This window comes from Oncorhynchus tshawytscha, linkage group LG07 (assembly GCF_018296145.1).
Source record: "Oncorhynchus tshawytscha isolate Ot180627B linkage group LG07, Otsh_v2.0, whole genome shotgun sequence".
Lineage (NCBI taxonomy): Eukaryota > Metazoa > Chordata > Actinopteri > Salmoniformes > Salmonidae > Oncorhynchus > Oncorhynchus tshawytscha.
The window spans coordinates 61616189-61688277 of NC_056435.1; the positions used below are offsets into that span (position 1 = coordinate 61616189).

The window sequence follows — 72089 nt, forward strand, 5'->3', positions numbered from 1 at the left end:
ACTGCCTAGCGTATAGGTCATGGATGGTGGGAAGCTTGGCCCCAGTGATGTACTGGTCCGTACGCACTACCCTCTGTACTTACTGTCAGATGCCGAGCAGTTGCCATACCAGGCGGTGATGCAACCGGTCAGGATGCTCTCGATGGTGCAGCTGTATAACTTTTTTAAGGATCTAGAGACCCATGCCAATTTTTTTCAATCTCCTGAGGGGGAAAATGGGTTTTCGTGCCCTCTTCACAGCTGTCTTGGTATGTTTAGACCATGACAGTTTGTTGGTGATGTGGACACTCTCAACCCCCTCCACTACAGCCCTGTCGATGTGAATGGGGGTCTGTTCGGCCCGCCTTTTCCTGTAGTCCACGATCAGCTCATTTGTCTTGCTCACATTGAGGGAGAGGTTGTTGTACTGGCACCACACTGCCAGGTCTTTGACCTCTTCCCTATAGGCTGTCTCATCGTTGTCAGTAATCAGGCCTACCACTGTTGTGTCGTCAGCAACCTTAATGATGGTGTTGGAGTTGTGCTTGGCCATGCAGTCATTGGTGAACAGGGAGTACAGGAGGGGACTAAGCACGCACCCCGATGGGCCCCAGTGTTGAGGATTAGCATGGCAGATGTGTTGTTGCCTACCCTTACCACCTGGGGGTGGCCCATCAAGAAATCCAGGATCCAGTTGCAGAGAGAGGTGCTTAGTCCCAGGGTCCTTAGTGATGAGCTTTGTGGGCACTATGGTGTTGACCGGTGAGCTGTAGTCAATGAACAGCATTCTCACATAGGTGTTGCTTTTGTCCAGGTGAGAAAGGGCAGTGTGGAGTGAGATTGAGATTGCGTCATCTGTGGATCTGTTGGGGCTGTATGTGAATTTGAGTGGGTCTAGGGAATATGGGATGATACTGTTGATGTGAGCCATGACCAGCCTTTCAAAGCACTTCATGGCTATCGATGTGAGTGCTACGGGGTGGTAATCAATTAGGCAGGTTATCTTTGCTTCCTTGGGCACAGGGACTATGGTGGTTTTCTTGAAAGATGTAGGTATTACAGACTCGGTAAGGGAGAAACTTACAAGTTGGTCAGCGCATGCATTGAGTACACGTCCTGGTAATCCATCTGGCCCGCGGCTTTGTTAATGTTGGGCAGCAACACTGGTCAGCTCGAGGCTGGGTTTCCCTTTGTAGTCCATAATAGTTTTCAAGCCCTACCACATCCAACGAATGTTAGAGCTGGTGTAGTAGGATTCAATCTTAATCCTGTATTGATGCTTTGCCTGATGGATGGTTCATCTGAGGGCATAGCGGGATTTCTTATAAACGTCCAGATTAATGTCCCGCTCCTTGAAGCTCTAGCCTTTAGCTCGATGCAGATGTTGCCTGTAATCCATGGCTTCTGGTTGGGATATGTACGTACGGTCACTGTTGGGACGACATCATCAATGCACTTATTGATGAAGCCAATGACTGAGGTGGTATACTCCTCAATTCGATTGGATGAATCCCGGAACATATTCCAGTCTTTGCTAGCAAAAAAGTCCTGTAGCGTAGCATCTGCGTCATCTGACCACATCCATATTTCGTATACTGTTAGCACTGAGGCAGTGTGTCCTAGTAGGAAGTCCACTGTGTACAGCTCATGCTGCACTAACATAAATAACATGAGCATGTCTTCTTCTGCTAAGCTCCTCAGTAAATCAATGAATAGAGTCAAGCATGCCAGAAAAGTGCTAAACGTTAACATATGTATCTTAAGAAACAAGGTTCATGAAATCAATAATTTGCTAGTAAGAAAAGACATTCATATTCTGACAATCTCGGAAGCTCACTTAGATAATACCTTTGATGATGAAGTGGTAGCAATACATAGTTATAACATCAACAGAAAAGACAGAAATGCCAAAGGTGGAGGCGTTGCCATTTATATTCAGAATAACATTACTGTAAAGTTTAGAGAGATATCATGTTAAATACTGTTGAGGTAATATGGCTACAGGTTAATCTATCTCACCTAATGCCCATTCTGGTGGGAAGCTGCTATAGACCACCAAGCGCTAAGAGTCAGTATCTAGACAACTTCTTGTGAAATGCTCGATAAAGTATGTGATATCAACAAAGAGGTATATTTTCTAGATGATTTAAATATTGACTGGCTTCCATTAAGCTGCCCAATCAAGAAAAGCTTCAAACTGTAACCAGTGCCTGCAACCTGGTTCAGGTTATCAGTCAACCTACCAGTGTAGTTACAAACAGCACAGCAATGAAATCATCAACATGTATTGATCACGTCTTTACTAATGCTGCAGAAATGATCTTTAACAACAGTATCCAAATCCATCTGATGTACTGATCACAATATAGTAGCCATATCTAGGAAAACCAAAGTTCCAAATATAGTCATGCAATACATTTTGCAGTGATTCCTATGTTTCTGATGTAAATAATATGTGTTGGTCTGTGGTGTGTAATGAGGAGCAACCAGATGCTGCAGTTGACACATTTATGAAATTGCTAATTGCAGTTACTAATAAGCATGCACCCATCAAGAAAATGACTGAACAAAAACATTAAATCTCTGTGGATTGATGATGAATTGAAAAATGTTATGGGTGAGAGGGATGATACAAAAGGAATGGCAAATAAGTCTGGCTGCACAACCGATTGGCCAACGTACTGCAAATTGAGAAATGTGAACAATTACATAAAAGAATGATGGTAAAAAAGCTTTGGCACCTTAAATGAAATTTTGGGCAAAAAGGCAAAATCAGCTCCGTCATTAATTTAATCGGATGGTTCATTCATCACAAAACCCACTGATATTTCCAATTACTTAAATAATTTTTTAATTGGCAATATTAGCAAATTTAGGCATGATATGCCAGCAACAAACGCTGACACTACACATCCAAATATGAAAGACAAGCATTGTAATTTTTTATTCAGTAAAGTGAGTGTAGGAGAAGTTTTTAAAAATATTGTTGTCTATCAACAATGACAAGCCAACAGGGTCTGACAACTTGGATGGAAAATTACTGAGAATATAGCAGAGGATATTGCCACATTGTAACGATTGTCGTCGGGGGAAGGAGAAGAGGACCAAAGTGCAGCATGGTATGTATTCATAATACATTTAATAAAGATGAATACTGAACAAAAACAACAAACTAACAGTTCTGCAAGGTGCAACAAAAACACTAAACAGAAAATTGCCAGCTGCCTCCGATTGGGAACCATACCAGGCCAAACACATAGAAATAGAAAACATAGAACACAAAACATAGAATGCCCACCCCAACTCACGCCCTGACCGAACTAAAACAGAGACATAAAAAAGGAACTAAGGTCAGGACGTGACACACATCTTCAGTCTAAGCCTACTAGAAAGTGTGTGCCCTCAGGCCTGGAGGGAAGCTAAAGTCATCCCGCTACAGCGGGGGGACAGTCACAGACACACATACACATGATAAGACAAGCACTGTAAACACACGTACACATGGATGTTGTATTGTAAATATGTGATAGTGGAGTAGTGGCCTGAGGGAACAGACTAAAGGTATTGGATAAAGTCTTATGAAATGTAATGTCATGTAATATTCTAAATTGTATATAACTGCCTTAATGTTGCTGGACCCCAGGAAGAGGGGATCCTTAATACGTACAAATACAAATCTAAACTGAAATATTTTATTAAAGTAATGCGAATAAATGGTTAATAAGTGGTAAGGAGTAATGGGCAGAAACCTGGCACCATTACTATCATCATGGGACTTTTATTAATTGTTTTATTCTGTGTTGTTACAGCATTCAACCCAAATACTCAGCACTACCGCCTGGTACGACAACTGCACCTCCCGCAAATGCAGGGCTCTCCAGAGGGTGGTGTGGCCCGGCCAATGAATCACCAGGGTCACACAGCCTCTCCTACAGCACATCTACAGCACCAGAAGGCTAAGAAGATCGTCAAAGACATCAACCACCCGAGCCACGGCCTGTTCACCCGCTATCATCTAGAAGGCTGAGACAGTAAAGGTGGATCAAAGCTGGGACCGAGAGACTGATAAAAGAGCTTCTATCTCCAGGCCATCAGACTGTTAAACAGTCTTCACTAGCCGGCCTCCTCCCAGTATTCTGCCCTGAACCTTAGCACTGTTACTAGCCGGCTGCCACCCAGTACTCTACACTGCACCTTAGAGACTGCTTCCCTTTGTACATAGAGTCATTGAACGCTGGTCACTTTAATAATGTTTACATACTGTTGTACCTAATTGAAACTGCTCATCCTATATAATTACTTCTGTACACAACTTTTCTATTCATATACTGTCCATTCTGTCTATACACACACATATATATATATATATATATATATATATATATATATATATATATATATATATACAGTGCCTTGTGAAAGTATTCAGCCCCCTTGAACTTTGCGACCTTTTGCCACATTTCAGGCTTCAAACATAAAGATATAAATTGTATTTTTTTGTGAAGAATCAACAACAAGTGGGACACAATCATGAAGTGGAACGACATTTATTGGATATTTCAAACTTTTTTAACAAATCAAAAACTGAAAAATTGGGCGTGCAATATTATTCAGCCACTTTACTTTCAGTGCAGCAAACTCTCTCCAGAAGTTCAGTGAGGATCTCTGAATGATCCAATGTTGACCTAAATGACTAATGATGATAAATACAATCCACCTGTGTGTAATCAAGTCTCCGTATAAATGCACCTGCACTGTGATAGTCTCAGAGGTCCGTTAAAAGCGCAGAGAGCATCATGAAGAACAAGGAACACACCAGGCAGGTCCGAGATACTGTTGTGAAGAAGTTTAAAGCCGGATTTGGATACAAAAAGATTTCCCAAGCTTTAAACATCCCAAGGAGCACTGTGCAAGTGATAGTATTGAAATGGAAGGAGTATCAGACCACTGCAAATCTACCAAGACCTGGCCGTCCCTCTAAACTTTCAGCTCATACAAGGAGAAGACTGATCAGAGATGCAGCCAAGAGGCCCATGATCACTCTGGATCAGAGATCTACAGCTGAGGTGGGAGACTCTGTCCATAGGACAACAATCAGTCGTATATTGCACAAATCTGGCCTTTATGGAAGAGTGGCAAGAAGAAAGCCATTTCTTAAAGATATCCATAAAAAGTGTTGTTTAAAGTTTGTTACACAAGCCACCTGGGAGACACACCAAACATGTGGAAGAAGGCGCTCTGGTCAGATGAAACCAAAATTGAACTTTTTGGCAACAATGCAAAAACGTTATGTTTAGCGTAAAAGCAACACAGCTCATCACCTTGAACACACCATCCCCACTGTCAAACATGGTGGTGGCAGCATCATGGTTTGGGCCTGCTTTTCTTCAGCAGGGACAGGGAAGATGGTTCAAATTGATGGGAAGATGGATGGAGCCAAATACAGGACCATTCTGGAAGAAAACCTGATGGAGTCTGCAAAAGACCTGAGACTGGGACGGAGATTTGTCTTCCAACAAGACAATGATCCAAAACATAAAGCAACATCTACAATGGAATGGTTCAAAAATAAACATATCCAGGTGTTAGAATGGCCAAGTCAAAGTCCAGACCTGAATCCAATCGAGAATCTGTGGAAAGAACTGAAAATCCATCCAACCTCACTTCGAGCTTTTTTGCAAGGAGGAATGGGAAAGAATTTCAGTCTCTCGATGTGCAAAACTGATAGAGACATACCCCAAGCGACTTACAGCTGTAATCGCAGCAAAAGGTGGCGCTACAAAGTATCTTAAGGGGGCTGAATAATTTTGCACGCCCAATTTTTCAGTTTTTGATTTGTTAAAAAAGTTTGAAATATCCAATAAATGTCGTTCCACTTCATGATTGTGTCCCACTTGTTGTTGATTCTTCACAAAAATACAGTTTGATATCTTTATGTTTGAAGCTTGAAATGTGGCAAAAGGTCGCAAAGTTCAAGGGGGCCGAATAGCAAGGCACTGTATATATACAAATAAAGAAATACCCTTGAATGAGTAGGTGTGTCCAAACTTTTCACTTGTACTATGTAGATATATAGCCAACCTTTGCCTTGATGACAGCTTTTTACACTCTTAGCATTCTCTCAATCAGCTTCACCTGGACTACATTTCCAACAGTCTTGAAGGAGATCCCACATATGCTGAGCACTTGTTGGCTGCTTTCCGTTCGCTCTGGTCACTCTGACAGAGCTCTAGGTGGTTCTGTGGAGGTTGGAGAACCTTCCAGAAGAACAACCATCTCTGCAGCCCTCCTAGGTTTTCATCAAGGATCTCTATGTACTTTGCTCCATTCATCTTTCCAGTGATCCCAGTCCCTGCCGCAGAAAAACATCCCCACAGCATGATGCTGCCACCACCATGCTTCATCGTAGGGATGGTGCCAGGTTTCCTCCAGACGTGACGCTTGGCATTCAGGCCAAGCGTCAAGTTTCTCATGGTCTGAGAGTCCTTTAGGTGCCTTTTGGAAAACTCCATGCGGGCTGTCATGTGCCTTTTACTGAGGAGTGGATTCCATCTGGCCACTCTACCCTAAAGGCCTGATTGGTGGAGTGCTGCAGAGATGGTTGTCCTTCTGGAAGGTTCTCCCATCTCCACAGACTCCACAACTCGGGAGCACTGTCAGAGTGACCATCGGGTTTTTGGTCACCTCCCTGACCAAGGCCCTTCTCAAACTGATTGCTCAGCTCTAGGAAGAGTCTAGGTGGTTCTAAACTTCTTCCATTTAAGAATTATGGAGGCCATTTTGTTTTTGGGGACCTTCAATGCTGCAGAATTTGTTTGGTACCCTTCCCCAGGTCTGTGCCTCGACACAATCCCGTCTTGGTGCTCCATGGACATCTCCTTCAACCTTATGGCTTGGTTTTTGCTCTGACATGCACTGTCAACTGTGGGACCTTCAAATCCTGTCCAAGTAATTTAATTTCCAATAACTGGACTACAATCAAGTTGTAGAAACATCTCAAGGATTAGCAATGGAAACAGGAGGCACCTGAGCTCAATTTCAAGTCTCACAGCAAAAGGTCTGAGTACTTATGTAAATAAGGTATTTCTATTTTTATTTTTAATACATTTGCAAAAATTCTAAAAACCGGTTTTCACTTTGTTATTATGGGGTATTGTGTGTAGGTTGCTGAGGGAAAAAAATATTTAATCAATTTTAGAATAATGCTGTAATGTAACAAAATGTGGAAAAGGGGAAGAAGTCTCAATAATATCCGAATGCTCTGTATATTACGTTTGGTATGTTTACATCAGACAGATGGAAACTTAAGGTGGGGAGGATGAGGGGGCGTATAACATGAACATCTATTAGCCCAAAAGTTTAAATCTCATCATTTAAGTAATTATTAACTTTTAAACGAATTACTGCTTTTTAGCTAATTCACACCTACTTGTTTTATATATATTTTTTTTTTCGTAACATATAATACGTATTGTAATTCATATCATATCATACGAAATGGGGGATGAACATCCAAAAATGAAGACATACCCCACGAAATGTAACATATCATACTTAACGGAGTCTCGGATTTACGTAGAGAATAATACAAAATGCTCTGAGAACAGGTTGAGTCCTGCCCTGACAAATTGAGGCTGTTCTGAGGCCAAAAGTGAGTGCAACTCAATATTAGGAAGGTATTCCTAATGTTTTGTCCACTCAGTGTATATCAAAATAATAGAAGCCCATTATGAGCACATTATGACTGCATGTTTGAATAAGCAGATATGTTTTATTGTTTTCCATAATGTAAAAATATTGTTTTGTTTTCCCGTGTGGCTCAGTTAGTAGAACATGGCTCTTGCAACACCAGGGTTTGGGGTTTGATTCCCACGGGGGACCAGAAAAAAGAAATGCACTTACTAGTACTGTACTGTCGCTCTGAATAAGAATATCTGATAAACAAATAAAATATTCAATGCGAGTAATCATTCTTGCAGCATGTGATGATGCAGCCTTAGCCTGGCCTCATCATCATGTTACATTTGGTGGCATCGTTGAGATCCAATTTGTCACGATCGTTGGAAGCATACTCAGACCAACATGCAGCGTGATCTGGGTTCCACATCTTTTTTATTGAAGTAATGAACCACACAACAAAACAATAAAGAATAAATGAAACGTGACGACAACGGAGTGCTGACATACAACTACATATAAACAATATCCCACAAAACACAGGTGGAAAAAATTCTACTTAAATATGATCCCCAATTAGAGACAACGATAGCCAGCTGCCTCTAATTGGGAATCATACCAAACACCAACATAGAAAACAAAACTAGAACCCCACATAGAAAATATAAACTAGACTAACCCCCCAGTCACGCCCTGAACTACTCCACCATAGAAAATAAGGATTCTCTATGGTCAGGACGTGACACAATCGAACATCACAGCATAAGAAGAAGGATCTTGTTGCAAGCTTCCCTTTGTCCTACTTAACTTTGTCATGATCATTAGCGTTTAATTAATTTAGCGTTCTTTTATTGCTGTAAATTGAATATGACGATGTGGTTGTGCGTGGTGGTTGACTGATTTCCACTAACAGAACCTCTTCTGGCCAATAGAGAGATGCTGCTAAAGGAGTGCATGGAATTTGGTTTCAGAACCATTTTTTCAGAGCTATTTTTACCACCTGTATTTTTGAAAAACTAAAGATGAGAATATCTCTCATTTGAAAACCAATCAACTTGATCAATTCCCTTTGGCAGTCAGACGGAAAGCGCTAGATGTTTGTCATGCACGGCTAACCTTGAGCTTGTCTGAACCCTACAAAGTCACTGGGAACACTGATAAGATACTGCCCACATACGTATGTGTTCCTGTACACATTGCCAGATGTTTCCGAGTGTACCCAGTGTTTTCGAAATGGTGTGTCCTTTGACTGAGATAATATAACTCATAGGATATTTATTGCCCTACATGTTTTAGTTATTGACTCTCATGTTTCTTGTGTATTTCTTGTCTCTGTGACTGTTTGTTGTATGTCTGAAACAATTAAGGTAGTAATTGCCCTAAGGGGATAGATGTTTAAATTGAACTGACAATACCTACTGTTGGTTATTCCTAATGCAATACGTTGTGCTGAGACTGAGGATGTCCTAATATGAACACCATAATATTGATGGAAAGCAAGTTAAATCTTTAAAAAAGAGCCTAAACCGTTTTCCCCATATCACCAAACCAGACCCATTCCTGGATGAATGTAGGCGTTTTAAAGTCCTCCGACCCTCCTCCTTATTTCTCCCGGTCCATAACAACATTTTGACTGTCTCCTGATGGTGAGTGAGTCAGCACATTTTGCACATGGAACACTACATGCTATCAACTGCTGCTTGTAATGGATATGTCACTCCGTGCATATAGATGCACGGGCTGATTAAAATGGAAATCACGTAAATAGAGAGGCCATATATCTAAAATGGTGTCCACATGTTTACTTTACATTACATTGGGGCTTGGCAGGAACTGGATGTTCCTAATTAATTTAAATGCTCTCTGCCTCTCGGTCTCATCCTTGTGTTCTCTGAGTTCTAGGAATCGGAGGGTGGGTGGGGGGATGGGTTGAGGGGCATTGATGTAGCCGAACAAGTCGGTTCTAAACTAGGGCTGGAAGTTGATTGCAAAAAGAGTTGATTACTGATTCTAACAATGACTGGAATCAGGAATCGGGAATCGGGACTCCTTCACAAGGAATCAGTTCCTGTCCTTTTTCATCAAGTTCATGTTTTGTGATTATGATTTCGCTGAGTGCACACGTAGAAATTAGATCTTTTCATTCAAATTAGTGAGATATTTTACAAGTTTTGGTGCAAACAATAAATACACATTACTACATTTGTGTAAATGTGTTTTGTATCCGTTTGTCTCTTATTTTGAAATCGACTCTTGATTCCCGACTCCAGGAATTTAGGAGTCATTTTTATATTTAAATGTGTGTCATTTAAAAGATTTCTGAACATTAACAGCCCTATTTAAAACGGACATTTTCCAGTTTACATACACTTGTTTTCAACCACTCCACAAATTTCTTGTTAACAAACTATAGTTTTGGCAAGTCGGTTAGGACATCTACTTTGTGCATGACACAAGTAATTTTTCCAACAATTCTTTACAAATAGATTATTTCAATTAGAATTCATTGTATCACAATTCCAGTGGGTCAGAAGTTTACATACACTAAGTTGACTGTGCCTTTAAACAGCTTGGAAAATTCCAGAAAATGATGTCATAGCTTTAGAAGCTTTTGATAGGCTAATTGACATCATTTGAGCCAATTGGAGGTGTACCTGTGGATGTATTTCAAGGCTTACCTTTAAACTCTGTGCCTCTTCGCTTGACATCATGGGAAAATCAAAGAAATCAGCCAAGACCTCAGAACAAATTGTTGACCTCCACAAGTCTGGTTCATCCTTGGGAGCAATTTCCAAACGCCTGAAGGTACCACATTCATCTGTACAAACAATAGTGCACAAGTATAAACACCATGGGACAACACAGCCGTCACACCGCTCAGGAAGGAGACGCGTTCTGTCTCCTAGAGATGAACGTACTTTGGTGCGAAACATGCAAATCAATCTCAGAACAACAGCAAAGGACTATTTGAAGATGCTGGAGGAAACAGGTACAAAAGTATCTATATCCACAGTAAAACGAGTCCTATATCGACATAACCTGAAAGACCGCTCAGCAAGGAAGAAGCCACTGCTCCTAAACTGCCATAAAAAGCCAGACTACGGTTTGCAACTGCACATGGGGAGAAAGATCGTACTTTTTGGAGAAATGTCCTCTGGTCTGATGAAACAAAAATAAAACTGTTCGGCCGTAATGACCATCGTTATGTTTGGAGGAAAAAGGGTGAGGCTTGCAAGCCGAAGAACACCATCCCAACCGTGAAGCACGTGGGTGGCAGCATCATGTTGTGGGGGTGCTTTGCTGCAGGAGGGACTGGTGCACTTCACAAAATAGATGGCATCATGAGGCAGGAAAATTATGTGGATATTTTGAAGCAACATCTCAAGACATTAGTCAGGAAGTTAAAGCTTGGTCGCAAATGGGTCTTCCAAATGGGCAATGACCCCAAGCATACTTCCAAAGTTGTGGCAAAGAAGACAACATAGTCAAGGTATTGGAGTGACCATCACAAAGCCCTGACCTCAATCCTATAGAAAATTTGTGGGCCGAACTGAAAAAGTGTGTGCAAGCAAGGAGGCATACAAACCTGACTCAGTTACACCAGCTCTGTCAGGAGTAATGGGCCAAAATTCACTCAACTTATTGTGGGAAGCTTGTGGAAGGCTACCCGAAATGTTTGACCCAAGTTAAACAATTTAAAGGCAATGCTACCAAATACTAATTGAGTGTTTGTAAACTTCTGACCCACTGAGAATGTGGTGAAAGAAATAAAAGCTGAACTAAATAATTATTTCTACTATTATTCTGACACATTCTTAAAATAAAGTGGTGATCCTAACTGACCTAAGACAGGGACTTTTTACTAGGATTAAATGTCAGGAATTATGAAAAACTGAGTTTAAATGTATTTGACTAAGGTGTATGTTAACTTCCGACTTCAACTGTATATGCAGTCATTGTTAGACATACAGTACGATGCAATATTGTGTTTCTATCTGTCTAAAATCAAATGTACCCATCAACAACACCAAGGTTATTATAATCCTTCCGTACTATCCCAGATTTAAAACCTAGTGACACTTTCTTGGAAAGGTCCGCTTATAACATGCTTATAAACATTAATACAAAGTTTGTTAGCCATGGAACAGAGTTAATACATAGATAAGGTCTGTCGGTGTATGATTACAGGATTGCCACTTTTAATAAATAGTTTATATATAAACATGTATTTGTGTTAATAAATACATTCAAAAGGATATTTAGCTATGGTCAAGAAACTAATGATACATACAGTCCCAGTCAGAAGTTTGGATACACCGACTCATTCAAGGGTTTTCCTTTATTTGTACTATTTTCTACATTGTAGAATAATAGTGAAGACATCAAAACTATGAAATAACACATATGGAATCATGTAGTAACCAAAAAAGTGTTAAAGAAATCAAAATGTATTTTATATTTGAGATTCTTCAAAGTAGCCACCCTTTGCCTTGATGACAGCTCTGTACACTCTTGGCAATCTCTCAACCAGCTTCATGAGTGCTGCATCAAATGACCTGGCCTCCACAATCACCAGCCCAATTGAGATGGTTTGGGATGAGTTGGACTGCAATGTGAAAGAAAAGCAGCCAACAAGTGCTCAGCATATGTGGGAACTCCTTCAAAACTGTTGGAAAAGCATTCCAAGTGAAGCTGGTTGAGAGAATGCCAAGAGTGTGCAAAACTGTCATCAAGGCAAAGGGTGGCTGCTTTGAAGAATCTAAAATCACTTTTGTGGTTCCTACATTAATCCATGTGTGCTATTTCATAGTTTTGATGGCTTCACTATCATTCTTCAATGTAGAAAATAGTAAAACATTTAGAAAAATCCTTGAGTTGAGGCCAAACTTTTGACTGGTACTATATATCTTTTGTTAAAGTGTCCAGTGTTTCCAGATTTCTATGAAATACGACCTATAATTAATTACTATATGAATGAAATCGTTTTCCTTCCAAAAATGGTAGTTAAGTATGTTAAAAAGCTGTTTTTTTGTGTTTGAATGGTGTGGGCATACCCCTACAACAGAATCTTGTGGGAGTATACCAGTACTTATATTCATGCAAGTAGATCGCTTAATTGCCAGCTCATCCCTCTGAGGTGGATGACATCATCTTTTATGAGGAAATAGCAAGCATTTTTGAAACGGTCTGTTTGAGATACATTTTTTGAAGTGTTTTTTTCCCCCTCCAATTTATGCTTTGGCCATACATTTGTGTATAGGATAAGTCAACAACATTATTTTGGGTATGATTTAAAAGTGAAATTTTCACTGGACAGTTACCTTTAACAATGTGTTGCCCCTTCACATTAAGAATACATTTCTGTAATAAAGTCACAAGATCAAATGTGAAGAAATAATAAAAAGTAATGATCACAAGATCGCTTCTTAAAATTTTATTTGTAAATGTATCTTGGGTAGAACAAAGAAAAAATATATAATATATTGATATGTTCTGAAATGTTTTGATATGTACACGTTTAGGGCGTATACTAGAAATCTACACAACCACAAACTAAGGGTCCGGTTCAATCAGATCCGGATTAGCCACCATCCACATAGCTGATGTTTTGACGGTGTCCGAGGTGGAACTGTGTTGGAGCTGTCAAATCCACAAGTGGCTCCTGGCATTATACCTAAAGGGGACATTGCCATTGGCTGCAAAGTCACATTAAGAGAAATCCCATGCAGCCTTGTTTACAAGTTGGAACACTGGAATGCGAAATGGAATCTACACCTCTATTAGGCTGATAGAAATCCTTAATATTCTGTTGAATGATTTTCAATGAGCATCATTATTTCTATATAGCCTAGACTTTCTCGTTCTGAACTTCTAATGCAAGTGGGATGGGTGTGGCTTCATGAAAAAGATAACAAGAGCAGCTGCTCAACGATTTGAGTGCTCCGACACAGTTCAGACAACGCCAAAACATCAGCTATGCAGGTGTCGGCTATCGCCGGTTAACGCTTGATCTGATTGAGGGCTCTATTCAATCCCCATCGCAGAAGTTCATCTTTACAGAGTGATTTAATTTCAAGGCAAGGTTCCTGTTTAGCAGAGACTGGATTCACGGTAAACACTGCATATGTCAGCTCAATCAGAAATGACGCTTCAGCTTTACAGATTGAATAGAGTCCTGAATCTTGGCCTTAAGATATGTTATTTCAATAGTCTTCTGTGTAGCTATGTACACTCCTGCATATTCACATGCATTCATAGGATGCGATAAAACACCTGTGTTTAAACAAGCATTAAAAATTCAAAAATTGAATGAAAGGAATTATGTACAATATAATGTACCCCTGCTTTTTCATCTGCGAACATTACATTAACTATGCATGAACGGTGTCTCACACACCTTTCACAACAGGGCGTGGCGTACTTAACAAACAAGTCTCAAGAGCAAACAGGACATCAAGAATAATGACAACTGTGCCATGGCCTAATAAGTGTGTTATGACAACAGCTTCCAGAAGGCAGTTCTTCTGGTTGTTCAGCACCGTGGTGTAGTGGTATCCACATACATGATAACCTCACTCCAACATAACCGTGTGAGGGCAAGAGCTTCTGGGGTATTCCAGTAACAGATCAGATTGTGGAGCTGATTTGAGGCAGATTTTGTCAACAGCAAAAAGGAGAGAAAAAGCTCATTGAGATTCAATTCCATGGACAGGATTAAAAGATTATGCATTTCCAATTCCCTTTCCTCATTCTCTCAAACCATATCACCATTAATCTATAAAACATGCCTGCAATGAATCACTTGTTATTTGACCATTTTGCCCCCCTAGTAAGGATGCTGTGGTGGGTTAAGGCCAGACAAGTGTCTTAAGAACGGCTTGAGCCACTGACACGAAAAAGACCAACAAATACACAACATGAGTTTAGAATAAAAAGCTGAATACAAAATCTAACACTGATTGGAAGGCTTTTTTTTACACATAAAACAATCAACAATCATATATGTGCGCAATTCTTTCTTTGTTCCATTCTTTTACTTTCATCCGCCTTGTCTCAGAATCTGAGCCGGGGAAGTTTTTCTGGAACTTGAGAAGAGTCCCAGTAGCTTATAGCGACATTTTCATATTTGTTATCAGTAGTTTATGTACAGAATTGACAATAAGCTCTGCCACTCCCTTTGAACCAACAGTGATGAATGAGTAAGCTATTCTTTACCCTCTGTCAATGAGCTATGAGTGACAAGGCAAAAAACAAGGAGAACTTTTCCGGGCAAACTTCAACCTGACTTGGATGAGGAATGTCAAAGACATTGGCACTTCTTAACAAGGTAAAAGGCAGTCATATCCAGGTAAAATAGAAACTCAAGGCTATTACTGAAGCAATTAATACATTTCATCTCAAATGAAAACAATCTTTCATTGAAAAAGAAAATAAAGACTGAACAGAAAAACAAATAAAAAGAGTACGAAATACCAACAGCAATAAGAATCTCAAGAAACGTTGATTACTGAGAAGATGGTAAGTGTCATGTGTTGGTTTTGCTTTTGCTTTCAACAATAAATTATAGCACAAGACCACTGTTATAGATCTCTCTAAAAGGCAAGGCACACACATAAATCTTCCATCTCCATCGCTCTCTCGACCCCTCTCTCTCTAGCTCTTTCTCTCTCTAGCTCTTTCTCTCTCTAGCTCTTTCTCTCTCTTGCTCTTTTTCTCTCTCTCTTTTTCTCTCTCTCTCTCTTGCTCTCTCTCTCTCCCCCGTAAGTCATACCACACTCTCACACAAGCACATTCACACAAATTCCATCTCACAGACACACATTCCGTGCTCCTTTGGACTGTGTCCATTGAAGAGTGATCCGGGTGTGGTCAGTTTGTTGTGCGCAGTGTCCGGCTTCGCGGAAAGCGGTGGACTTTGATGTGTTTTGACAGATGGTCACTGCGGGCAAATTTCTTCTCACACACTGGACACTGGTAGGGCTTGATCCCTGAGTGGGACCGCCGGTGTCGCGACAGCTCATCTGACCTCGAGAACCTGGGAGAGACACAGATAGGAGAGAGATGTCAATGATTTTAAAATAGAACAGAATAAAACATTATTGTTTACATATGTAATGTGATATGTTTATTTTTTTCAGAATTATACTTTTTATTTTCTTTGACATAGCAACAGACAAGAGAATTTGCTTTTAGTTTCATTCCATATTATTGTTAAACATTGACAGTGATTCCGAAATGGTAAGATATACAGATTTGTCTTCAGTCACGATAGTAAAAGTAATTTTACAGCACGAAGTTCACAGGAGGCTGCTGAGGGGAGGACGGCTCATAATAATGAACCCTAAAGCAAGACTAGCAATGCTAAATAATTAGCTTAAAACACATGGCTCGGCTAAGCTTAAGGAATGGCAATACAAAAAAGGTTCATGCTAACTTAAAACACATTACCTTACCAGTGCTATGGAGATCATAGTTAGCTAGTTAGTGCTAGCTTAAAACCCAGGAATAAACCCTGGAGAAATGCTATGAGGAAATTCTAAATAGTTAGCGATAGCGTGAAACAGATGGATAAAGCTTAAGGCATGACAACTATTGGCCTCCCAGCAGTCTCTCACAAGCCTAGCTCTTTCTGTCTCCCAGATGTTACAGCCAGAGCTGACAGGATGACGAATTCATGCAATCTGGAGCCTGTGATTTAGCTGCGGAGTCGGTATAAAACCCACTTTACTATCTGTCACACACACATAAAACATGAGTCCCCAAACCACAAGGAAAGGAGAGAAGAGGTTTAGACTCAGCGAGCCAATCTCAGTAGATAGGCAACTACAGAAGGCCTTACAGCAGTGAAATAATGGCTTATAGTCAAATGATAGTAATAAAATAATAACATTGTTATTAATAACAGTCAGCTAATAATCAATTACAGTGCAGACATGTAAAAACCCTGTAAAGGGTGTTGAAAAGCATTTATAAGTCGATTGTAGACAGTTTATACAAGAGTACGAATCTAGGGCAAACATTCAGAGCACATAATGACACAAGCTCTACTACTACTGCTCTAGTACTGGTGTACGGAGGCCCATGGTGGCGGCTAGAGAGTAGTAAAGTCTGTAGAGTAAGGTAGTTTCTCATCTTGGCCCTATCCTGTTCAACATTCCTCTCACGTGTGGGCACACTACTACTAAGAACCCCCCCCCCCACGTCCTTGTGATGGAGTGAAATCGATGTCAACTCTAGATGAAATATGGGGAGATTTAATTAGATTTTGGTATTTGTGTGAGAGAGAGAGAGAGAGAAAAGGACACAGAGCCTGTGTGCACATGAGTGTATAGTGTATGTTTGTGTGTGTGCGTGCGTGCGTGCACACAACATTCCCATACCTGTACGTGTGTGTTTGCACGTGTATCTGTTCGCATGTGTGTCCCTCTGTCCAACTGTAAACATATCAGCCTCACATCGATCCTGCTCCCTTTTCAAGCAGTCTGCCAGCCTAGACGTTCCTATCACACAGTCATGCTATTCAGCACTTAGCCTTTTGTTCATCTCATTTCCACACCAGTTTCCATCAGACTGATTGTGTGTACAAAACTGAAACAGACCCATCTTGCCCTACCTTCTCTCTCCCTCTCCTCCTCCATTTACATTTCCCCACTCTCACTCTCTTTCTTGCCCTACCTTCTCTCTCCCTATCCTTCTCTTCCTCCATTTATATTCCTTCACTCTCTCTTTTTCTTGCACTACCTTCTCTCTCCCTCCCTCTCTTCCTCCATTTATATTCATCCACTCTTTCTGTTTCTTGCCCTACCTTCTCTCTCCCTAAATCCGGTCTTTGTGTCCAGACAAGACCCATGTTGTAGGGATGAGATGCATTGCCTGGATAACTACTAGTGGGATTTTTGCTGCTCATCTACTGGGACAGACTATTACAAATACATTACAAATAAATTACAAATACATTACAAGTACAATACAAATACAACACAATACAAAACAAACACAAATACAACACAAATACATTACAAGTACAATACAAATACATTTCAAATACAATACAAAACAAATACAATACAAATACAATACAAGTACAATACAAAACAAATACAATACAAAACAAACACAAATACAATACAAAACAAATACAATACAAATACATTACAAATACAATACAAAACAAATACAATACAAATACATTTCAAATACAATACAAAACAAATACAATTCAAATACAATACAAATACACGGCCGCTGGCGGGTTGCCAAGTTGGTGCCAAGGTCATCATAAATAAATTGACTGATGCAGCGGCCTTTTCAGCAATAGACTGTAGATTGCTCACTGTGGAGAAGTGGACTGGAGTCCATGAATGATAGAGCATATCAGGTCGGGACGGTAAGCTGATTCTATACAAACTAATTTGCTGTATGGAGTATGTAGACACATACAGCACATACACACATGCACTTGTAGTGGATGTGAAACTTGTCTGTAGCATGTTTGCTGGAAAACTTCAGTGACATCATACTTTCCCTGAGATCTTAAACTCTCATGGACAAATTTTGGTGGACAGATGAATCTGTCAAGACTCACATAGAATTATGTGATTATGAGCAGCAGTAGTTCCTGGTGTGGGGTTTTCGTCAATTATTATTTGAACGAATCAGGATTGGGCAAAGAAAGTTCTTATACTGGTGTGGTGATTTTCAAGCCTGTGTGCATATTATATAGTTTTCCACTTGATTCCACAGCCACAAAGTAAAAATAGTCTAAATTATAAAAATTCATGAAATCCAAAAATGTGCTTTTTGGCCATGATAAACACGGGTGATATTAGTTTGGCAGAGAGTTTCCGTTTGCAAGGCACTTCACTTCCTTCCCTTGCACAAAGGTAATCACACTTGTTAACGGCAATCCAACCCAGAAGTAAAAAAAGAAATGACAATCTTCCGCAAGATAACTTTACTTCTAGGTAATCGAGATGACTTAGATCTGAAGACAAACGTCACTCACGAAGTGACAGACTAATCTTTTGCTCTATTGGCATACATGGTTGGTTTGAATTGCGTGTGATGTTGTGTAAAACATTACAAATTCTATCCCTGCTCAGGGCACAACAGAATGCACTCTGTTACACACACACACTAACACACACACACACACACACTAACACACACGTTACCTCGTCCACCTCTTTGCAAGTGCAGTCACAATTCACATATCCCTACCTGTACTTTGTCCATGTGTTAGCCACCTATACTCAGTAAGGTCTTTGCAGGCCAGAGCATATAGATGCATTCCCCCCTGGCTTACAAAGCCAAAGCTTACACTCTTTCACCCGAGACTGTCACTCTCTCCGACTGACCCTGTGTCAGGAAATCAGGCAGCTGAGTGCCAAGAGTCATCACACTCTCTCTCTCTCACACACACACACACACACCAACACTCTCACACTCATCAATGCGAGCTCAAACACACACATACAAACACACACAAGCACACATGGTTGAAAACTGACACCCCTATTCAGATCATGACCAGCCTGATCACTACAAATAGACTTCGCTATCGGACAGTTGAAAAGGTCCTGAAAACATCACTATATACATTCCTCAGCTCTAACAAAAAAAAGAACATCAATTGCCCAACACTGGGTGCGAACTCATGATGTTCAGTGCCAAAGTGTGCTGCTCAGACCAATGCATCACCACAGTTTACAATGCTCTCGCAAGCCTTGAGGATACTTGATAATACTTGATGGTAATAGCATGTCGTTTTTTTATTATTTTGTTTTAAGTCTTCCCAAACCATAGCCCTAACCTTAACCACTCGGAATCAAAGGATAAACTGTTAACATTTGACTTGTTTCTGTTTTTATCATGTAAACACACAGAACTAACCCCAAAATAGACTCCATTTTGATGGATACAATGAGATCTTGTTGATGAAGACATCCATAGACACTCTTTCTGACACACACACTCTGCCTTAGCCACTGCACAGCTGTGGACTCACAACAGGAGGTGCTCATGTGGCCTCGACCCAAATGCTTCGGTTAGTTTTAGTTTCCACCAGTGGAAATATGACACCAACACCATTCTCACATATCCCAGATATCTCATGCCTGACAAAAGTGTGAATCTGAGGGAACACATTTATATCTTTTGACAAACCTCCAATTAAAACTTTGATCGCAGCCTGACAGCAATCACCTTCTATTTTCTGACTATACTGTAGTTGTTTTGCAAGTCTTGCCCATTGGGCTGTTAGCGAAGAATGTTTGTACCATGTTTTGTGCTGCTGCCATGTTGTGTTGCTACCGTGTTGTTGTCATGTGTTGTTACCATGCTGTGTTGTCATGTGTTGCTGCCATGCTGTGCTGTTGTCTTAGGTATCTCTTTATGTAGTGTTGTATCTCTTGTCATGATGTGTGTTTTGTCCTATATTTATATTTTTTTTATCCCAGCCCCCATCGGACAGGCCTTTTGCCTTTTGGTGGGCCATCATTGTAAATAAGAATTTGTTCTTCACTGACTTGCCTAAATAAAGGTTAAATAAATCAAATAAATAAAAGTCAAATACGTTCCATTTCTTAAAGAGATCGTCTTGATTATAAGTACTTACCAGGAAGTCCCCAAAGGGAATATCACTGAGTGGTATACAAGTGAAAGGATTCACAGAGCTGCTACTGTGGCGACTAAATTGTGACCCTGCAGTGAAGGAATAGCATGTCGAGTGATCGCCAATTAGCCAAAATGAAACAAGCAACTCAAATCCATGTTAACCAGAAGGAATGCTGCACCTACTCTGAAAGCTTGATGCTGTGAGAGAGGAAGTCTTTAAGGCTGAATCTCAAATGGCACCCTATTCCCTGGTCAAAAATAGTTTACTATGTAGGGAATAGGGTGCCATCTGGGACGCACCTTAAGCAATATTATCTGAAGGGGCCTGTCACACCCTGACCATAGTTTACTTTGTATATTTCTATGTTTTGGTTGGTCAGGGTGTGAGCTGAGTGGGCATTCTATGTTTCATGTCTAGTTTGTCTATTTCTATGTCTGGCCTGATATGGTTCTCAATCAGAGGCAGGTGTTAGTCATTGTCTCTGATTGGGAACCATATTTAGGTAGCCTGGGTTTCACTGTGTGTTTGTGGGTGATTGTTCCTGTCTCTGTTTTCACCAGATAGGGCTGTTTCGGTTTTCGTTACGTTTCCACGTTTGTTGTTTTTTGTAGTTTTTGTATTGATTTGTGTTTTACGTTTGTTGATTAAACATGGATCGCAATCTACACGCTGCATTTTGGTCCGACTCTCCTTCACCAAAAGAGAACCGTTACAGAATCACCCACCGCAACGGGACCAAGCGGCGTGTCAACAGGCAGGAGCCACAGGAGAAGCAACAAAGGCAGCAACAGCGGCGCAATGAGGATTGGACATGGGACGATATATTGGATGGCAAGGGTTGCTACACATGGGAGGAGATCCTGGCGGGAAGGGATCGCCTTCCATGGGAACAGGTGGAGGCAGCGAGGAGAGCAGAGGCAGCCGGAGAGAGGAGTCGGCGATATGAGGGAACATGGTTGGCAAGGAAGCCCGGGAGTCAGCCCCAAAAATTTATTGGGGGGGGGCTCACAGGGAGTATGGCTATGCGAGGTAGGAGACCTGCGCAAACTCCCTGTGCTTACCGGGGGGCTAGAGAGACCGGGCAGGCACCGTGTTATGCAGTGGTGCGCACGGTGTCCCCAGTGCGGGTGCATAGATTGAACGTCGAGCCAAATGCCATGAAGCCAGCTCTACGCATCTGGTCCCCAGTGCGTCTCCTTGGGCCGGCTTACATGGCACCAGCCTTGCGCTCGGTGTCTCCGGTTCGCCTGCATAGCCCAGTGCGGGCTATTCCACCTCGCCGCACTGGCAGGGCGACCGAGAGCATTCAACCAGGTAAGGTTGGGCAGGCTCGGTGCTCAAGAGCTCCAGTGCGCCTGCACGGTCTGGTCTATCCAGTACCACACCCCAGCCCTCCGGTAGCAGCTCCCCGCACCAGGCTTCCTGTGCGTGTTCTCGGTCCAGTACCACCAGTGCCAGCACCACGGATCAGGCCTATAGTGCGCCTCGCCTCTCCAGCGCTGTCAGAGCCTTCCTCCTCTCCTGCGCTGTCGGAGTCTCCCGCCTGTTCAGCACTACCAGAGCCTTCCGCCTCTACAGCGTTGCCGGTGTCTCCTGCCTGTTTAGCGCAGCCAGAGCTGCCAGTCTGCCTGGAGCAGCCAGAGCTGCCAGTCTGTCTGGAGCAGCCAGGGCTGCCAGTCTGCATGGAGCAGCCAGAGATGTCAGTCTGCATGGAGCAGCCAGAGCTGTCAGTCTGCATGGAGCAGCCAGAGCTGTCAGTCTGCATGGAGCAGCCAGAGCTGTCAGTCTGCATGGAGCAGCCAGAGCTGTCAGTCTGCATGGAGCAGCCAGAGCTGTCAGTCTGCATGGAGCAGCCGGAGATGTCAGTCTGCATGGAGCAGCCGGAGATGCCAGTCTGCAAGGAGCTGCCAGTCTGCAAGGAGCTGCCAGTCTGCAAGGAGCTGCCAGTCTGCAAGGAGCTGCCAGTCTGTAAGGAGCTGCCAGTCTGCACGGAGCCGCCAGAGCTGCCAGTCTGTAAGAAGCCGCCAGAGCTGTCAGCCTATATGGAGCAGCCAGAGCCGCCAGTCAGCGTGGAGCAGCCAGAGCTGCCAGTCAGCACGGAGCAGCCAGATCAGTCAGTCTGCCATGATCCGCCAGTCAGCCGGAGTCTTCCAGATCCGCCAGTCAGCCGGACTCTTCCAGATCCGCCAGTCAGCCGGACTCTTCCAGATCCGCCAGTCAGCCGGACTCTTCCAGATCCGCCAGTCAGCCGGACTCTTCCAGATCCGCCAGTCAGCCGGACTCTTCCAGATCCGCCAGTCAGCCGGACTCTTCCAGATCCGCCAGTCAGCCGGACTCTTCCAGATCCGCCAGTCAGCCGGACTCTTCCAGATCCGCCAGTCAGCCGGACTCTTCCAGATCCGCCAGTCAGCCGGACTCTTCCAGATCCGCCAGTCAGCCGGACTCTTCCAGATCCGCCAGTCAGCCGGACTCTTCCAGATCCGCAAGTCAGCCGGACTCTTTTAGATCCGCCAGCCAGCCAGGATCTGCCAGTCTGCCAGGATCCACCAGTCTGCCAGGATCCGCCAGTCAGCCAGGATCTGCCAGTCAGCCAGGATCCGCCAGTCAGCCAGACTCTTCCATATCTGCCAGTCAGCCAGGATCCGCCAGTCAGCCAGGATCTGCCAGTCAGCCAGGATCCGCCAGTCAGCCAGACTCTTCCAGATCTGCCAGTCAGCCAGGATCCGCCAGTCAGCCAGACTCTTCTAGATCTGCCAGTCTGCCAGACCCTTCCAGATCCGCCAGTCTGCCGGACTCTTCCAGATCCGCCAGTCTGCCGGACTCTTCCAGATCCGCCAGTCTGCCGGACTCTTCCAGATCCGCCAGTCTGCCGGACTCTTCCAGATCCGCCAGTCTGCCGGACTCTTCCAGATCCGCCAGTCAGCCGGACTCTTCCAGATCCGCCAGTCAGCCGGACTCTTTTAGATCCGCCAGCCAGCCAGGATCCGCCAGTCTGCCAGGATCCACCAGTCTGCCAGGATCCGCCAGTCAGCCAGGATCTGCCAGTCAGCCAGGATCCGCCAGTCAGCCAGACTCTTCCAGATCTGCCAGTCAGCCAGGATCTGCCAGTCTGCCAGACCCTTCCAGATCCGCCAGTCTGCCAGACTCTTCCAGATCCGCCAGTCTGCCAGACTCTTCCAGATCTGCCAGTCAACCAGACTCTTTTAGATCCGCCAGCCAGCCAGGATCCGCCAGTCAGCCAGACTCTTCTAGATCTGCCAGTCTGCCAGACCCTTCCAGATCCGCCAGTCTGCCAGACTCTTCCAGATCCGCCAGTCAGCCGGACTCTTCCAGATCTGCCAGTCAACCGGACTCTTCCAGATCTGCCAGTCAACCAGACTCTTCCAGATCTGCCAGTCAACCAGACTCTTTAAAATCCGCCATCCAGCCAGGATCCGCCAGTCTGCCAGGATCCACCAGTCTGCCAGGATCCGCCAGTCAGCCAGACTCTTCCAGATCTGCCAGGATCCGCCAGTCAGCCAGACTCTTCTAGATCCGCCAGTCTGCCAGACTCTTCCAGATCCGCCAGTCTGCCAGACTCTTCCAGATCCGCCAGTCTGCCAGACTCTTCCAGATCCGCCAGTCTGCCAGACTCTTCCAGATCCGCCAGTCTGCCAGACCCTTCCAGATCCGCCAGTCTGCCAGACTCTTCCAGATCTGCCAGACTCTTCCAGATCCGCCAGTCAGCCAGACTCTTCCAGATCCGCCAGTCAGCCAGGATCTGCCAGAGCCTTCCTCCTCTCCTGTGCTGTCGGAGTCTGAAGAGCCCCTTTGTCCCGAGCTGTCCCTCTGTCCCGAGCTGCCCCTCTGTCCCGAGCTGCCCCTCTGTCCTGTGTTATTAAGTAGGGTTGCCGTGGCTAGGAGGTCACGGAAGCGGACAAGGTGGAGGAAGACTACGGTGAAGTGGGGGCCACGTCCAGCACCAGAGCCGCCACTGCGGACAGATGCCCACCCAGACCCTCCCCTATAGGTTCAGGTTTTGCGGCCAGAGTCCGCACCTTGGGGGGGTACTGTCACACCCTGACCATAGTTTACTTTGTATATTTCTATGTTTTGGTTGGTCAGGGTGTGAGCTGAGTGGTCATTCTGTTTCATGTCTAGTTTGTCTATTTCTATGTCTGGCCTGATATGGTTCTCAATCAGAGGCAGGTGTTAGTCATTGTCTCTGATTGGGAAACATATTTAGGTAGCCTGGGTTTCACTGTGTTTGTGGGTGATTGTTCCTGTCTCTGTGTTTTCACCAGATAGGGCTGTATCGGTTTTCGTTACATTTCCACGTTTGTTGTTTTTTGTAGTTTTTGTATTGATTCGTGTTTTACGTTTGTTGATTAAACATGGATCGCAATCTACACGCCGCATTTTGGTCCGACTCTCCTTCACCAAAAGAGAACCGTTACAGGGCCTCTGGATCCTGTGAAGTCTCACTTTAAGCCACTCACTGGCGCTAATTGATGACCTCATCGGACTGGTCAATTTGGGTGCCAGTCAGTCTGTGGTACAAAAGCTGCCTTCAATTGAGAAACATGACACCCAGCTTGTACTGTAAAGTGAACATCCCTGCTAACAACAATGAGTTGTAGGGCGTCCCCGGGACATCACAAAATGGTTGCCTAATGTCATCAGGATGCTGTGTCATGATCCCCTTGAGGTTTTTCTATAGTTCCCAGTTTACTGGGGCGTCAGGTAGCCTCGTGGTCAGAGCGTTGGACTTGTAACCGAAAGGTTGCAAGATCTGCATCCCCGAACTGACAAGGTAAGAATCTGTCGTTCTGCCACTGAACAAGGCAGTTAACCCCCTGTTCCTAGGTCGTCATTGAAAATAAGAATTTGTTCTTAACTGACTTGCCTAGTTAAATAAAGGTTAAAAAAAATACTGATGATCTCAAATAAATGTTCTCCCCCCCCAAAAAATGTATGAAACGTTCTACCATGGTCCATCAAGGCCCTGACTGGTAAACCACTGATCCATTCACAGCTCTTAGTCTTTTGGCAAAGCTAGGGACACCCACACACAAACTGTGCTTTTAACAACTTACATATATTACACTGTGTATGTTTATTCATACAGTAATTATTATTTAACATGTCCTCACCTGTCACGCCCTGGTCTTAGTATTTTGTGTTTATATATTTATTTGGTCAGGCCAGTGTGTGACATGGGTTTATTTTGTGTTGAGTTTTGGTATTGGGGTTTTAGTAGGTATTGAGATTGTGGCTGAGTAGGGGTGTCTAGCATAGTCTATGGCTGCCTGAGGCGGTTCTCAATCAGAGACAGGTGATTCTCGTTGTCTCTGATTGGGAACCATATTTAGGTAGCCTGGGTTTCACTGTGTGTTTTGTGGGTGATTGTTCCTGTCTCTGTGTTAGTTGTCACCAGACAGGCTGTATTAGGTTTTCACATTTTCCGTTTGTTGTTTTGTATTGATCGTGTTTTGTATTTTCATTAAACATGTATCGAACTAACCTTGCTGCATTTTGGTCCGACTCTCCTTCGACGGAAGAATACCGTAACATCACCTGGGATTTGCACGGACAATCTCTTGGTTCACAGTGTTCCGATTGCCCTGCTTTGCCACCATGTCTGTATCAATGACTGATTTCACCTCTAGTCCTATTACTACCCTTCGCAAATCTCAGCTCTGTTAAAAATACACCCACAAAAAACAATGATATCTATCATAGTGATTCAGCAGTAACATTAAAACAGAACAATATGCCCCACCAACATCAGACAACTATATTAACAATCCAAACTCAAATTTCTGAAATAAGTAAATCAATGAGAGAATAGTCAGATTAACTGATAATTACAATAGCAGTGGAGATCGCACTCCTTTGCTAGGAGCAGAGATGTATTATAGGTAATGAATGTGTCTGGGAAATTGTACAGCTTTTGTGGCACAGCATAAAGAGTAGTATACCTCAAATCCAAAGGATGTGAGATCAAATCCCAGGTGGGATCACATTGAAAAGTCAGTATGAAGTGATCATGTAACAATATTGTTTATATATTTTTACACTATTTTAGCTGAACAGCGTACAACTTACCTTAAAACTCAGATCCCGTTTCATTACATATAATGGTTTGGGACACCTAGGACAATCGGGGGAGCATCAGAGGACCATGATACAACGTCCTAAGAACTTCCTAAAACATATTTGGGGACGTCCCCAGGTCAAACAGGGAACTAGAAAAAGGTCCCCCAAAGAACGTTCCCTTGGGACCATCACCCAAAGCCCTAAGAACGAGTACAATGAAATTCCTGAGATTATCATAAAAAGATCCGATTTGGTCCTCAGTGATGTCCAGGGAACTAGACAAAGGTCCCTCAGAGAACGTTCCCTTGGGACCAATACACAACGTTCTTAGAACGTTCTCAGAACGTCAGAGGGATATTGTTGTGCCATAACCCATAAGGGACGTAATGGGAATGTCGCTGAATGTCCTCAAGACATTTGCTGGGTTGTCCCATGGACATATCATTTCCCCAATGTGTCCAGAAAGGCCAAACGATAACAACAAGGGATAATACCCCCTCCATATCTCAGACATGCTTGTGAAAGCTTGGGCTCACTGACTAGTCACTCACCCTAAGCATTCTTTATACAACCTGCCGTAACCTAGCAATGTCATTCAAATCTCGAGACAGGATGTCTTAAACTCTTTAACTTCAAAACCCTGCCAAATATAATTCTGATAACGTGTGATGAGATCATTGCAGCTATCGTAATTCATTATGAAGATTCATCAATTTATGTGCTCAGTGGTGTATGCTTTCTATTGATATATGTCTACTAACTTGAATGTCTAAAGGCCTTTAGGCATAGCAAATCCATAAAATGATGATGATCATCATCGTAGTCAACGAGCACCCACTCACCTCCATCCACAGCCTGGCCAGGTGCAGGCGAAGGGCTTCTCCCCTGTGTGTCTCCGGAGGTGAGCTTTCAGGTGGCTGCTCTTGGTGTACATCTTGGTACAGCTGGGGAAAGTGCATTTGTGCATTTTGATGAGGTCCGCCACAGGGTTCTTCTGAAACTGCTGACCCCCCACATGGAGCCCTTGGCCCTGGACCCCAACCAGCACCTCCCCGAGGCCCAAGGGCTTGGCTGCAATGGGCACTGGAGCGATGCGCACAAACTTGGAGGAGACATTAAGGCTGGTGGAGGGCAGCAGCTGGGGAACCAGGGCGAAGGTCTGCCCCTGGATGTTGACCAGCAGCTGGGCAATTTTGATGTCTGATGCCGGCTGAGGGAGAGGCTGGACGACTTGGGGAGGATGATGAGGAGCCGTGGAACTGGGTTCCTTTTTGATCTGCATGGGCTGGATCTGCAGGATGACCGGCATCCCACTGCTGCCACGGTTTGCAAAGCTCTCTGTTGTCCCAAGCCTGCTGGATAATGAATCACTCTTGGACCTGTCTTCGTGCAGACCTTCTGTGGACTCCTGTGCCGGCGAGGCCGGTGTGATTTTGGTCTCGGTGGTGGTGGTGGCATTCTCGGTAAACACAGTTTGGTCTGAATGCTTGGCCTCGGGCTCCAGCCTTGGCGCTGGGGATGAGGACTCCCTGTACACCTCCAGTCCCACCCCCAACCCCATGATCTCCTCCAGACCCAGCCCCAGCGCCCCCTCCCGGGCCTCCTGCTTCATGGATGACACCACCTCCATGTTCTCCTCCAGGAACTCCTCTATCTCCTCCAATGTGGGCTGGAAGGATGACTGCTCCATGTCCACCAAGGACCAGACAGAGAAGTCCACACTCTCCTCCTTCAAGGCCTCTGGATGGGGGTGGGATGGCTCATCCCTCTGTGAGTCCCACAGAGAGGTGGGCAGTGACATGGGGATGGCCACCGCAGTCCCTGCTCCGCCTAGGGAGGTCTGGGACAGCAGGAAGTCCAGGATGCTGTCTGAACTCTCGGCGCTGGAGCTGCTGCCATAGCTGGAGCTGAGCACTTGGGAGTCGGGGCTAGAACAGGATCGAGGGCTTGACGACTCGCTCAGGTCATCCTCGGAGAAGGGCGAGGGCATCACCTGGTAGGTCCCTGCATCCGTCACCATGTCCGACAGGTGATACACCGAAGGGGCGCTATCGTAAGTTAAGAAAGTCTCCTCGCCGCTCACTAGGAAGTTATCCACCATTCCTGGCTATGGGCCAAGAGAATGTCACTCCACTTTGTGTTGAAAATTGTCTTACTGATATAACAGTTTGTTAGGGTTATTCCTCTTGTTGTCGGGAAACTGTCAACAAATAAACCCCAGAAGGGGTCACCACAGCAAGGTCACGCTTCGCAGAAAAAAAATAGAGAAACACCTGTTGTTCTCTCTCAGGATAAAAAAGAAGAATGCTTCGGTAGGAAAATACTTTAATTCCAAGGTTTCCAGCCAGGATATATCTAGCAAACACCCATTAGGAGAGAAGAAGAGAGAGAAGATTACTAAACTGAGTTTTGAGATTAATACATTTTATACATAGTAATGCATGTCACTGTAAGAACACACAGACAAGAGTCTACAGGCAAAAGAACAGAGGCAAGACCTACTGAAAAGACAAGTCATGAATCACCAATGCACCACTTGTGAAACAAATGATCTTCCGTCTCTCTGTTCCTGGCTTGCATGTTCAAAATATGGAATGCTGTGCCTGTTTCCATTTCAAGTTCACACGCGGTTGGCGTGAGAGCTGAAGTGGTTACCAGAGAGCATAGGCGGCTATCGCATTCCTTTACTTGTATTTCTGATTAAAAACAATTCAAAATAACTTGATGAATGCACTCTGTTACACACACACACACACACAACAGTACAATGGGCAAGACTTGAAAAAACAACTACAGTCAGAAAGTCAGTCAGAAAATAGATGGTGAATGCTGTCAGGTCAAAATATATAAATGTGTTCCCTCAGATTCACACTTTTGTCAGGCATGAGATATCTGGGATATGTGAGAATGGTGTTGGTGTCATATTTCCACTGATGGAAACTAAAACGAATGGAAGCATTTGGGTCGAGGCCACATGAGCACCTCCTGTTGAGAGTCCACAGCTGTGCAGTGGCTGCTGCAGAGTGTGTGTGTCAGAAAGAGTGTCTATGGATGCAATGGAAATTATTCCTGCCAAAGCACAACTTCGCCTCACACATTTAGGCTACATTTAAATAAGTGTTGAATGCATTTTTTTAATCAAATGAACTTATTTAATATTCTGTCATTTGAACAAATGTTTTAGTTAACTATAGGGAATCGTTTTCATATATTTTATCTTACAAAACGTTGCCGTTTTTTTTCATATCTAATTTGCAAAATCCATGCAGCGTTGACCCCCACCCACCCACACACACACAAAAAAACTGGCAAAGCTTAGATGGTCATCAATGTCTGACCGTCTGTCCCCTTCTCTGGGCCTCTTGGCTCAGTGACCGACAATAAACCTCCAAAGGAACCGTCAACATTATTAAAATAACACCGCGTGAGGCAGCCGTGAGCACTGCGCTCCTTACAGTGCATAAATCACCTGTCATGCTGTTTATAACACTCAAACCGCAATAAATCAACACCAATCGCGTGTAGTGGAATGACACGCGATTATCGCGTCATTATTATTATTATTTAATTACATGTTTTATTTTTACTCGTTGGGAAGCAACAATTTCACGGTATACAACTGTTCTATTCGGCGCATGTGACAAATCAAATTACATTTGATTAGATTTGTTTCTGCTTGACCACTTATCTTGTTCACGACAAATAAAATGTGTTGTCATTAGATTTGTTTCTGCTTGACCGTTTATCTTGTTCATAGATTATAATCAAATCTGGTTTTATTTGTCACATGCACCGAATAAAAAACAGAAAATCAGGGCTTTTATGATCTCTATTAGTCAAGCCACGTGTGCATCAAAACATTATTCAGCCATTACATGCTATTACATAACAAACACTGAATAATTACAACATAATCATTGAGAATATTTTAAAACAAGAATTAACACACATGAGCGTATGTAGGCGATCAAATGTAAATCAAATTACAAAACAATTTAAACACCGTAGGCTAGGCTTACATCTCTACCGATTACTGGCGAAAAAGTATAATTTTTAAACTTCTCCTTGTCTCATTTTATCATAACTCATAACCGTCAACATATTGATTCTAGTTTTGAAGCAAACGATCACACCTTCTGCCCATCCGGTGGCATAGGATGCGCAATTAAGTGCAGCTTCACCGCTACAACGTAAACATGTTTTCGTCCAGCGGTGCGTGCTGCAGAATGGTCATAGGCTGGAGGAACGAACACACGCCCACGATCTCTTGCAGAACCCATTCATTCTCAAGGAAAAGATGCGGTAAAACTCCATCTTACCTTTTTCAATAAAGCATTTATAAATCCCTTATTTTATCCCAATGCATTGTCTTTCCTTTGCATTTGGTGGGGAATCTCTATCTCGAATGCATGGTTTGTCCTTGAGACTTGCCTACCAGAACCGTTCAGACTGATTAGCAGCGAGGCAGAGTAGTTGTACTATATTACCGTCACATGACTGCTGGTGTACGTGTGTGTGTTATATGAGTCAACGTAAGAGGTTGGATCTGAAGGCTCGACCCAGCTCTGTGCAGCAATTGGCCAACGAAGCGCGAAGGCTGGTCTCTGGATATGTCAATCAGGTTGCGTACGCCTACATGTGGGATGTTTAGTGACAGGTCCATTTCCAAGTGTTTCTCCCTTCCTTATCTGCCCATCGCACGAGGATCAGATACAACTGTTGCAGTAAATTGAGACGGGGGAAGTTGACCGATTGTAGCCTATTTTCAGGAGGTTCCTATGACCCCAATAGAAAGCAACATAACAATTGATCATGGATGGAAAATTGACTTGGTTGTGAAAATAATCAATTTAATTGATTTAATTTGATTTAATCTTTGCTTAACTAGGCAAGTCAGTTAAGAACACATTTTTATTTACAATGATGGCCTACGAAAAGGCAAAAGGCCTCCTGCGGACGGGGGTCTGGGATGAAAAAAAATAAAGAAATACAATAGAAATATAGGATAAAACACACATCACATCAAGAGAGACAACACAACACTACATAAAGAGACACATAAGACAGCATAGCAAGGCAGCAACACATGAAAACACAGCATGGTAGCAACACAACATGACAACAACATGGTAGCAACACAACATGGCAACAACATGGTAGCAACACAACATGACAACAACATGGTAGCAACACAACATGGCAGCAGCACAAAACATGGTACAAACATCCAGTTTGAGAGTTTGTTGCAGCTTGTTCCAGTCGCTAGCTGCAGCGAACTGAAAAGAGGAGCGACCCAGGGATGTGTGCGCTTTGGGGACCTTTAACAGAATATGACTGGCAGAATGCATCGAGTTCATTTGAGTTCATTTTATAACATTTCAATTCAATTATTTTGCTTTCCTCTAAAGGAGCTCACCACACAGTGTTTTCATTAAGTAGGCTATCAAACTGCTGGAATAACTGAATATGTTGTATAATGTTATTACAATGTAATGTTATTACATTGTTACAATCATCCTCTCTGTCCATGCAATATTGATACACCAAAACATTGAATGTGAAGTACTGTAATATGCATTTCTAACACAGTGGACTAGTACTGTGTGGTATTACTTATTGTGAATGAACTTGACAAATGTCATACACAACAGTATCAAGATGCCCTGTTCTACTAGAGCCGATTCAGACTTAGGAAATGTACACGTTCCTATGCACGCCTTTCCTACCCATTTCTCAGTAGTTGGTATTCAGACACCATATGCTGGTGCATAACAGGTTCCCTGGCGCGTGCTGAATAAATTTAATTCAACCTCTGAAAAACCTCTCACTTGCTGGCCAACAGATTTTCTCCTGTAGTTTTCATTCAATAGTGTTTTCAGTACATTTAGGTAAAGCCATCCCTTAAAAGGTGCAATTCAGTCCATATTTGGACTTATAAATCCACAGATTGTTGAAGAACATAACTTATAAATGACTCATGACCTTAGTTCAACTGCCGTACCCTATCAGAACCAAAAATATAAGCTTGTTATACTCCACTGTTTGAAAACTAGGTAAACAAACACAAGATAGCCTCACAGCATGCGTGCATAGCTCTGTCTATGAATCAGCTTTTTACCGAAACAGGGGTGGGGAGGACACTTTGTTATTGTTTCAACTGCTGATTGACACTTTAAATTGGGTGTACCTTGAATTTTGATTTTCTGGACAGACTCACTAGAGTTTATGGAGAGAAGGGTTCAGAATTTTAGGGATCGATGAACAAAAGTCATATAAATGTTTTAATGTTATGTTTTTATTGAACCTTTATTTAACTAGGCAAGTTAAATATATAAAATCTATAAATGCAGAACAAATACAGTGTATTGATTCAAAGCATGCATATTTGTCTCTGTTTCACCACCAATTGGGAGATTTAAAATGACTCTGATCTTGTAGATTATTTAGAGTAAGGAAAATATTTATTCATCATAAAAAAACAGGTTTGGAGAGCCTTTACGCACAAAATATATAAATGCATAAAACATACAGTGGATTGATTAATCCTGAATATTCAAGTTCAATCGATGAAATATTGGAAAGTGATAAAAGTATCCAATAGGGGTTGATCAGAAGTCCTATAAATCTCCCCTAATAATCCTCACTAATCATGGAACTGTGACGACAACGGTCCAGTCGTGAACCGTGTGTCAGGCTCCAGGTTTAAACTGCTACAGATGTTCTGCGTATCATAATGATTCAAATAGGCTACATGTTATAAATTATTGCACGACTTGTAATACATTAGCCTAATATAATCCACAATTGCTAGCGATCCTCAGGAACAACCACACGAATGTGACAGAGAAAGGAAAGGCAAACTAATGATGTCATGGAATGAGGCACATGTAAGGAAACTAATTCTAAAGTATCAGTTATGTGGGTATAAATGACGGTGGCTACCAATAGTGGCTAATATTTAACACGATACAATTTTGAAATATTAAGTGAAAAGTCTGGGCATATAATTAAAACCTTAGAAAAATCATAAATCAGCAGGTTTGGCGCTATACTGTTAATTGCTCATGGCTACAGAGGCCTATAGCTTGGGTTCACCCTGCAAGGCCAGCATTTCATAAACTTCACTGTGGAAAACGTGATATGTTGATATGCTTCAGTTTGCTGCCATATGACTAGTTTACCATTTATCTACGGCGATCATACGGTAAAATAGATCTAAAACAATTGTGATTTATATTCACAATCCCGTTATCCAAACAACTTACTCATTTACCTAGCTCCTATAGCTCTTATCAATTAGTTAATGACAGAGCATGGAGAAGGGTGTTATTTCTATCGGAAAAAAATAAAGTACATGTTGTTCCACTTGGAACCGACCTTATTCATCGTTTCATCAAATGTAAAGTTGGGAATTAAGTCCAAATCAGAATACAGCGTATCTGTAGATGCACCTCTGCCACACCTCCATTCCTTTGACCTCCACCCCGATAGAATAGCTGACTGAAACACGCTTTGCCTCATGCCTAAATTCAAGGTCAGAATACGGGTAGAGAGAAAAGTAGATAAAAAGGGAATTAAGTTCCATTTAGGGGAGCATTACTCAGATCTGAATCGGCCCCCTAGAGAAGTTACTATAGGTCAATGACCTCAAATATGCTAATGACCACAAATCAACACAACACTCTCCTTTAATAAACTTGCTTCAAGTTCAGTTACAAAGAGAGGAACCCATACTCAGGAGGAATGTAGACCGACCAGTGCAGCCAGGCGTACTCCAACAGGATGTTTCAAAAGCATCAGAATACTCTTGACCGTGCCTGTTTGTTTTGTCAGTGTCTGCAGCATCCTGAGAGAAACACATGACAGGGGAGCAAGTTATTCTGGGACACAGTGAGAGTTTTGTTTACATTTCCACAACGCCTAGAGGAGGAGGAGAGTGAAAATAGATATCTTGGGCGTCCTGAAAATTACACATTTGCTTTCTCTTGCTGTTGATATATTGTTTGTGGTGGATAGAATACAGTGGATAGAATACAGTGGATAGAATACAGTGGATAGAATACAGTGGATAGAATACAGTGGATAGAATACAGTGCATCACATGTATTACGTGGATAATTCTCCATTATCTCTCCCTTTAGAGGAAACAACAACTGACATATATTGGAATAAGCAGTTAATGACCACAGTTTATATGTATTCTACATTAATATATTTCTACGGTATATATTTATTCTACATTGATATATTTCTACAGTATATATTTCTTCTACATAAATATATTTCTATACAGTATATCTTTCTGTACTTTAATCGACCCTCTGAGGCCTATGGACATTACACAGTAACACTCTCTCTCCCTCATCAGCTCCAGTGAAGTACACAGAATGGGACCTGACTGCTGTCACAGTCTGTCAGCGGTGGTCTGGCTGGTAGGAATGTATTAGTGTGAATGTAATACTGTGTTGTAGGACATGCCAGCCTGTCTGGAAGGCAAACAGCAGGCCCTTGCTGACCTGCCCTGTCCTAATCCACAAATCAAACAGCTAGGAGACCTGTTGAGATTGTCGTCCCGCCCGGGGTCACTCCCTAGATTAGGTCTGGGTCATGTTCATTAGATGCCAAACGTACTGAAACAGGACTGAAACAGGAGTGACTGCCTGGACTTGTCCAATAAGAAATGCAAATTTTCACTTTTCATTGCAAAACTTTAACAAACTTTTCATGCCCTATTGAATATGACCTCGAGGGATGTAAAGGGGAGTCGAGAGCGGCGTAGAGCAATGGATTAGTCGCTTTGCCTTTGGCCTACTTCCTGGACCTCGAGGGATCGGACTGAGCTCATATTTAGAGCCAGAAAATGTTGGTTAACGTTTCAAACTGACTGTATCCCTAATGACGAGCCTGACGATAGGCTACAGTTGAACTGTGGCCAAATATGTTGACATACAGTATATGACATGGTGTGGACAAGGAGATGTCCTAATATCATACATGTGTTAATACACTGCTCAAAAAAATAAAGGGAACACTTAAACAACACAATGTAACTCCAAGTCAATCACACTTCTTTGAAATCAAACTGTCCACTTAGGAAGCAACACTGATTGACAATAAATCTCACATGCTGTTGTGCAACTGGACTAGACAACAGGTGCAAATTATAGGCAATTAGCAAGACCCCCCCAATAAAGGAGGTGGTGACCACAGACCACTTCTCAGTTCCTATGCTTCCTGGCTGATGTTTTGGTCACTTTTGAATGCTGGCGGTGCTTTCACTCTAGTGGTAGCATGAGACGGAGTCTACAACCCACACAAGTGGCTCAGGTAGTGCAGCTCATCCAGGATGGCACATCAATGCGAGCTGTTGCAAGAAGGTTTGCTGTGTCTGTCAGCGTAGTGTCCAGAGCATGGAGGCGCTACCAGGAGACAGGCCAGTACATCAAGAGACGTGGAGGAGGCCGTAGGAGGGCAACAATCCAGCAGCAGGACCGCTACCTTCGCCTTTGTGCAAAGAGGAGCAGGAGGAGCACTGCCAGAGCCCTGCAAAATGACCTCCAGCAGGCCACAAATGTGCATGTGTCTGCTCAAACGGTCAGAAACGGACTCCATGAGGGTGGTATGAGGGCCCGACGTCCACAGGTGGGGGTTGTGCTTACAGCCCAACACCGTGCAGGATGTTTGGCATTTGCCAGAGAACACCAAGATTGGCAAATTCGCCACTGGCGCCCTGTGCTCTTCACAGATGAAAGCAGGTTCACACTGAGCACATGTGACAGACGTGACAGAGTCTGGAGACGCCGTGGAGAACATTCTGCTGCCTGCAACATCCTCCAGCATGACCGGTTTGGCGGTGGGTCAGTCATGGTGTGGGGTGGCATTTCTTTGGGGGGCTGCACATCCCTTCATGTGCTCACCATATGTAGCCTGACTGCCATTAGGTACTGAGATGAGATCCTCAGACCCCTTGTGAGACCATATGCTGGTGCTAGACCTCATGTGGCTAGAGTGTGTCAGCAGTTCCTGCTAGAGGATGGCATTGATGCTATGGACTGGCCCGCCCATTCCCTAGACCTGAATCCAATTGAGCACATCTAGGACATCATGTCCCGCTCCATCCACCAACGCCACGTTGCACCACAGACTGTCCAGACATGCCCAGGCGTTGTAGGGAAGTCATACAGGCATGTGGAGGCCACACACACTACCGAGCCTCATTTTGACTTGTTTTAAGGACATTACATCAAAGTTGGATCAGCCTGTAGTGTGGTTTTCCACTTTCATTTTGAGTGTGACTCCAAATCCAGACCTCCATGGGTTGATAAATTTGATTTCAATTGATAATTTGTGTGTGATTTTGTTGTCAGCACATTCAACTATGTAAAGAAAAAAGTATTTAATAAGAATATTTCATTCATTCAGTTCTAGGATGTGTTATTTTAGTGTTCCCTTTATTTTTTTTGAGCAGTGTATATGTTGACATACACTGTCAGTTGAAATGATGCATGCATTATTTAAAAATATATCTGTTAACATTCAAACCAGGGAGTCACATTGAGATCTAAGAGCCCTTTGACAAGGCAGACTATAGCCCGAAGTCAGCTCCAGCATAATACATAAAACCTATGGTTAAAATACTGTAGGTATTAGCAGGGCCTGCTGGCACTGTGGTTGCATATTGCACATGAAAAAAAAAACTTTCCTTGCATGGAAAAGCACAGCGCAGCTTCGGTTTCAACTACATGCACAGCTGACCATGCCACAGCGAGGATTACTTCAAGTGTTTTGAGGAGTGGGCTTTACCTGGAGTGCAAAATTGTTGACTACGTGTGTGAGGTCATGGTGGACTCGGGGGCCCAGGTTTCCATGGTACATGGACAGGTACCGTATGGAGAAATGCTACTTGAGGTAAGAGTGGCACATTGCAACCATACCACATCATGGTTAAAGTAGCAAATGGACACAGTTTCTCTCAGTCCTGGGGAGCTGGTCCACAGTCATGAACATTGACGGTTTGAATCTGACCTGGGAATTTGTAGTCACTAGCGACGCAGACCAGTATGCACTGGTAGGGACAGAGTTCCTGCTAAAATATGAGTCTGTACTTGATTTGAGAAAGAAAACATGTTGTGTATTGGGGGAGAAGATTCCGTTGATTTTCAGGGGAGGGGAAGGGGGAGTGTGTAAAGTGGTGGTGATTAATGACACGATTATCCCCTCCAGAAGTGAAATGTTTATAACTGGTAAAGTTGAGGGTACAGTAAACAATGACAAAACTGAGGGTCTTCTTGAGCCCTTTGTTAAAGTCACTGATTCAACTGACCTGTTGGTAGCATGTAGCGTGTGCAGCCCAGTGAAAGGGAAACTGCCAGTGCGTGTGATGAATGTAACTCCGGAATCACAGTTACTGAGAGAGGCCACTGAACTGGGGGGTTTCTCTATCTGGGAGAAGGGTAGTGAAGACACTATCGTTGCTAGCCTACAGGATTCTAACCAACCGCCATACTCTCCCACCACAGCAAAGTGGGACGTAGAACAGGTCATGCAGGAGCTGGACATAGATTGCAGCCAGCCAACTGAGGTGCAGTTGAAAACTGTAAAGGAAATGGTGGGAAGGTATGTGGAAGTGTTTAGCACCAGTGATTTTGACTTGGGTTACAAGAAACTAGTCCAGCATAGGATTGACACAGGGGACACCAGGCCTATCAAACAAGCGTTGGTGCGGGTGCCTGTTAAACTGCAAGCAGAGATGGTCGTACATTCCAAGAGCATTTGAAGCATCTAAGACCATTTTTTCAGCAGATTGGAGCAGGCAGGACAAGGTGAAGCCATCTAAGTGTCATTTGTTCTGGTCGCAGGTGAGCTACCTGGGACACATCCTCTTGGCTGAGGGAGGGTCCACTGACCCCATGAAAACAGAGACAGTCAGGTCATGGCCTAGCCCCGAGTCACTGACAGAGACAGTCAGGTCATGGCCTAGCCCTAAGTCACTGACAGAGACAGTCAGGTCATGGCCTAGCCCCGAGTCACTGACAGAGACAGTCAGGTCATGGCCTAGCCCTAAGTCACTGACAGAGACAGTCAGGTCATGGCCTAGCCCCGAGTCACTGACAGAGACAGTCAGGTCATGGCCTAGCCCCGAGTCACTGACAGAGACAGTCAGGTCATGGCCTAGCCCCGAGTCACTGACAGAGACAGTCAGGTAATGGCCTAGCCCCGAGTCACTGACAGAGACAGTCAGGTCATGGCCTAGCCCTAAGTCACTGACAGAGGCAGTCAGGTCATGGCCTAGCCCCGAGTCACTGACAGAGACAGTCAGGTCATGGCCTAGCCCCGAGACACTGACAGAGACAGTCAGGTCATGGCCTAGCTCCGAGTCACTGACAGAGACAGTCAGGTCATGGCCTAGCTCCGAGTCACTGACAGAGGCAATAAGCTTTTTAGGCCTGAACTACAGGAGGTTTACACCAGATTTTTCAGCTATGCCGGGGCCTTTGTACAGATTGACAGATAAGGGGAAAATGTTTGAGTGTATCGCAACACATGAAGTGACCTTTAATGAATTAAAGTCCAAGCTTACCACATCCCCCATACTGGCTTTCCTGGACCCAAATCTACATTTCATAATGGATACCAGACACATGTGACACAGGCATAGGGGCAGTCCTCTCCCAGAAACACGAGGGTAGAGAGAGAGTAGAAGCATATGCCAGTCTGGCACTGTCAAAACAGGAGAGGAGGTATTCAACCAAGAAGGAGCTTCTTGCTGTGGTAGTGTTTCTTAAACATTTCGGAAACTTTTGCTGGGGAGGAAATGTCTCTGAGAACTGATCACAGCTCACTAAGGTGACTGAGTAACTTCAAACAATCTGAGGGACAGTTGGCTAGATGGTTAGAGAACATGGATCAGTTTGACTATGATATTGTCCACAGGCCAGGGACACTGCACAGTAATGCAGATGGTGTGTCACACCGACACACACAGACAGAGAGTGTCGACACAGCCGCCTCACACGAGGTCACTGTCAGCCATCGTAAACAAGCCTCAGGATGTCACTATTGAGCCTATAACTCAAACAAGCCAGGCAGAACCTAAAAAATGCAGCTTTTCTTTTGGAAGGAAGGAGGGTGGAGCAGAGCTCCCTGTGGAGTTGCAATCAGAGACAAAGTTCAGGCCTTTCGAACAAGTGTGGGGGGCATTACATGTGAAGAATGGAGTGTTATACCTTGAGAGTCAAAACTATGAGACAGATGACATCTGGAGAGGGCTTGTACCAGATGAGCTCGTACATGAGATACTTACCTTTATCCACAATGATAGAACAGGAGGCCATTTATGAGTTGAAAAACTCACCAATAAAATAAGAGCAAGATTTTATTGGCCAGGCTGGCTGAGAGCCATAATGCAGGGGTGTAAGGGCTGTGTGGCGTGCATACAAGTTACAGGGTCCAGCCCCAAGAGCACCCATGACAAGTTATGTCGCAGGCCAACCTTTTGAAAGGATAGCTTAATGGGTCCATTTACAGAGCTGGGGAGAGGTAACAAACACATGATGGTATTTTATTTAACCAGGCAAGTCAGTTATGAACAAATTCTTATTTACAATGACGGCCTACCCTGGCCGATGCTGGGCCAATTGTGCGCCGCCCTATGGGACTCCCAATCACGGCCGGATGTGATGCAGCCTGGATTCAAACCAGGTACTGCACTATCTTAGACCACTGCGCCACTCGGGAGCCCGGGTACTGTCAGATTACTTTAATAGGTGGTCAGAGGCATATGCCATACCAAATCAGGAAGCAGAAACAGTGGCCAAGAAACTGGTAGAGGAATTTGTGTTGAAGCTAGGCGTTCCTCGATCTATCCATAGCAACCAGGGGTGAAATTAAAACTACTATTTTTAGAGAGATGCGCAATCTTTTACAAATGAACAAAACACGAACCACGCTGTACAACCCACAATCAGATGGTTTTATTGGAAAGAATGAACAGAACTCTGATCATTATGTTGTCACTTTTTGTGGATAACAATCAAAGAAATTGGGATGAGATACTCCCATCTGTGATGACGGCATACAGGACTAGTGTTCAATCTTCGACGAGGTTCACACCATACAAGGTGCTGTTTGGGACTGAAATGACTTTACCGGTTGATGTGGTTATGGGAACACAACAAAATGAAGGGAAACAGTATGTTTCTCACTATGTGAAAAGGGTGGAAGGGTATTTAAGCACTGTAAGGGAAGCTGTAAAGAGAAATCACCTAAAAGCAACAGGTAAACAAAAGCAATACTTTGATCTAAATGTGTCACCCCAGAGGTATGAGGAAAATGAATATACTGTATGTGGCTTAGAGACTACCAGAGGAAAAAGGGGTCGTCACCCAAACTGAGAAAGAAATTCAAGGGTCCTTTCAAAATTGCAAAGAAACTGTCAGAGGTGCTGTATGAAGTACTACAGTGTAATGGACCTTATCATGCCATGGTACACTACAACAGGATCAAACCTTACTTTGGGGTTGTTTCAGAGCATGAGGTCACTGGCACGGAACAAGAGACTGAGTTGAGCACTGACTCATTTGTGCCTAGTCAGACATACTACCCCTCAAGGAAACAGGGTGCTCCGAGGAAAAAGAAACCAATGTTGCCTAGGTTACCTTTCAGGAGAAGGGTGGGGGACATTGTGAGACTGTGGGCTCCAGGGGATGTTAATGCCTCATTGGAACAGGAACTGAATACTGTCAGGACTAAAAGCGCAGTCAAAGACACAGAGACTCATACCACGCAAATGGTCGTGAACACTGAGTTGCCCTGTGCACCTGCAATAGAAAGTGTCTCCTTTGAGACGGGTCAAGCACCGGAGTCAATTGCAGCAGAAGATAACATGGGTCAGGGGGGTAGACCCCAAATAACTATTAGGAGGCCTGTTTGGCAAGAGGGTTATGTGTAGAACTCCCGAGTGTCACAGCGGTCTAAGGCACTGCATCTCAGTGCAAGAGGCATCACTACAATCCCTGGTACGAATCCAGGTTGTATCACATAGGGCGGCACACAACTGGCCGAGGTTTGGCCGTCATTGTTAACTGACTTGCCTAGTTAAAAAAATGTAAAGTACACGGTCAACGCATTCTGAATGTGTTTGGTTACTGAACACTTCTCAAAGGGTATTTTGTGTGTGTTTATCCAGGTTATTAAACACAGAGTGTGTTCAGTTTAAGAAGGGGGTAATGTAATGTTTTACACATTTGAAATTCTCTCAGCCTTTCACACAATATTATGCAAATTAGTTGCTGTATGTGAGGATGCGGGAAGCATGCTGAGAGATGGGATTTTTGGGAAGGCGTTGGGTGTGGTTGGTCAGTGCTGGGGTGCACTGTCTGTTCATCCAAATAAAAAACTATTTGATTATTCCATGGTAAATCAGTGTCCTTACTCTAGTCAACAAACAACGTGCGCATTTCTGTGGCCTTACAGGTTTGTTACAATACCAACCACACACGTTCAGTATTTCCATCATCTAGCCATCTAGGACTAAAACAGTTAGACACAGTCCTGCAGCAGACATACTCATAGAAAAAAGGTTCTAAAAGGGTTCCTAACACCAACCGTTAAAGGGTTCCTAACACCACCTGTTAAAGGGTTCCTAACACCACCCATTAAAGGGTTCCTAACACCACCTGTTAAAGGGTTCCTAATACCACCTGTTAAAGGGTTCCTAACACCACCCGTTAAAGAGTTCCTAACACCACCTGTTAAAGGGGTCCTAACACCACCTGTTAAAGGGTTCCCAACACCACCTGTTAAAGGGTTCCTAACACCACCCGTTAAAGGGTTCTAAAAGGGTTCCTAACACCACCCGTTAAAGGGTTCTAAAAGGGTTCCTAACACCACCCATTAAAGGGTTCTAAAAGGGTTCCTAACACCACCCGTTAAAGGGTTCCAAAAGGGTTCCTAACACCACCTGTTAAAGGGTTCCAAAAGGGTTCCTAACACCACCTGTTAAAGGGTTCCTAACACCACCTGTTAAAGGGTTCCTAACACCACCTGTTAAAGGGTTCCTAACACCACCTGTTAAAGGGGTCCTAACACCACCTGTTAAAGGGTTCCTAACACCACCTGTTAAAGGGTTCCTAACACCACCTGTTAAAGGGTTCCTAACACCACCTGTTAAAGGGTTCCTAACACCACCTGTTAAAGGGTTCCTAACACCACCTGTTAAAGGGTTCCTAACACCACCCGTTAAAGGGTTCCTAACACCACCTGTTTAAAGGGTTCCTAACACCACCCGTTAAAGGGTTCTAAAAGGGTTCCTAACACCACCCGTTAAAGGGTTCTAACACCACCTGTTAAAGGGTTCCTAACACCACCGTTAAAGGGTTCCAAAAGGGTTCCTAACACCACCTGTTAAAGGGTTCCTAACACCACCTGTTAAAGGGTTCCTAACACCACCTGTTAAAGGGTTCCTAACACACCACCTGTTAAAGGGTTCCTAACACCACCCGTTAAAGGGTTAAAGGGTTCTAAAATGGTTCCTAACACCACCTGTTAAAGGGTTCCTAACACCACCTGTTAAAGGGTTCCTAACACCACCTGTTAAAGGGTTCCTAACACCACCCGTTAAAGGGTTCTAAAAGGGTTCCTAACACCACCCGTTAAAGGGTTCTAAAAGGGTTCCTAACACCACCCGTTAAAGGGTTCCAAAAGGGTTCCTAACACCACCTGTTAAAGGGTTCCTAACACCACCCGTTAAAGGGTTCTAAAAGGGTTCCTAACACCACCCGTTAAAGGGTTCCAAAAGGGTTCCTAACACCACCTGTTAAAGGGTTCCAAAAGGGTTCCTAACACCACCTGTTAAAGGGGTTCCTAACACCACCTGTTAAAGGGTTCTGTTAAAGGGTTAACACCACCTGTTAAAGGGTTCCTAACACCACCTGTTAAAGGGTTCCTAACACCACCTGTTAAAGGGTTCCTAACACCACCACCTGTTAAAGGGTTTCCTGTTAAACACCACCACCTGTTAAAGGGTTCCTAACACCACCTGTTAAAGGGTTCCTAACACCACCTGTTAAAGGGTTCCTAACACCACCTGTTAAAGGGTTTCCTGTTAAAGGGTTAACACCACCTGTTAAAGGGTTCCTAACACCACCTGTTAAAGGGTTCCTAACACCACCTGTTAAAGGGTTCCTAACACCACCTGTTAAAGGGTTCCTAACACCACCTGTTAAAGGGTTCCTAACACCACCTGTTAAAGGGTTCCTAACACCAGGGTTTAAACCACCTGTTAAAGGGTTCCTAACACCACCTGTTAAAAAGGGTTCCTAACACCACCTGTTAAAGGGTTCCTAACACCACCTGTTAAAGGGTTCCTACACCACCACCTGTTAAAGGGTTCCTAACACCACCTGTTAAAGGGTTCCTAACACCACCTGTTAAAGGGTTCCTAACACCACCCTCCTAACACCACCTGTTAAAGGGTTCCTAACACCACCTGTTAAAGGGTTCCTAACACCACCTGTTAAAGGGTTCCTAACACCACCTGTTAAAGGGTTCCTAACACCACCTGTTAAAGGGTTCCTAACACCACCTGTTAAAGGGTTCCTAACACCACCTGTTAAAGGGTTCCTAACACCACCTGTTGTTAAAGGGTTCCTAACACCACCTGTTAAAGGGTTTAACACCACCTGTTAAAGGGTTCCTAACACCACCTGTTAAAGGGTTCCTAACACCACCTGTTAAAGGGTTCCTAACACCACCTGTTAAAGGGTTCCTAACACCAACCTGTTAAAGGGTTCCTAACACCACCTGTTAAAGGGTTCCTAACACCACCTGTTAAAGGGTTCCTAAACACACCACCTGTTAAAGGGTTCCTAAACCACCCGTTAAAGGGTTCTAAAAGGGTTCCTAACACCACCTGTTAAAGGGTTCCTAACACCACCTGTTAAAGGGTTCCTAACACCACCGTTAAAGGGCTCTAAAAGGGTTCCTAACACCACCCGTTAAAGGGTTCTAAAAGGGTTCCTAACACCATCCGTTAAAGGGTTCCAAAAGGGTTCCTAACACCACCTGTTAAAGGGTTCCTAATACCACCTGTTAAAGGGGTCCTAACACCACCTGTTAAAGGGGTCCTAACACCACCTGTTAAAGGGTTCCTAACACCACCTGTTAAAGGGTTCCTAACACCACCTGTTAAAGGGTTCCTAACACCACCTGTTAAAGGGTTCCTAACACCACCTGTTAAAGGGTTCCTAACACCACCTGTTAAAGGGTTCCTAACACCACCTGTTAAAGGGTTCCTAACACCACCTGTTAAAGGGTTCCTAACACCACCTGTTAAAGGGTTCCTAACACCACCTGTTAACACCACCTGTTAAAGGGTTCCTAACACCACCTGTTAAAGGGTTCCTAACACCACCTGTTAAAGGGTTCCTAACACCAACTGTTAAAGGGTCCTGTTAAAGGGTTAACACCACCTGTTAAAGGGTTCCTAACACCACCTGTTAAAGGGTTCCTAACACCACCCGTTAAAGGGTTTAAAAGGGTTCCTAACACCACCCGTTAAAAGGGTTCCCACCACCTGTTAAAGGGTTCCTAACACCACCTGTTAAAGGGTTCCTAACACCACCTGTTAAAGGGTTCCTAACACCCACCTGTTAAAGGGGGTTCCTAACACCACCTGTTAAAGGGTTCCTAACACCACCTGTTAAAGGGTTCCTAACACCACCTGTTAAAGGGTTCCTAACACCACCTGTTAAAGGGTTCCTAACCCCACCTGTTAAAGGGTTCATAACACCACCTGTTAAAGGGTTCATAACACCACCTGTTAAAGGGTTCCTAACACCACCCTGTTAAAGGGTTCCTAACACCACCTGTTAAAGGGTTCCTAACACCACCTGTTAAAGGGTTCCTAACACCACCTGTTAAAGGGTTCCTAACACCACCTGTTAAAGGGTTCATAACACCACCTGTTAAAGGGTTCCTAACACCACCTGTTAAAGGGTTCCTAACACCACCTGTTAAAGGGTTCCTAACACCACCTGTTAAAGGGTTCCTAACACCACCTGTTTAAAGGGTTCCTAACACCACCTGTTAAAGGGTTCCTAACACCACCTGTTAAAGGGTTCCTAACACCACCTGTTAAAGGGTTCCTAACACCACCTGTTAAAGGGTTCCTAACACCACCTGTTAAAGGGTTCCTAACACCACCTAACACCACCTGTTAAAGGTTCCTAACACCACCTGTTAAAGGGTTCCTAACACCACCTGTTAAAGGGTTCCTAACACCACCTGTTAAAGGGTTCCTAACACCACCTGTTAAAGGGTTCCTAACACCACCTGTTAAAGGGTTCCTGTTAAAGGGTTCCTAACACCACCTGTTAAAGGGTTCCTAACACCACCTGTTAAAGGGTTCCTAACACCACCTGTTAAAGGGTTCCTAACACCACCTGTTAAAGGGTTCCTAACCACCTGTTAAAGGGTTCCTAACACCACCTAAAGGGTTAAAGGGTTCCTAACACCACCTGTTAAAGGGTTCCTAACACCACCTGTTAAAGGGTTCCTAACACCACCTGTTAAAGGGTTCCTAACACCACCTGTTAAAGGGTTCCTAACACCACCTGTTAAAGGGTTTAACACCACCTGTTAAAGGGTTCCTAACACCACCTGTTAAAGGGTTCCTAACACCACCTGTTAAAGGGTTCCTAACACCACCTGTTAAAGGGTTCCTAACACCACCTGTTAAAGGGTTCCTAACACCACCTGTTAAAGGGTTCTAACACCAAAAGGGTTCCTAACACCACCCGTTAAAGGGTTCTAAAAGGGTTCCTAACACCACCGTTAAAGGGTTCCAAAAGGGTTCCTAACACCACCTGTTAAAGGGTTCCTAACACCACCTGTTAAAGGGTTCCTAACACCACCTGTTAAAGGGTTCCTAACACCACCCGTTAAAGGGTTCTAAAAGGGTTCCTAACACCACCTGTTTAAAGGGTTCCTAACACCACCCGTTAAAGGGTTCTAAAAGGGTTCCTAACACCACCCGTTAAAGGGTTCTAAAAGGGTTCCTAACACCACCCGTTAAAGGGTTCCAAAAGGGTTCCTAACACCACCTGTTAAAGGGTTCCTAACACCACCTGTTAAAGGGTTCCTAACACCACCCGTTAAAGGGTTCTAACACCACCTGTTAAAGGGTTCCTAACACCACCTGTTAAAGGGTTCCTAACAGGGTTCCTAACACCACCTGTTTAAAGGGTTCCTAACACCACCTGTTAAAGGGTTCCTAAAGGGTTCCTAACACCACCCGTTAAAGGGTTAAAGGGTTCCTAACACCACCTGTTAAAGGGTTCCTAACACCACCCGTTAAAGGGTTAAAGGGTTCTAAAAGGGTTCCTAACACCACCCATTAAAGGGTTCCAAAAGGGTTCCTAACACCACCTGTTAAAGGGTTCCTAACACCACCTGTTAAAGGGTTCCTAACACCACCTGTTAAAGGGTTCCTAACACCACCTGTTAAAGGGTTCCTAACACCACCTGTTAAAGGGTTCCTAACACCACCCGTTAAAGGGTTCTAACACCAAAAGGGTTCCTAACACCACCTGTTAAAGGGTTTAAGGGTTCCTAACACCACCTGTTAAAGGGTTCCTAACACCACCTGTTAAAGGGTTCCTAACACCACCTGTTAAAGGGTTCCTAACACCACCTGTTAAAGGGTTCCTAACACCACCCGTTAAAGGGTTCTAAAAGGGTTCCTAACACCACCTGTTAAAGGGTTCCTAACACCAACTGTTAAAGGGTTCCTAACACCACCTGTTAAAGGGTTCCTAACACCACCCGTTAAAGGGTTCTAAAAGGGTTCCTAACACCACCCGTTAAAGGGTTCTAAAAGGGTTCCTAACACCACCCATTAAAGGGTTCCAAAAGGGTTCCTAACACCACCTGTTAAAGGGTTCCTAACACCACCTGTTAAAGGGTTCCTAACACCACCTGTTAAAGGGTTCCTAACACCACCTGTTAAAGGGTTCCTAACACCACCTGTTAAAGGGTTCCTAACACCACCCGTTAAAGGGTTCTAAAAGGGTTCCTAACACCACCTGTTTAAGGGGTCCTAACACCACCTGTTAAAGGGTTCCTAACACCACCTGTTAAAGGGGTCCTAACACCACCTGTTAAAGGGTTCCTAACACACCTGTTAAAGGATAAGTTGAGTAATTTACAACGTAATGTTAGACGGTTCCTTGCCTGAAAGTACTTTATGAGTCAGGAGAAACGGTAATCCATGGTTTGGCTTTATGCAGCCACTACTTCAGCTAACTTTAGCCAATGCATGTATTCTATCACATACACTACAAGTGAAATGTATCGTCTATACAACAATAGCTGAACAAAAATATAAATGCAACATGTAACAATTTCTACGATTGTACAAAGTTACAGTTGATATAAGGAAATCAGTCAATGGAAATCAATTCATTAGGTCCTAATCTAGGGACTTCACATGACTGGAAATACAAATATGCTTCTGTTGGTCAAAGATACCTTTATAAAAAAGTAGGGGCGGTGATCAGAAAACTAGTCGGTATCTTGTGTGACCACCATTTGCCTCATGCAACACAACACATCTCCTTTACATAGAGTTGATCAGGCTGTTGATTGTGGCCTGTGGAATGTTGTCCCACTCCACTTCAATAGCTGTGCCAAGTTGCTGGATATTGGAGGGAATTGGAAAATGCTGTTGTACACGTCGACCCAGAGCATCCCAAACATGCTACATTTTGTAAACTTTTTATTTTATTTTTTAAATGTAACCTTTATTTGTCACTCAATGGGTGACATGTCTGGTGAGTATGCAGGCCATGGAAGAACTGGGACATTTTCAGCTTCCAGGAATTGTGTACAGATCCTTGCGACATGGGGCCATGCATTATCATGCTAAAACATGAATTGATGGAGGCGGATGAATGTCACGGCAATGGGCCTTAAGATCCCGTCATCGTATCTCTGTGCATTCAAATTGCCTGAATGCCATCGATAAAATGCAATTGTATATGTTGTCCGTAGCCTATGCCTGCCTATACCACTGCCACCATGGGGCACTCTGTTCACAACGTTGACATCAGCAAACCGCTCTCCCACACGACGCCATACATACACACTGTCTGCCATCTGCACAGCTATGCATAAAAGGGTGCAAATATAACATTTTGCAGTCTGGCTCATATTCAAAATGGTCAGCTGTGCTTTAATAACCTATCAAATAGTTTTCTGTACCCAAAGTAAACAAATGAGACCTCCAGGCCAATTTGATGCTTAACAATCTAACTCCCAAAATCCCTGACAGTCTTTTTGAACGAAGTCCTATTAAAAACGCGTTTGAGACTGAGGAGAATGTTGGGAAACAGCGTCATCTAGTGGTAATAAAATAGAACCTTCTGAAGAATGATGTTACCACGGCAACATAACGCAAACTCGGAACAATCGAGTTCCAATTCCAAAGTAGGACAGAACTCTCTCAAGATGCTAATATGACAACGTGTCAGCAGAAGACATTGTCAAGGCTTAAATCAAATTGAAGGTAAGGAGAGGTGTTAAAACAAAACCGTATTTTACTCTGACAATAATTAGCTTAAATTGGTTGGGGAAATATTTGGCATGTCACAAGAAGCCAATTTGGCTAAATTGTTATTCGATTTTTTTGAAACATTGTAACATTCTCTAGATAAAGAAAACAACTGGGCATATTCACCATTGGTAACATTCTATGCTACATTGAACACCCTGGGTCTATATATAGGCCTATATATACATTGTTGGGATATTTATTAGATTAAGTAATAATTGGCATGAAATATATGAGGAAAAAAACAGTCCATTTTTTACAAGTATTCGCCCCTAATTGTGGTAACTTGCATTCACTTTCTACTCTAGGGATGTTGTCACCAGCATCAAGGCACAGTAAGTAGACACGACAGATCTTCATTTGAGACAGTTTGCTATAGCAGGAAAATAATCCTGCAGCAACAGGAAATATGAATTATGAGGATTATAATTTATGGCCAGTTTTGTATGGGCTGATATGTTTTTCATAAGAGAAAATCAAGTCTGAAATTTCAAAGTGAAAATTAAAAACTTCAGAAGCCTTTTTAAACCTCAAATACACTACATATTTCACATTTCCTGCATTGCATCAAAGTTCTCCAGCAACAGGGTGATCAAATCTGTATTGTCTTATAAATCTTAATTTTGACAAACTGATGCTGTTCTGACAATGTCTTCATCTTGACACACTGATGCTGTACGAGCAATGTCTTCATCTTGACACACTGATGCTGTACTAGCAATGTCTTTATCTTGACACACTGATGCTGTACTAGCAATGTCTTCATCTTGACACACTGATGCTGTACTAGCAATGTCTTCATCTTGACACACTGATGCTGTACTAGCAATGTCTTTATCTTGACACACTGATGCTGTACTAGCAATGTCTTTATCTTGACACACTGATGCTATACTAGCAATGTCTTCATCTTGACACACTGATGCTGTACTAGCAATGTCTTTATCTTGACACACTGATGCTGTACTAGCAATGTCTTTATCTTGACACACTGATGCTATACTAGCAATGTCTTCATCTTGACACACTGATGCTGTACTAGCAATGTCTTCATCTTGACACACTGATGCTGTACTAGCAATGTCTTTATCTTGACACACTGATGCTGTACTAGCAATGTCTTTATCTTGACACACTGATGCTATACTAGCAATGTCTTTATCTTGACACACTGATGCTGTACTAGCAATGTCTTCATCTTGACACACTGATGCTGTACTAGCAATGTCTTTATCTTGACACACTGATGCTGTACTAGCAATGTCTTTATCTTGACACACTGATGCTATACTAGCAATGTCTTCATCTTGACACACTGATGCTGTACTAGCAATGTCTTTATCTTGACACACTGATGCTGTACTAGCAATGTCTTTATCTTGACACACTGATGCTATACTAGCAATGTCTTCATCTTGACACACTGATGCTGTACTAGCAATGTCTTTATCTTGACACACTGATGCTGTACTAGCAATGTCTTTATCTTGACACACTGATGCTATACTAGCAATGTCTTTATCTTGACACACTGATGCTGTACTAGCAATGTCTTTATCTTGACACACTGATGCTGTACTAGCAATGTCTTTATCTTGACACACTGATGCTGTACTAGCAATGTCTTTATCTTGACACACTGATGCTGTACTAGCAATGTCTTTATCTTGACACACTGATGCAGTACGAACAATGGCTGTGATTGAGACGGGATTTGGGAGGCTGGCCACGCAAGACTAGGATACTAAACACATAATAACCTGGTGTTTCTACTGGGGTGAATTCTAGTTTAGATTTCCTATATGATTCTATTTGACAGGTGGACCAAACATGCTGACAGGTCCTCTGATAGTTGCCCAGTCGGCGAGTGCCACCAAGTCATTGACCCCCCAGGTTTGTTTTTTATCCTAACACTACACAGCTGATTCAAATAATCAACTCATCATTAAGCTTTGATTCTTTTAATCAGCTGTGTAGTGCTATAGGGGAAACCCTGACCTAACTAACTGGTTAGCATTACTTGTACGGTTGATAATGAGTCAGTCTGAGGTAACCCGAGAATGACTCTGTCATAAAAGAGGTTAGGAAGTAGACATGGGAACCACCTGATCCAATTCCATTAATTTCCATTCACTGCGTGTTCCATTTGACATCACTCTAATTCCACTAAATCCCAGTCTAGGGTTAACTCAATTTATAAACTACTGTAGATAAAAACAAATTGTATGGAAAATGTAATCAACAGTTGGGGTTCGGAAATGTATGACACCATCCTAAAAAAGACAGTGACGTAGTTAGTACCAGTTTATTCTTGGTAGTGTATTGTTACAACATGCATGCTGTTTTGGAGAGATTATTGTACTGGTACTGGTTTAAATACAAGGGCTACTCTTCTCGATGACATTTTCCTTTTTTATTGCAACGTGTGAAGATGTTGGTAAACTGAAGCCTAGGGCAAACCCTTTCGAAGTGCTCGATGACAACATTTCCCCAATCAGGAAGAGGGAAAAGGAGAGCAGGAAACTGGTGTGTATATGTGCTGTTATTATCCATTCAATCCAATTGTTGACAAAGCGGCCTGGGCCGGGTTTCAATCCGATCGTGGGGTACAGGCATTGCGGATTTTAAAGGCAATTTCTGGAATGGGATCTCCCCGAACACAGGAGCATTGCCTTTAAAAGCAGCAATGCCTATAGTCCACAATCTGATTGATTTCCGGCCAAAATATATATTTTTCAATGCATTACACACATAGTTACTGTTTAGTTACCTCTGTCCAACTGGTATCTGGCCAACATCAGGTTAAAACATGCACCTATTTTCTTTCCCTGAGCTGCAGAGCCAGTTGGGCTTGCAGGTTCATGAGAAGGTGACATATGCAGGCCGTATGAAGGCCAAGCAGGCTGATCTCCGCAGGAAGCTGAGAGAGGGGCTGGAGGAAGAGGACACAGCCCAGCAAGGAGGGGAGGAGAGCAGGCTGGCCGAGCTACAAAACACCCCTGCCTGGAGGGCGGCCATGATCAAAGGTGGTGACAGACAGAAAGACAGACACACATTCACGGACACAAACACACCTACACACACCATGTTGCTACACCATAATTGACATACACTGAGTGTACAAATGATTAGGAACACCTGCTCTTTCAATGACGTAGACTGACCAGGTGAAAGCTGTGATCCCTTATTGATGTCCCTTGTTAAATCCACTTCCATCAGTGTAGATGAAGGGGAGGAGACAGGTTAAAGATGGATTTTTAAGCCTTGAGACGTGGATTGTGTATGTGTGCGATTCAGAGGGTGAATAGGCAAGACAAAAGTTTGAAGTGCCTTTGAACAGGTTAGTGTGTGTCAAGAACTGCAATGCTGCTGGGTTTTTCACACTCAACAGTTTCAAATCAAATCACATTTTATTTGTCACATATACATGGTTAGCAGATGTTAATGTGAGTGTAGCGAAATGCTTGTGCTTCTAGTTCCGACAGTGCAGTAATATCTAACAAGTAATCTAACAATTCCCCAACAACTACCTAATACACACAAATCTAAAGGGGTGTAAGAGAATATGTACATGTAAGTGTATGGATGAGCGATGGCCGAGCGGCATAGGCAAGGTGCAAAAAATGGTGTAAAATACAGTACATACAGTGGGGCAGTATTTAGTCAGCCACCAATTGTGCAAGTTCTCCCACTTAAAAAGATGAGAGGCCTGTAATTTTCATCATAGGTACACTTCAACTATGACAGACAAAATGAGAAAAAAAATCCAGAAAATCACATTGTAGGATTTTTTATGAATTTATTTGCAAATTATGGTGGAAAATAAGTATTTGGTCAATAACAAAAGTTTCTAAATACTTTGTTATGTACCCTTTGTTGGCAATGACAGAGGTCAAACGTTTTCTGTAAGTCTTCATAAGTTTTTCACACACTGTTTCTGGTATTTTGGCCCATTCCTCCATGCAGATCTCCTCTAGAGCAGTGATGTTTTGGGGCTGTTGCTGGGCAATACGGACTTTCAACTCCCTCCAAAGATTTTCCATGGGGTTGAGATCTGGAGACTGGCTAGGCCACTCCAGGACCTTGAAATGCTTCTTACGAAGCCACTCCTTCGTTGCCCGGTCGGTGTGTTTGGGATCATTGTCATGCTGAAAGACCCAGCCACGTTTCATCTTCAATGCCCTTGCTGATGGAAGGAGGTTTTCACTCAAAATCTCACGATACATGGCCCCATTCCTTCTTTCCTTTACACGGATCAGTCGTCCTGGTCCCTTTGCAGAAAAACAGCCCCAAAACATGATGTTTCCACCCCCATGCTTCACAGTAGGTATGGTGTTCTTTGGATTGCAACTCAGCATTCTTTGTCTTCCAAACATGACGAGTTTTTACCAAAAAGTTCTATTTTGGTTTCATCTGACCATATGACATTCTCCCAATCTTCTTCTGGATCATCCAAATGCTCTCTAGCAAACTTCAGACGGGCCTGGACATGTACTGGCTTAAGCAGGGGGACACGTCTGGCATTTTTGCTCACCATTCTTGTGATCATTTTGACCCCACGGGGTGAGATCTTGCGTGGAGCCCCAGATGGAGGGAGATTATCAGTGGTCTTGTATGTCTTCCATTTCCTAATAATTGCTCCCACAGTTGATTTCTTCAAACCAAGCTGCTTACCTATTGCAGATTCAGTCTTCCCAGCCTGGTGCAGGTCTACAATTTTGTTTCTGGTGTCCTTTGACAGCTCTTTGGTCTTGGCCATAGTGGAGTTTGGAGTGTGACTGTTTGAGGTTGTGGACAGGTGTCTTTTATACTGATAACAAGTTCAAACAGGTGCCATTAATACAGGTAACGAGTGGAGGACAGAGGAGCCTCTTAAAGAAGAAGTTACATGTCAGTGAGAGACAGAAATCTTGCTTGTTTGTAGGTGACCAAATACTTATTTTCCACCAATTTGCAAATAACTTCATTAAAAATCCTACAATGTGATTTTCTGGATTTTTTTCTCTCATTTTGTCTGTCATAGTTGAAGTGTACCTGTGATGAAAATTACAGGCCTCTCTCATCTTTTTAAGTGGGAGAACTTGCACAATTGGTGGCTGACTAAATACTTTTTTGCCCCACTGTACATGTGAAATGAGTAATGTAAGATATATAAACATTATTAAAGTAACATTATTTAGAATTGAATTGTTTAAAGTGACTAGTGATCCATTTTATTAAAGTGTCCAGTGATTGGGTCTCAATGTAGGCAGCAGCTTCTCTGAGTAACTGACTGCTGTTTAGCAGTCTGATGGCCTTGAGATAGAAGCCTTCTGGATGGTAGCGGGGTGAACAGGCAGTGGCTCGGGTGGTTGTTGTCCTTGATGATCTTTTTTGCCTTCCTGTGACATTGGGTGGTGTAGGTGTCCTGGAGGGCAGGCAGTTTGCCCCCGGTGATGTGTTGCGTAGACCGCACCACCCACTGGAGAGCCTTGCGGTTGAAGGTGGTGCAGTTGCCTTTCCTAGGCTGTGTTACTGCCCAACAGGATGCTCTCGATTACGTATCTGTAAAAGTTTGTCAGGGTTTTGGGTGACACGCCAAATTTCTTCAGCCTCCTGAGGTTGAAGAGGCGCTGTTGCGGCTTCTTCACCACGCTGTCTGTGTGGGTGGACCATTTCAGTTTGTCTGTGATGTGTACGCCAGGGAACTTAAAACTTTCCACCTTCTCCACTGCTGTCCCTTCGATGTGGATAGGGGGGTGCTCCCTCTGCTGTTTCCTGAAGTCCAGTTTCCTGTGTGTATCAAGAATAGTTCACCCCTCAAAGGACATCCAGCCATCTTGACACAACTGTGGGAAGCATTGGATTCAACATGGGCCAGCATCCCTGTGGCACACTTTCAATACCTTGTAGAGTCCATGATCTGACGAATTGAGGCTGTTCTGAAGGCAAAAGGGGATGCAACTCAATATTAGCAAGGTTTTTCTTATGTTTTGTACACTCAGTGTACATGTTAACACACACTTTAGGTCTACACACACATACAGTGTAGGTCTAAACAAAGGCTTGCACTGAAGTCATTGATACAACTAAAATCATTCTTATGGAAAATCAAAAGCCTTTGTCATTGGCTCTTTGCCTCTATACTCAACCTCAGTCCCATCGTTTAACAATGTCATGCTGTGTAACCAACCCTACCGTTTCTCCTCAGATTGTAATATAGACAAAGAGAGCATAAATGAGTTTATCAACCAGAAAAAGGAGATGTTTCTGTTGGAGGTAAGAAGGGAACAACAGTGCATATAAACTGACCTGGTAATCATGTTATGATCTTGATCGACTACAACTGGAATGTGTTTGCAGATATTCGGTCTTTACACAATTGATAATGTAATTGTTATGTATTCATTGTCTTTATTGGTTTTCACTAGTGAAGGGTAGCCCATGTGTAGGTACAGTCAATACAAGCTTTCTCCACCTCCCACATGTCTCTGGGATTCTCCACCTACATCCATCCATCCATCCATCCATCCATCCATCTATCCATCTATCCATCTATCTATCTATCTATCTATCTATCTATCTATCTATCTATCTATCTATCTATCTATCTATCTATCTATCTATCTATCTATCTATCTATCTATCCATCTATCCATCTATCTATCTATCTATCTATCTATCTATCTATCTATCTATCTATCTATCTATCTATCTATCTATCTATCTATCTATCACCACCACCGGAGGTTGGTGGCAACTTAATTGGGGAGGACGGAGCGGAGTAGGTGGAAAGGCATCAAATACATGAAACATATGGTTTGATACCATTCCATTAGCTCCATTCCAGACTTTATTATGAGCTGTTCTCTCCTCAGCAGCCTCCACTGCTATCCATCCATCCATCCATCCCGGTATGTTCCTCCTCATCCATATCTCTCTCTCTCTCTCTCCCCAACCCTCTCTCTCTCCCCATCTCTCTCTCTCTCCCCAACCCTCTCTCTCTCCCCATCTCTCTCTCTCTCTCCCCCATCTCTCTCTCCCCAACCCTCTCTCTCTCCCCAACCCTCTCTCCCCATCTCTCTCTCTCTCCCCAACCCTCTCTCTCTCCCCCATCTCTCTCTCTCTCCCCAACCCTCTCTCTCTCTCCCCATCTCTCTCTCCCTCCCCAACCCTCTCTCTCTCTCCCCAATCTCTCTCTCTCCCCAACCCCTCTCTCTCTCTCCCCAACCCTCTCTCTCTCTCCCCAACCCTCTCTCTCTCCCCAACCCTCTCTCTCTCCCCATCTCTCTCTCTCTCCCCATCTCTCTCTCTCTCCCCAACCCTCTCTCTCCCCCATCTCTCTTTCTCCCATCTCTCTCTCTCATCTCTCTCTCTCCCCAACCCTCTCTCTCCCCATCTCTCTCTCTCCCATCTCTCTCTCTCACTCTCTCTCTCTCCCCAACCCTCTCTCTCTCCCCCATCTCTCTCTCCCCAACCCCTCTCTCTCTCCCCATCTCTCTCTCTCCCCAACCCTCTCTCTCTCCCCAACCCTCACTCTCTCCCCAACCCTCTCTCTCTCCCCAACCCTCTCTCTCTCCCCATCTCTCTCTCTCCCCATCTCTCTCTCCCCCATCTCTCTCTCCCCAACCCTCTCTCTCTCCCCCATCTCTCTCTCCCCAACCCTCTCTCTCTCCCCATCTCTCTCTCTCCCCAACCCTCTCTCTCTCCCCCATCTCTCTCTCTTCCCAACCCTCTCTCTTCCCAACCCTCTCTCTCTCCCCAACCCTCTCTCTCATCTCTCTCTCTCCCCAACCCTCTCTCTCTCCCCTATCTCTATCTCCCCACCCTCTCTCTCCCCCCCCATCTCTCTCTCTCCCTCCCCCATCTCTCTCTCTCCCCAACCCTCTCTCTCTCCCCTATCTCTCTCTCTCCCACCCCCTCTCTCTCTCCCCATCTCTCTCTCTCCCCAACCCTCTCTCTCTCTCTACCCCATCTCTCTCCCCAACCCTCTCTCTCTACCCCATCTCTCTCCCCAACCCTCTCTCTCTCCCCATCTCTCTCTCTCCCCAACCCTCTCTCTCCCAACCCTCTCTCTCCCCAACCCTCTCTCTCTCCCCATCTCTCTCTCTCTCCCCCATCTCTCTCTCCCCAACCCTCTCTCTCCCCAACCCTCTCTCTCTCCCCAACCCTCTCTCTCTCCCCAACCCTCTCTCTCCCCAACCCTCTCTCTCCCCAACCCTCTCTCTCTCCCCAACCCTCTCTCTCTCCATCTCTCTCTCTCCCCAACCATCTCTCTCTCTCCCCCATCTCTCTCTCCCCAACCATCTCTCTCTCTCCCCATCTCTCTCTCTCCCCCATCTCTATCTCTCTCCCCATCTCTCTCTCTCTCCCCATCTCTCTCTCCCTCAACCCCTCTCTCTCCCCAACCCACCTCTCTCTCCCCAACCCTCTCTCTCTCCCCCATCTCTCTCTCTCTCCCCATCTCTCTCTCTCCCCCTCTCTCTCTCTCCCCAACCCTCTCTCTCTCCCCCATCTCTCTCTCTCCCCATCTCTCTCTCTCCCCAACCCTCTCTCTCTCCCCATCTCTCTCTCTCTCCCCAACCCTCTCTCTCTCCCCATCTCTCTCTCTCTCCCCATCTCTCTCTCTCTCCCCAACCCTCTCTCTCTCCCCAACCCTCTCTCTCTCCCCCATCTCTCTCTCTCTCCCCAACCCTCTCTCTCTCCCCCATCTCTCTCTCTCTCCCCACCCTCTCTCTCTCCCCAACCCTCTCTCTCTCCCCTATCTCTCTCTCCCCACCCTCTCTCTCTCCCCATCTCTCTCTCCCCCAACCCTCTCTCTCTCCCCATCTCTCTCTCTCCCCAACCCTCTCTCCCCCCCTATCTCTCTCTCCCCATCTCTCTCTCTCCCCCATCTCTCTCTCTCTCCCCAACCCTCTCTCTCTCTCAGTACTCCCTGGCGGTGAAGCGTGGAGAGATCGAGCAGCTAGAGAAAGTGGCAGCGGCGGAGGAGAGGAAGCTGACGCACGCCCAGCAGTTCCTAGAGGACGACGCCATCATATTTGACCAATTCCTTAAAGAGAACGACAAGAACTCTGTGGAGGCCATCAAAGTGTAAGTAACAGACACTAACGCAAACCCCAACACGTAGAGCTCTATAGAAAAGTCAGTGGAGGACATCAAAGTGTAACTAACAATGTGTTAGAGGTACAGTATGTCCAATGTATTGTCTTCTTAAAGTCACATAGTGTCTCCATTTTGCACAGTGCTGAGTTGGAGACCAAAGTGAAAATGGAGAAGATGTCTGAGATCAAGAGGATCACAACCAGGATGGTGAGCATTAAGAGGTGGGTAACACACAGAGCATTACAGCTAAGATGGTTACCATTAAGAGGTGGGTAACACACAGAGCATTACAGCTAAGATGGTGACCATTAAGAGGTGGGTAACACACAGAGCATTACAGCTAAGATGGTGACCATTAAGAGGTGGGTAACACACAGAGCATTACAGCTAAGATGGGCATGGCCTCCTACCTCAGTATAATATTGGAACTGTAGCTGTAAATCAACTATAACATCAATGCATGATGTACTTGTATATCATGTATATCTCAAGGATGTGTGTGTGTGCACATGTTCATGCCTTTGTTCGTTTGTGTGCGTGCGTGCTCTCCCCCTGCAGTGACATCTCTAAGTTTGAGGACATCATAAAGGAGTTCAAGATGCACAAGGAGTTCCTCTTCAAGCTGTCCCCTCTAGAGTGGCAAGAGGCACATAGGGCCAAGGCCAAGACACTTAAACTCAAGTCTGCCACCAAGGACAAGCCCAAAGAGAAAGACAAAGATGAGAGGGCTACTCCGAAAAGACGTACTAGTATGTGTTCTTTCTTAGTGTTTGTTATAAAACATACAGGATGTGATACTCTATTGTGTCTACACTAAAGTTACCTTTTTATAAGTCTCTCTCTCTGTCTCGCTATCTCTGTCTCGCTATCTCTGTCTCGCTAACGCTGTCCCTCTCACTCTGTCCATCTCACTCTGTCCCTCTCACTCTGTCCCTCTCACTCTGTCCCTCTCACTCTGTCCCTCTCACTCTGTCCCTCTCACTCTGTCTATCTATCTCTGTCTCGCTAACTCTGTCTCTCTCACTCTGTCCCTCTCACTCTGTCCTCTCACTCTGTCCCTCTCACTCTGTCCCTCTCACTCTGTCCCTCTCACTCTGTCCATCTCACTCTGTCCCTCTCACTCTGTCCCTCTCACTCTGTCCCTCTCACTCTGTCTATCTCTGTCCCTCTAACTCTGTCTATCTATCTCTGTCCCTCTCACTCTGTCTATCTATCTCTGTCCCTCTAACTCTGTCTATCTATCTCTGTCCCTCTCACTCTGTCCCTCTCACTCTGTCTATCTATCTCTGTCCCTCTAACTCTGTCTATCTATCTCTGTCCCTCTAACTCTGTCTATCTATCTCTGTCCCTCTCACTCTGTCCCTCTCACTCTGTCCCTCTAACTCTGTCTATCTATCTCTGTCCCTCTCACTCTGTCCCTCTCACTCTGTCTATCTATCTCTGTCCCTCTAACTCTGTCTATCTATCTCTGTCCCTCTAACTCTGTCTATCTATCTCTGTCCCTCTAACTCTGTCTATCTATCTCTGTCCCTCTAACTCTGTCTATCTATCTCTGTCCCTCTAACTCTGTCTATCTATCTCTGTCCCTCTCACTCTGTCTATCTATCTCTGTCCCTCTAACTCTGTCTATCTATCTCTGTCCCTCTCACTCTGTCTATCTATCTCTGTCCCTCTCACTCTGTCCCTCTCACTCTGTCCCTCTAACTCTGTCTATCTATCTCTGTCCCTCTCACTCTGTCCCTCTCACTCTGTCTATCTATCTCTGTCCCTCTAACTCTGTCTATCTATCTCTGTCCCTCTCACTCTGTCTATCTATCTCTGTCCCTCTAACTCTGTCTATCTATCTCTGTCCCTCTCACTCTGTCCCTCTAACTCTGTCTATCTATCTCTGTCCCTCTAACTCTGTCTATCTATCTCTGTCCCTCTCACTCTGTCCCTCTCACTCTGTCTATCTATCTCTGTCCCTCTAACTCTGTCTATCTTTGTTGATCTCTCTTTCTCTGTCCCTCTCTTTCTCTCTGTCTATCTCTCTCACACACACACACACACACACACACACACACACACACACACACACACACACACACACACACACACACACACACACACACACACACACACACACACACACACACACACAGCTACGGACAGTAAGGAGTCCTTTGCGGGCGAGAGCTGCCACCTATCCGGGATGCTAGGACCCCCTCTAGACAGTCGACAGGTCGGAGTGACAAATTGTGAGTGTTTGTATGTATGTATGTATGTATGTATGTATGTATGTATGTATGTATGTATGTATGTATGTATGTAGGTATGTATGTATGTGTATGGTGTGTGTGTGTGTGTGCTCACGTGCGTGTGTGTGCAAGTCATTGTAAATAAGTGGAAGACGGCGCCGGAGAAGATGGCTGACGTTTTACGTGCTTCTAACCGATTGTGTTTTTATTCTTTGTTTGTTCTTTTGCATTGTTTGTAACTTATTTTTAAACTTATTTTGTACATAATGTTGCTGCTACCGTCTCTTATGACCGAAAATAACTTCTGGACATCAGAACAGTGATTACTCACCAGCCACGACTAACATGCAATCACATGCGAGGAAGATTAAACTACCAAAGGGACATTAAAACTGTAATATCTTGTGCTTCACGGAGTCGTGGCTGAATGATGACATTATCAACACACAGCTGGCTGGTTATACACTGTATCGGCACGATAGAACAGCGGCGTCTGGTAAGACGAGGGGTGGCAGACTGCATATATGTAAACAACAGCTGGTTCACGATATCTAGGGAAGTCTCAAGGTTTTGCTCGCCTGAGTTAGTGTGGTCTACAGCTTATCATGAGATACTCTATCTACCTAGAGAGTTTTCATATGTATTTTTCGTAGCTGTTTACATACCACCACAGACCGATGTTGGCACTAAGACCGCACTCAATGAGCTGTATTCCGCCATAAGCAAATAGGAAAACGCTCATCCAGAGGCGATACTCCTGGTGGCCGGGGACTTTCATTTTGGGAAACTTAAATCTGTTTTTACCAAATTTCTAGCAGCATGTTAAATGTGCAACCAGAGGGAAAAAACTCTAGACAACCTTTACTCCACACACAGAGACATGTACAAAGCTCTCTCTCACCCTTCATTTTTCAAATCTGACCATAATCCTATCCTCCTGATTCCTGTTTATCGACCTAAAATTAAAGCAGGAAGCACCAGTGACTCGGTCAATAAAAAAGTGGTCAGATGAAGCAGATGCTAAGCTATAGGACTGTTTTGCTATCACAGACTGGAATATGTTTATCGCAATTCTTCCAATGGCATTGAGGAGTACACCACATCAGTCATTGGCTTCATCAATAAGTGCATCGATGATGTCGTCCCCACAGTGAGCGTACTACATACCCCAACCAGCAGAAGCCATGGATTACAGGCAACATTCGCACTGAGCTAAAGGCTAGAGCTGCCGCTTTCAAGGAGCGGGACTAAGAAATCCCGCTATGCCCTCCAACAAACCATCTAACAGGCAAAGTGTCAATACTGGACTAAGATTGAATCATACTACACCAGCTCCGACGTTCATCGGATGTGGCAGGGCTTGCAAACCATTACAGACTACAAAGGGATGTACAGCCGAGAGCTGCCCTGTGACACAATCCTACCAGACGAGATAAACTACTTTTAAGCTCGCTTCGAGGCAAATAACACTGAAACATGCATGAGAGCACCAGCTGTTCTGGACTACTGTGTGATCACGCTCTCCGCAGCCGATGTGAGTAAGACCTTTGAACAGGTCAACATTCACAAGGCCGCGGATTACCAGGACATGTACTGCGAACATGCGCTGACCAACTGGCAAGTGTCTTCACTGACATTTTAAACCTCTCCCTGTCCGAGTCTGTAATACCAACATAGTCCCTGTGCCCAAGTACACTAAGGTAACCTGCCTAACTGACTACCAACCCGTAGCACTCACATCTGTAGCCATGAAGTGCTTTGAAAGGCTGGTCATGGCTCACATCAACACCATTATCTCAGAAACCCTAGACCCACTCCAATTTGCATACCGCCCTAACAGATCCACAGATCCACAGATGATGCAATCTCTATTGCACTCCACACTGCCCTTTCCCACCTGGACAAAAGGAACACCTATGTGAGAATGCTATTCATTGACCACAGCTCAGCGTTCAACACCATAGTGCCCTCAAAGCTCTTCAATAAGGTAAGGACCCTGGGACTAAACACCTCCCTCTGCAACTGGATCCTGGACTTCCTGACGGGCCGTCCCCAGGTGGTAAGGGTAGTTAACAACACATCCGCCACGCTGATCCTCAACACAAGGACTCCTCAGGGGTGCGTGCTCCGTCCCTTCCTGTACTCCCTCTGTTCACTCATGACTGCACGGCCAGGCACGACTCCAACACCATCATTATGTTTGCCGATGACACAACAGTGGTAGGCCTGATCACCGACAACTATGAGACAGCCTATTGGGAGGTGGTCAGAGACCTGGCCGTGTGGTGCCAGGACAACAACCTCTCCCTCAACGTGATCAAGACAAAGGAGATGATTGTGGACTACAGGAAAAGGAGGACCGAGCACGCCCCCATTATCATCAACAGGGCTGTAGTGGAGCAGGTTGAGAGCTTCAAGTTCCTTGGTGTCCACATCACCAACAAACTAACATGGTCCAAGCATACCATGATGGTCATGAAGAGGGCAAGACAAAACCTATTCCCTCTCAGGAGACTAAAAAGATTTGGCATGGGTCCTCAGATCCTCAAAAGGTTCTACAGCTGCACCATCAAGAGCATCCTGACTGTTTGCATCACTGCCTGGCATGGCAACTGCTCGGCCTCCGATCGCAAGGTACTACAGAGGGTAGTGCGTACGGCCCAGTACATCATTGGGTCCAAGCTTCCTGCCATCCAGGACCTCTATACCAGGAGGTGTCAGAGGAAGCCCCTAAAAATTGTCAAAGACTCCAGCCACCCTAGTCATAGACTGTTCTCTCTACTACCGCATGGCAAACGGTACCGGAGCGCCAAGTCCAATAGGCTTCTTAACAGCTTCTACCCCCAAGCCATAAGACTCCTGAACATATAATGAAATGGCTACCCAGACTATTTGCATTGCCCCCCACCTTTACACCACTGCTACTCTCTGTTATTATCTATCACTTTAATAACTCTACCTACATGTACATGTATCTCAATTACCTCGACTAACCTGTTCCCCCGCACATTGACTCTGTACTGGTACCCCCTGTATATATTCTTGCTATTGTTATTTTACTGCTGCTCTTTAACTACTTGTTGTATTCAGCGCATGTGACTAATACAATGATAAGAATTTGTTCTTAACTGATGTGTCTAAATAAAGGTTAAATAAAATAAATAAGAAAAGTGATGACCATGTTATATGCTCTAATTGTTGCTATAGCGCTGAATTCCTGTCTTTTCAGGAACCCTGTGGCAGAGCTGAAGACTGACAGCTCTGAATATGAGGTTAGTTTCAACTTTAGAAGATCAGAATTACGCTGGAAGACAACTGCTTTCTGGCAAATTTCAGCCATCGATAAGCTGACACCAGAATGTTATGAATGAGACGGTTTGAATAAAATGTGAATACAGCCTGAATTTGACAGAACATGTAATGGGCTGGTTTTCTGGACACATATTAAGCCCCAGGCCTAAAAAGCAAGCCAATGGAGAGTTGAAATACTATTTAAAATAGCTCAATTACTTTCACATACATTCAGAGTAAGTATTCAGATATCTTTTATTTGATAAAAGTAGTTGCATATTTTACTGTATTTGGAAATACACTTGGCAAGTATTTGAAAACACTAATACACTGACTCAAATACACTCCCATGCATTTAACCCAGGTATTTTAAAATTGTATTTGAAATAAGTATTTGAAAATACTCTCAAATATAATTTGGTAGACTATTTGGTTTTTAACACATAACCATTCAAATAATCAAATAAAACTAGTTTTGGGCTGTGTATTTCAAAATACTAAAATTGAATACCAGATACTCAAATACACATGTATTTGAACCCAGGTCTGCTTAAAATATCTACTCCACACTGAAAAAGGTGAAGGTTCTTAAATGGTTCTTCCTCAGCTCTTAATGTTCCTTGGAGAACACTTGCCCGATAAAGAACCTTTGAAAGTGTCTGTTTTCTTGGCGTGGCATCTACGGTTTTTCAGAATTCTTAAAATGTACGGAAGCCTGTGGATGTCTCCCTTTCCTAGCACACAGCAAATTGGCCACTGATAACTACTGGTGCTTGTGTAAGTAATTACACCGAAAGTATTAATGAATTAATACTGCAAAGAGTTCAATTGACTCTCAGTGGTGTAAAAGAACCCCCGTGTTGGTGTTAATAACCAGAGTTGGACCAAAACCACTCCCATCATTATCATTTTTCCAAGCATGCTCTATTGCAGGTAGATTCTTAGAATTGCTTGTTTCAATATTGGTTTTTGCATGTACATTAATTAATAAATCAATCTTATGCTACTCAAATATAAATAAGACTTTTCTAAACTAATCCAATCTGTTACTTGGACTTATTGCACCGGTTACTAAAATGATTGTTCTAGTTTAAATCCTTTAGGTAGTCTCATAAGGTATCTTACTCTCCTCTTACTCACTTAGTGAAGACCAAAGTAATGAAAATGAATTTATGCAACAACAGTGTCTCTGTCACTAGCAAACACAGTCATGGGTGGTACTCGTAACTCTAAAACTCACTTGAAAGGCACCCTGGGAAATATACAAATAAGGAGCAAGACCCTACAGCAGGACTATTCAATTCCAGTTCTAGAGGGCCGAAACATTGCTAGTTTTTGTTTCTACCTGGAGTTTTGTATGGTTCTTCACATAACCATCTAATTTAAGTTTCTTCAGAGAACCTAAAATGGTTCCCAATATGGATTCGCTCTTAGAAACCTTATTTGGTTCCAACTTTAACCTTTATCTTTAAGAGAGTATATGACTAGGATTAATCTGGGAAAACCAGCCCCAAATCTGACAATGCCGAACTCAAACCCCACTACTCGCATTTAGGCCAGCTAGCTTTCTGTTAAAGGATATCTTTCTCTTAAATGTTTTATAAACTTTACCTTTAGACTTATTTCGGGGTAAGTGGAAAACTGTCACCTGTATGTGGTGTTTGTTGCCCTTGCAGGAGGACCCGGAGCTGTACTTCAGGGACCCCAGGCAGCTGCTGGAGCTGCTGACAGAGCTGGAAGAGCAGAACCTCTCTCTGATCCAGAACTCCAGGGAGACCGAAGACGCCCAGGAGGAGTTCCGACAGGTCATGGACTACAACCGCAAGAAGATGTAAGAAAGGTCTGCAGGGGTTAGAGTTCAGAGGTAGATTGAGAGGGAAGTGAGGGCCAAGTTGAAAGTGAATGTAGACTACCATAGTTATTGTAGATAGGCTAGAACTCAATGGTATAGCAGAGTTGATCTCTACGTAATGTGGGAGCTCGTACAGCCGGACTTCACTTATAAAAAGGACGACGAGAAATGACGTTGACTGACATTGACAAGACCAAGGTTTTATGTCAACAATCTACCCTCTATAGTTCCTTCTCTCTTTCCTCACTTGCATTTGTTTCTATTTGTGTGCACACATCCCCCTCTCTGAAGGGAGGTGGAGACCAACCAGCTGACCCAGCAGATAGACATCATGACCCACACCATCCAGAGGGAGAGGGAACGTGCTGCCGAGCTGGAGCTGAGGGCCCGCCTCTTCAACTTTGGGAAGTACAAGTCGGACGACCAGGTAGGAAAAAAAGTTGATCTAAGGTCAGTTTAGAGTACATGGTTGATGGCAGGATTTTGGGAAAGTAAGCAGATCTTAGATCTGTGACTACGGACAACTTTTACCCAAAGCAGGAAATGGGAGAGGTCACTGGGAGTTACGCAGAGAATCAGAGGACATGCTAATACCAGTAGTGTGCCCGTCAATTGGCCTTAGATCACACAGATATTTCACTCTCTTGTTCTTTCTCCTCTCTCTCCCTCTACTCTGAAGGAGGGTATGTTTGACTCCCTGGGCGTTAAGGTAGAGGAGGTGTACCGGGGCTGTGTGGGCGACAGCGAGGCCAACCTGAGCACGCTGCAGATGCTGAAGGCCATCGAGAGCCGCCTGGACGAGCTGCTGGAGAAGGTGGAGATCGTCCCCAAGGAGCGGCTGGTGCTGGCCGAGAGGGCCAAGGAAAAGGAGAGGAGGTTCAGGTACGCAAGAACTGGCACGCAGCCTCGTAGGACCGTCAAATAGGCTAGTCACTTTGGCCCTATTCCATTTAAATCTCTAGGTCCTTAGGCTTTAAACTTTGCCTAGTTGCCGATGGGTAGTTCATGAACGTGGTTAGTTGATGCAGAGGAAGAAACTCAGGTCTGTGCAATTGGACTTGGGCCCTGTTACATTTCATTTTCCATGTGCTGAGTACCAGAGCAGATTATTTATTTTTTAGTTTGAAGCGTATCTAGTTGTTGAGATTAATCTACCCTTCTCTTTCCCCCTTATAATCACTTCCTCCTTCCCTTCCCCAGGCTGCGTGATGAGAAGATGCATCAGGACAAGCAGCACCAGGAAGAGAGGCTGAAGAGGGCCCTGGAGAGAGCCCAGGCTGACGTCAAGAAAACAGTCAGTCACACAATCTGCCTCAATACTACACCATTACAATCCTATAGTCCAAAATTATGTGCCAAATCAGTGTGTAACATTACATTGTCATTAGATGCCTATAGGCTAACTGAGATATTGCATAACTAAGCCATTGGTTTAATTACCAAGTGGGCTGTTCTAGTACAATAACATTTGATACATGTCATGAGTTAATTTCATATAATTGTACTAAAGAAACCATACCATTGTGTTCTCTTTATTTGCTGATGCTAACATAAGGCCTTTTTCTCCAGACTGGCAAGAAACTGATGGCTAGATCACAGCGCCCTGCCCGCAAGCTGAAGACCAGTCAGGTGTATGACATCTCAGACAAGGAGAAAGAGGAGCAGCTCTACTTCTTCACGTAAAGGGCCAAGTCACAACACGGCCCCATACGCCACAACTGACCGGAACTCCTTTCATCTCTGTTTTGGCCTATTGTGGGGCTGTGACTGAGTCACTGTAAATACTGACTTTTTTAATAATTGGGTATGACGGGTATAAGTATGGCTTTTACAATGACCCTATTGGGCACTGGTAATGTCACATGATGGGATAGGTCCTACTTCTTTGGGACTGGATGGAGTTTTTTTTTTGAGGCGGTGTGGAGCACGTGGACTTTGTTTTGGTGGAGGGCTTTGAGGCAGATGGACAGTGCTCTCCCCACACATTTTATAGAATTAGATTATTTTAACATACCAGATTTAAATTACAATATTTTGCCATACCATATTATTCTTACGTTTTATTCTTACACATCTTCATCTATTACCTTATATGTGAATAGCAGTTATATGGACTGACTACTCTAGCCTCTTTGGGGAATTTAATAGGAACCTAAAATCTATATAACAGTGAAAACAGGAGAGCCAGATATATTTATTCATAAAGCCCTTCTTACATCACCTGATGTCAAAGTGCTGTACAGAAACCCAGCATAAAATCCCAAACAGCAATCAATACAGGTGTAGAAGCACGGTGGCTAGGAAAAACTCCCTAGAAAGGCCAGGACCTAGGAAGAAACCTAGAGAGGAACCAGGCTATGAGGGGTGGCCAGTCCTAATCTGGCTGTGCCGGGTGGAGATTATAACAGAACATCAAATCAAATAAAATTTATTTATATAGCCCTTCGTACATCAGCTGATATCTCAAAGTGCTGTACAGAAACCCAGCCTAAAACCCCAAACAGCAAGCAATGCAGGTGTAGAAGCACGGTGGCTAGGAAAAACTCCCTAGAAAGGCTAAAACCTAGGAAGAAACCTAGAGAGGAACCAGGCTATGTGGGGTGGCCAGTCCTCTTCTGGCTGTGCCGGGTGGAGATTATAACAGAACATGGCCAAGATGTTCAAATGTTCATAAATGACCAGCATGGTCGAATAATAATAAGGCAGAACAGTTGAAACTGGAGCAGCCAAGATGTTCAAATGTTCATAGATGACCAGCAGGGTCAAATAATAATAATCACAGTGGTTGTAGAGGGTACAACAGGTCAACACCTCAGGAGTAAATGTCAGTTGGCTTTTCATAGCCGATCATTCAGAGTATCTCTACTGCTCCTGCTGTCTCTAGAGAGTTGAAAACAGCAGGTCTGGGGACAAGGTAGCACGTTCGGTGAACATGTCAGGGTTCCATAGCTGCAGGCAGAACAGTTGAAACTGGAGCAGCAGCACGACCAGATGGACTGGGGACAGAAAGGAGTCATCAGGCCAGGTAGTCCTGAGGCATGGTCCTAGGGCTCAGGTCCTCCAAGAGAAAGAGAATTAGAGAGCATACGTAAATTCACACAGGACACCAGATAAGATAACAGACTGACCCTAGCCCCCCGACACAAACTATTGCAGCATAAATACCGGAGGCTGAGACAGGAGGGGTCGGGAGACACAGTGGCCCCGTCCGATGACACCCATGCACAGGGCCAAACAGGCAGGATATAACCCCACCCACTTTGCCAAAGCACAGCCCCCACACCACTTGAGGGATAACTTCAACCACCAACTTACTATCCTGAGACAATGCCGAGTATAGCCCACGAAGATGTCCCCGACGGCACGAACCTGTGCTCATAAATCAGTATGAAGTCATAACACAAAACTAGGCTTATTGTACAAAATAAATGTAGAATTTTGCTTCAATCTTTTATTTAATCTCCTGGCGATTGGATTCAGCTATTTTGTAAAACAAGGCTAATAAATAACTAGATGGAAGTTGTCACATATAGATAAGCATTACAGATATTATAAACAAGTGGACCGGCAACATTTTGAACATGGAACGCATACGTCTCATTCCTACGTAGCTCATATGACACAGCTGTAGAAAAATATATCTTACCCTGCCCACCACCAAAAAGTTAAAGCTACATAAGTCTAACAAACAGAAAGCGTCTGCTAAATGGATGAGTATAGTACATCATGTCTGTAAGGCATTATTAGACAGAAGCTCTGACAACAGCACAGTGTATGAGTGTCTAGAACAAGGCAACGTAGCTGAGACTGACAAGACGTCACAGTTTGACAAGAGACACGAGGGACCTACTGGATGTGCAAAACGACAGTCTCTCTTTAAAAAGACAGACAGCGTGTCTTTCTCGCAATCATGATTGTGGTACAAACAAGATTTCAGAAATACAGTAAATAGTGAGAAGAAAAAAAGTCCCAAAATGTAAATGTTCATTTAATTTATCATTCAATTCTTCCCAAGGCGCATTTGGTTCTGGCTTCCACTTCATCCCAACCCAGATGTACACAACTTTTTCATACCCCCTCCCTCTCACTCCAGGTCCTGCAGGTTGATGGTGCTTCCTGTAAACTGGGAGTTGTCCAAGCCATTGTCTTCCTCCGTCATAGCAGGAGGTTCCTGAGGAAAGGCAGACAGAAATGACTCATTTAGTTCTACTTCAATTACAGTACAGGCAAATACACCCCAATTACAGTACAGGCAAATACACCCCAATTATAGTACAGGCAAACACACCCCATTTACAGTACAGGCAAACACACCCCAATTACAGTACAGGCAAACACACCCCAATTACAGTACAGGCAAACACACCCCAATTACAGTACAGGCAAACACACCCCAATTACAGTACAGGCAAACACGCCCCAATTACAGTACAGGCAAACACGCCCCAATTACAGTACAGGCAAACACGCCCCAATTACAGTACAGGCAAACACACCCCAATTACAGTACAGGCAAACACACCCCAATTACAGTACAGGCAAACACACCCCAATTACAGTACAGGCAAACACACCCCAATTACAGTACAGGCAAACACACCCCAATTACAGTACAGGCAAATACACCCCAATTACAGTACAGGCAAACACATCCCAATTACAGTACAAGCAAACACACCCCAATTACAGTACAGGCAAACACACCCCAATTACAGTACAGGCAAACACACCCCAATTACAGTACAGGCAAATACACCCCAATTACAGTACAGGCAAATACACCCCAATTCTAGTACAGGCAAATACACCCCAATTACAGTACAGGCAAACACACCCCAATTACAGTACAGGCAAATACACCCCAATTACAGTACAGGCAAATACACCCCAATTACAGTACAGGCAAACACACCCCAATTACAGTACAGGCAAATACACCCCAATTATAGTACAGGCAAACACACCCCAATTAGAGTACAGACAAACACACCCCAATTACAGTACAGGCAAACACACCTCAATTGCACACATTCAAATAAGGACCTAACTAAAAAGCTTCGCATAAATCTCTTCCATCTTTATTTTTAAAACATCTCCATTTCAGGATTGCAGTGGTTTTCAATTAAACTGGCAGCTCACTACATATCTGACTACCTATGGAGGAGACATTGTTTTGTCCAGTTAAAAAGAGACTCTTCACCACTTTAAAACCTCACATTAATGGATGTCCAGCACCATATCAGTGTCTAGATATATTCAAAATGTCGATTTTCTACATCTGTATAAGAAACGGTGCTAAGAAATGACCCTTTATGATTTCATGGGGAGTACTCACCTGTAGGATGTTGACTGGCAGGTCCACGGTCAGCTGGGAATGGGAGCTGGAAGGCTGGGAGCTCAGCTGGAAGGCTAGGAGCTCAGCTGGAAGGCTGGGAGCTCAGCTGGAAGGCTGGGAGCTCAGCTGGAAGGCTGGGAGCTCAGCTGGAAGGCTAGGTCCCCTTCACTGGCGGGGTCATCCTGACACAGACAAATAATTTATATGAATCCATAAATCACATTACATTCAAAAGGTCAGATGCATGGATACTAAAAAACCTCCATATAGCCAGGTGGCCCCTGTCAGCGGACACACACGCACAAACTTATTTTGGCCTGTAATACATGTTTTCACCTTGGCATTCTGCTCTGTGCTTTATAGAAAAAAATGCTGGAAAAGTTTTTTTTAAACAGCATTCTAAATGTTGCTGTTAGAGAACCTTCTCACCTGCAGGAGCTGTATCTGAACATACTGGGCCCCTGTGACAGGGTGACGGATAGTCAGTCCCCCATTGGCTGCTGCAGAACCTTCAACAAAACGGGTGCTTGTGGGAACCATTGGCACTGAGGCACAGCTGGCCTTCCCGCCTTTACTCTTCCTCTGGCAATATCCTGAACTTGCTGTGAAGACAATGACAACAAAAACAGCTTTTGAATTCAGGTTCAATCAGTTTCCACAAACACTGCTAGAAAACAAAACAAATGCTAGCGTGGATGTTGCTTTTATTTATTTTTATTTAACTAGGCAAGTCAGTTTAGAACAAATTATTTACAACGACAGCCTACCCCAGCCAAACCCGGACGATGCTGGGCCAATTGTGCGCCGCCCCATGGGACTCCCAATCATGGCCGAATGTGATACAGCCTGGATTCAAATCAAGGACTGTTGCGCCTCTTGCGCTGAGATGCAGTGCCTTAAACCGCTGTGCCATTCGGGAGCCCAATATGCAACCAACAAAGAAATTGTTCCTGTTCTCCACTAGACCCATAATGGAGTTGAGTGTGTGTTATAATGTACCTGAGCAGGTGGGGCCGCTCTGTTTCCTCTTCTCCACTAGACCCATAACGGAGTTGAGTGTGTGTTATAATGTACCTGAGCAGGTGGGGCCTCTCTGTTTCCTCTTCTCCACTAGACCCATAATGGAGTTGAGTGTGTGTTATAATGTACCTGAGCAGGTGGGGCCGCTCTGTTTCCTCTTCTCCACTAGACCTATAACGGAGTTGAGTGTGTGTTATAATGTACCTGAGCAGGTGGGGCCGCTCTGTTTCCTCTTCTCCACTAGACCTATAACGGAGTTGAGTGTGTGTTATAATGTATCTGAGCAGGTGGGGCCGCTCTGTTTCTGTTAG

General features: G+C 44.0%; 2 protein-coding genes and 1 long non-coding RNA gene across 3 annotated transcripts; 1 reads left to right on the forward strand and 2 right to left on the reverse strand.

The window, feature by feature from the left end:
• Positions 1-13075: 13075 nt before the first annotated feature.
• On the reverse strand, positions 13076-30846 carry LOC112246219 (Krueppel-like factor 15). The gene is made up of 3 exons (XM_024414525.2): positions 30670-30846; positions 27193-28705; positions 13076-15691 (listed from the first exon to the last, which is right to left on the reverse strand). The coding sequence occupies exons 2-3, from the start codon at positions 28449-28451 to the stop codon at positions 15526-15528; spliced, it is 1425 nt and encodes a 474-aa protein (XP_024270293.1). The 5' UTR covers positions 28452-28705; positions 30670-30846; the 3' UTR covers positions 13076-15525.
• A 17977-nt stretch (positions 30847-48823) lies between these two features.
• Positions 48824-67468, forward strand: LOC112246224 (cilia- and flagella-associated protein 100-like). The gene is made up of 15 exons (XM_042323725.1): positions 48824-48914; positions 49268-49294; positions 51391-51485; positions 51799-51985; positions 55150-55217; positions 57868-58031; positions 58184-58264; positions 58602-58792; positions 60185-60280; positions 63488-63552; positions 65248-65402; positions 65715-65850; positions 66103-66305; positions 66624-66717; positions 66993-67468. Exons 2-15 carry the CDS (start codon positions 49270-49272, stop codon positions 67104-67106), a joined length of 1674 nt encoding a protein of 557 aa, XP_042179659.1. The 5' UTR covers positions 48824-48914; positions 49268-49269; the 3' UTR covers positions 67107-67468.
• Positions 67469-68891: 1423 nt separating this feature from the next.
• Positions 68892-71465, reverse strand: LOC112246241. The gene is made up of 3 exons (XR_002952882.2): positions 71188-71465; positions 70759-70940; positions 68892-69594 (listed from the first exon to the last, which is right to left on the reverse strand). It is a non-coding gene; the product is annotated as an uncharacterized LOC112246241 (long non-coding RNA).
• Between the last annotated feature and the right edge of the window lie 624 nt (positions 71466-72089).

What these genes read in the sequence shown, in the direction of transcription:
- LOC112246219 (XM_024414525.2), bottom strand. Translation starts at nt 28,451, where the DNA reads ATGGTGGATAACTTCCTAGTGAGCGGCGAGGAGACTTTCTTAACTTAC. An exon ending in TGGCCAGGCTGTGGATGGAG is followed by an intron (nt 15,692 to 27,192) that starts GTGAGTGGGTGC and finishes TGTCTCTCCCAG; the next exon opens with GTTCTCGAGGTCAGATGAGC.
- LOC112246224 (XM_042323725.1), top strand. Translation starts at nt 49,270, where the DNA reads ATGTTGTCACCAGCATCAAGGCACA. An exon ending in TCTGTGGAGGCCATCAAAGT is followed by an intron (nt 58,032 to 58,183) that starts GTAAGTAACAGA and finishes CATTTTGCACAG; the next exon opens with TGCTGAGTTGGAGACCAAAG. An exon ending in TACTCCGAAAAGACGTACTA is followed by an intron (nt 58,793 to 60,184) that starts GTATGTGTTCTT and finishes ACACACACACAG; the next exon opens with CTACGGACAGTAAGGAGTCC.